The 72,089-nt window shown below is 33.5% G+C and overlaps 5 protein-coding genes and 5 pseudogenes across 7 annotated transcripts; 2 read left to right on the top strand and 8 right to left on the bottom strand.

Moving 5' to 3' along the window:
• Nucleotides 1-4,941: 4,941 nt before the first annotated feature.
• LOC115958971 lies at nt 4,942-5,708 on the bottom strand (annotated as a pseudogene).
• A 14,178-nt stretch (nt 5,709-19,886) lies between these two features.
• On the bottom strand, nt 19,887-22,655 carry LOC115958972 (annotated as a pseudogene).
• A 63-nt stretch (nt 22,656-22,718) lies between these two features.
• On the top strand, nt 22,719-24,428 carry LOC115961851 (peroxisome biogenesis factor 10-like). Its single transcript, XM_031080759.1, has 5 exons — nt 22,719-22,794; nt 23,431-23,524; nt 23,642-23,721; nt 24,194-24,277; nt 24,355-24,428. Exons 1-5 carry the CDS (start codon nt 22,719-22,721, stop codon nt 24,426-24,428), a joined length of 408 nt encoding a protein of 135 aa, XP_030936619.1.
• Nucleotides 24,429-25,800: 1,372 nt separating this feature from the next.
• LOC115962183 (pollen-specific leucine-rich repeat extensin-like protein 1) lies at nt 25,801-27,161 on the top strand. The gene is made up of 2 exons (XM_031081074.1): nt 25,801-26,638; nt 26,672-27,161. The coding sequence occupies exons 1-2, from the start codon at nt 25,869-25,871 to the stop codon at nt 26,949-26,951; spliced, it is 1,050 nt and encodes a 349-aa protein (XP_030936934.1). The 5' UTR covers nt 25,801-25,868; the 3' UTR covers nt 26,952-27,161.
• Nucleotides 27,162-28,108: 947 nt separating this feature from the next.
• LOC115960595 lies at nt 28,109-38,493 on the bottom strand (annotated as a pseudogene). Its single transcript, XR_004085209.1, has 4 exons — nt 36,159-38,493; nt 35,919-36,047; nt 31,367-33,585; nt 28,109-31,269 (listed from the first exon to the last, which is right to left on the bottom strand). The product of XR_004085209.1 is annotated as a putative pentatricopeptide repeat-containing protein At3g25060, mitochondrial (transcript).
• Nucleotides 38,494-44,190: 5,697 nt separating this feature from the next.
• On the bottom strand, nt 44,191-44,967 carry LOC115959598 (annotated as a pseudogene).
• Nucleotides 44,968-51,418: 6,451 nt separating this feature from the next.
• Nucleotides 51,419-52,419, bottom strand: LOC115959486 (annotated as a pseudogene). Its single transcript, XR_004084888.1, has one exon. The product of XR_004084888.1 is annotated as a cysteine-rich repeat secretory protein 55-like (transcript).
• A 7,179-nt stretch (nt 52,420-59,598) lies between these two features.
• Nucleotides 59,599-60,608, bottom strand: LOC115962182 (cysteine-rich repeat secretory protein 55-like). The gene has a single exon (XM_031081073.1). The coding sequence runs from the start codon at nt 60,582-60,584 to the stop codon at nt 59,817-59,819; it is 768 nt and encodes a 255-aa protein (XP_030936933.1). The 5' UTR covers nt 60,585-60,608; the 3' UTR covers nt 59,599-59,816.
• Nucleotides 60,609-65,128: 4,520 nt separating this feature from the next.
• On the bottom strand, nt 65,129-66,034 carry LOC115959021 (cysteine-rich repeat secretory protein 55-like). Its single transcript, XM_031077314.1, has one exon. It carries the CDS (start codon nt 66,008-66,010, stop codon nt 65,234-65,236), a length of 777 nt encoding a protein of 258 aa, XP_030933174.1. The 5' UTR covers nt 66,011-66,034; the 3' UTR covers nt 65,129-65,233.
• Nucleotides 66,035-69,281: 3,247 nt separating this feature from the next.
• LOC115959391 (putative protein FAR1-RELATED SEQUENCE 10) lies at nt 69,282-70,387 on the bottom strand. Its single transcript, XM_031077752.1, has 2 exons — nt 70,222-70,387; nt 69,282-69,985 (listed from the first exon to the last, which is right to left on the bottom strand). The coding sequence occupies exons 1-2, from the start codon at nt 70,318-70,320 to the stop codon at nt 69,632-69,634; spliced, it is 453 nt and encodes a 150-aa protein (XP_030933612.1). The 5' UTR covers nt 70,321-70,387; the 3' UTR covers nt 69,282-69,631.
• Nucleotides 70,388-72,089: the final 1,702 nt, after the last annotated feature.

Here is a 72,089-nt window from a genome sequence, read left to right as displayed (position 1 = left end):
GCAGACCATGGTCCATGGCTGTGTATAATTTTGACTAGATGCTACCGAACGTGTTACCAGGGAAAATGCCAAAGTTGTTGAATGAATATCATAACTTCTACGCGTACTATTAGGTATAGTTTTATTATGATGCATTACTATTGTCTAACAAACAGATCACATAGGGGAATCTGTTAGGGAAACCCAACCCGCAATGTAATAGGGAGGAATCTTTCATGTTGAGGTATTGAGCTTAGCGTTAAACTTCTTGCACAGTCATTATTTTACTCAGTTTTACACACACAAAAAAACAACTAACATTATGATTTAAATTTTGAAGTCATGATTTCTAAGTTACACTGGTTGCGTGTGCACGCACACATACATACATGAAAAAGCAACTGCAATAGTGACTTAAAGCCTCATGACTTAAAGTTGTTTTTTCGCGTATATACAAAACTGTGTAAAACAACTTAGGTGTTATTAACTTTACTTGCTTCCCTTTACATAAGTAGTCATGGGATATCCTAAATTCAAGATGCCCCAATTAAAAACCGTTGACAAAACCAGAGACCCATTTTCAAGTGGTGCTTGATGAGATCATGTGTTGAATGTTCCAGACCACATTGAAGGGGTTAGCAATAATATGGTGGAAACAAAGCATAGTGGGTTCATTTGCCAAATTGAGCATATTGTCTGTCAACCACTTCATAGGGGGATAGAGACACATGAAACCAACAACATATATACCTCAAAAATGATAAGCAAGAAAGACGTTTGAGTATTTACTAGACTGCATCTCTAGTTTCAATGAAAAGATTCTGTGGAGTGATGAAGCAGATGAAAAGGTAGCATTAACTAGGAGTTTAGCCAAGAATATTTACTTGGAGCCCCACACACACACACACACACACACACACACACATATCCTTCTAAAGATTGAGATTAAAAGTGTTTTTAATCTCAACCATTGAAAGTGAAATTGATAATTTTATTGACCGTTGATTCCCCCCCCCCCACACACACACAAAATAACCTATTTTGCTCAAACCAACCACTTTTTCACCCCTTTTTTTTTGTATAAATTACAGAATTTGTTACGTGTTTTCCCATTTGAGACTCCCAAATATCTAGAGTTTATTTTTGTTAATAAAATATTCATATTTTTATTTGGGATTACAAGAAATATCAATGATTTTCTCATACAATCCAACACAATAAAAAATGTTTTCTAACTTGTTCTCCGCTTGCAATCTAATACAAGAAAACAAGTCCGTTTTCTATAAGAACAAACAAATATTTAATTTTGAAAAGTTAAGGATAGTTGGCAAAAAAAAGTAATGTCAATGAAAAGATTGATTAAGCACACAATCCATTCTGTGTTTGAATGAAGCTCATTGAAGAGTAATTCTTAAGTACTCCCGCAGCACAGAAAATAGTGCTTCCTTCTCTCGCACTCATGGTAGGGTCCATTTCACTATACTCCGAGGTTACTTAAGAATTTTTCATCATTGAATGTGTCAACCTATATTCTTTTTGCTATGAGTAGATTTTTTTTTTTTTTCCTGAATAATCATTAAGTTTATTCCACAAAAGGAGAGGGATACATTAAGGCACGAGACCAAGCCTAGCTCTAGTTAGAGTAGAGGGCAAAGTTGAGATATTTTTTACCCGTGAAAAAACGGGTCAACTTGAAGCTAACCCGCTGAAATGAAGTCGAGTAAAAATATATAGATATGGATAGAGATATTTTTGCCCCGTGAAAAATGGGTCGACTTGAAGCTAAACTCGTTGAAATCATGAGTTAGGTTAGTTCACCCACGGGTCACACAAGTTTACCCATAATTTATTTTGCGCTTTTTTGCTTGTTTTGGATTTCTAACTCCTTGTAAAAATGTTTCACACTTTTACCACTTCTTTTTTCTATTGCCTTTCTTTTATTAGTTCTTTTCTTCTTACAGACACTTAGGGTATGTTTGGTAACTGTTTTTTTTCCTTAGTTTTCTATTTTCTAAAACAACTTCTGTTTTCTAAGGAAAAAAACTTGTTTGGTAACTATTTTTAGGCAAAAACCAAAAACTATTTTCAATTTTCTTATTGTGAAGGAAATTGAAAACTGGTTTGGAGTTGTTTTTCTTTTTTAGTTTTCCCTCACCTAAGAAAACATGCTAAAACACGCCTAAAAAACAGCCAATTAATAAAATTCAAATTTTTCAAAAAAAAACTACCAAACAAATTTTCTGAATTTTGTTTTTAAAAAATGTGTTTTTCAAAACAACTAACCAAATGTGTTTTTCATTTTGAAAACAGAAAAAAGTTTGTTTTTTTCTTTTTCCTTTGAAAACAAGAAAACGAAAATAGAAAACAAAAGTAATTACCAAACATGCCCTTATAATTTTTTTTTTCTTAACAAGATCGATGCTTGAAGGATGTTTAATGAACCTTGGGTTATGTAAACTTAACAATCTATGTGTTTAACTTTTATTTCTTTAGCATTTTTCTCTTATTTGTATTTGGAAAATAAAAAACATAATATTATTATGTTTCACTATATTTTATATTATTGTTGTTTGCATGTGAAAAAGAAAATTATTGGTTTGACCCATCCTAAAAAGACCGCATAAGAGCATTCTTATCAACAATTGCAAAAAATTTGGCATTTACAATCTCAAAACACTACTTTTTCAATTTTAACAACTCATTTTACAATATATCAAACATCAAAACTTCTATTTTTTTTACAACTTCATTTAAATATTATTTCTTTATAATTTTTTATTCCTTTTTTGTTTTTATTTTTTTCATCCTCCCTTTCTCTAGTCTCACTATCTCTCTCTCTCTCCCTCTCGGTCTCATTGTCTCTCCCTCTCGGTCTCATTGTCTCTCCCTCTCAATGACCCACGCCGATGAGACCGATCAAGTCGACAATCCACGCCGATCAACTCGACGATCCACACCGGTCACGTCAATGATCCACGAACGCAGACCCACGAACCCAGACCCACAAAATCACCGGAGCACGTCTAATCACGACCCAAAACGCCAAATCCAGAACCCACACAACCACTGCTGAATCTAACATCAAATCACAAACTTAAAAAAAAAAAAAAAAAAAAAAAAAAAAAAAAAAACCACTGCAATAGCAATAGAGATCGGCTTGGCTTGATGCTCCGGCCTGGGTTTCGTCGAAGAGGGAGGCAGAGATGTTGAGCAAAGGGAGAGAGATAGCAAAGAAATGGGAGCAAGAGTGAGAGACGGAAGAAACGGAAATGAGAGAGAGTAAAGAAAGTCTGGAGAAAGAAGACAAAGAGAGAATATAAAATGATTTTTTTTTTTTTTACAATCTTGCTACACTGTAGACGAATTGCAAAATTTATAGAATTTAAAATTTTTGATAGAGTATGGTTTTTAGCATTTATAGCATTTAGCATGCTAAAATTTAGCATTTTGACCCTTCAGCATTCTTAATAAGAATGCTCTAAGGGCCATAGGTTTTACAACTAGTCTCTCACCTGAACCCAATCAATCCAACCCGTTTACTAGGCCTAGGAAGAAGTACTTGAGGCGTGCACAAAGTTTCTAGTGTAGAGCTTGCCGACCTTCAACTTCCAACCATCAAGCACTAAGTTGTTCTCCTTAAGTCCTAACTTTAGGCTAAATTCAATTAATTATTGGGATGGGCAAACATTAGGTATAGTACATTAAAAATGAAACAACACACAATATTAATATTCAACAGTATATAAGATTTCGTAAAAAATGAAATATTTATATGGACAAATATAATACAAGCTTACCTTACAAACACTAAAAGATAGTAGATAGTCTAGTTCACACTTAAACTTACTTTACAAACACTAAAATATAGTAGTAGATTTTCATTCTTTAGATAAGTAGGTAAGAGAATCTGATACCAGTTACAACCCCCAAAGAGGAAATTTAAGACCATATGGAAGAGAGTAATATTATTGCATTTGTAGCTCTTTTCAAATGAATGGCTTCTCTAGTATAGGAAAATGAGTCATTTTTAGGTATTTTCAAAACATGGTGAATGATGTTCTCTCTTCTCATATTCATGGTGGAGTCCACTCATTAGATTTATGGTGTGGTCTATCATGAATATGAGAGGATAGAGCACTATTTCACTATACTCCCACTCTATTTGTTTCAGCGACTTCTAAAAAATGAGCCAATTTCCAAAAAATATTTTCTATAAAACTATATAATTTTCCTATGTTTGGTGGCAATTTTAAATGAGTTAAAAAACAATCTCCTGGCTTTCCTTTTTTAGCTTACTATGAATAAAATTGTTTTCCGAAAAAAAATCTCTAAAAAATAAATCATTTTTTATTGACCAAAGATAATTTTCCTTTGATTCATTTTTTCTAATGTTACCAAATACTTAAAAACATAGAAAACTATCTATACATAAGATTTTCCATTAAAACAAATAGAGCATCTGAGAGTACCCAAGTATTTTCCTAAGAAAAGAAGATGCATCAAGACAAAATACAAAAAAAGATGGAGAAGACTAAAGAAGACTATTATGACAATAGGTGACCTTATAGTTAAGGGATGGATATCTATCAAAATAAGAAAGAATCTTCTAGTATAGTTGGAGAATCTAATATATTTGGGTAATACTAGAACTGATTAACGAGTGCATGGAGGCAGCAGGTAAGGTTGAGTTTTTTATTGCAATCAATCGGCTTTTTAGATGCAGTCACTTTTAAGCAAAGACTTAAACACAAATACTTGGAATTAGGAACATAAAAATATTTAACAAAAGACCTTGGCTCGTTGGAAATACAAGGAAGTGCCACTTAACGTGAAGCCCTCATGCCCGTGGCTTCAATTCAAACATGTAAATGTCACAAATAGTAATACTTATTGAAATGGAACTTTTCAAGGAGTTATTGCAACATCTTTATTTCCTTAACAAGGGCTGATTTGGCATAGGAACTATGGCAGTATGGCCATAACAGTATCAGCCAGAGTATTGTTTGGCTTTGAATCAAGAGGAAAGAAGAATGGATAGAGCTCATATCGGACATAACAACTGCTATATAGAACTTTGCATCCTTTCCGGTCTTTGTAAAATTTTTCAAAATTGCCCACAGCAATGGCCAGACACTGTGCACAATCTACCAGAGCCAGGTCTCTTGTGCTTGCACCAATGCATACAGTGTCACAAATGTTGACAACTTGGTCTTACCTTTCCCAAGCCCTTCATTCTTAGTCTCAACAGCTTGTGCTCTAATCTGATCAATCAGAGTTCCTAGTTATTTGTTAAAAGTATCAGGATCTGTTACATTTTCCACATTCCCATATAATATACCATAAGATGTATCAATTTCTTTAGTGAAGCTTTTAATGTTGTAACGTAAAAAGCAATAGTCATACCAAATTCTTGCATTGGCTTGGTTGGGACAACGTTGGCGGATTTGCTTTGCTTCATCTTGGATGCAACTTGAGCAGTCTGTTCTACTCACATCCCCTCTACATTGAGCCAGGCCAAAAACTTGGTCTTGGTTTTTACCATATGAAGTAGCAATAAAGCCATTGGAGGTGGTTTTGGAAACCAATTCAGCTAATAAGCGATCAATATTAGCTGATATTTGGCTACCAATATTAGTGTCTGTATTGCAAAACTGTCCCAAGGGATCTACAGATTCAGCATTACAAATGCATAGAGCTAGTAAGAGAAGAATTTTTTAATTGAAAGTCATACTTCTCCTTTGTAGCAAGCTCACACCAAGTGTCGCACCTCCTTCTCCTTCCTTTATAGGTGATACTTCTGCTAAGGCATTTGTCGATCCTGCTGCTACTGTTGCTGATACTATTCCCCCACCTTCTACTTCGAATGATTCAGACATTCGTCGTACGCTGGAGACTGTCATGACCGTTCAGGCAACTCATGGTCAACTTTTGGTGGACATGCTAGATGAGCTTCATGCCTTGCATGCAGATTTGGAGCATTTTAGTCAGTCGCCTCCACCACCTCCTTTTGATGATGAGTGAGTGCCCTTTGGCAATTCGTCACAAAAATGGGGAGTACATATGTAGGAGATTTTGTTGTTAAGGGGAGATTTTTTATGTTTTGGAGCTATGGCGCTTTTAGATTGATTGTATCTAGGTGCTTCATTTTGTATTTACATTTTTGGCTCATGATGTATTTTTGTTTTTGATTGGGTTGTCCATGATAGGGGGAGATACTATGATGTATTTATATATGTTTCTTATTTCACATTGTGCTACGTTGATTATTGATTTATATTTATGAGGTTATTCATGATATATGTCTTCTAGTTTATGTTATGTGAAATCAAGAATTTATTTTGTGTTGTATTTTCCACACATGCGTTTATGCGTTTATTGAGTGTTTCAGGAATATACAAGTTGATTTAGTTATACTGCTGTCTACACTTGCAATTGATAGATGATAGTTAGGTTGAATTTGTTATGATGAGCAATATTTTTGTAATGGGTTGTTTTTATGTAAGTTTGAGCTTTTGTTTAAGTTTGTGTTTTGTCACGGATTGCCAAAGGGGGAGTTTGTTAAGTTCTAAGGAAACAGTAACTAATGTATTAGAATTTCAATTTGTAATATTGGCAAACCATGATCAAAACGTTTTTAGTCTTGTTTTAGACTTGCTCAAAGTGTGTTAATATGTAAAGTTGGAATCGAGTGTTCTGTAGGATTTACTATGTAAATCTGCCTGGCTCAATTGATTGAAAATTAGACTCGATCAATCGAAGCTCATGCAGATTATTTTCTTGCAGAATTTTCCAACTCAGCCTAAGCCCGTTTGACGTATAGGGTTTTATGTTTTGTCTTAAGTATAAAAGGGAAAACCCTAGCCACATTTAGAGGTTGCTCTTTATACTGTATGTATGAATCTTTTATAAGATCTAGAGGTGTTTGCTTTCACATACACTTAGGATTATCAAAAATCAAGATTATGTTAAGAACTTGATAATTAATTCAGTTGTTGTTTCAAGAGCTTAAAGATATACAAGCGGGAGTACTTGTGCTTGCTGTAAATCCAAGAAAGAAGTAGTCCACAAACTCAAAGCTGGCACGTGGTCGTTGTAGTAAGTTTCATACTCGAGGTAGCAATAGGATGTTAATGGTCTAAGTTACTATTGTGTAAACTTCAATTCTTTCATAGTGGATTCGTTTTACCTTGAGGATAGCTAGGTTAAATCCTCCCCAGATTTTTTACCGGTTTGATTTTCCTAGGTTAGCATATTGTTGTGTTCTTTATTTTCCGCACTTTACAATGATAAGATATATTTGTGTTAACCTAGATTTGATAATTTGACTAAGTAATCACTTGGCTAATTAATTAGGTTAATTTAGTTGTGTTTTAAGGGGTCTAAAAATGAACAGTATACCTTCTTGAGGTAATTCATTTAAGTCAAAACAACTCATTGGAACAAATTGATGAATCTCACTTGCAACAAAATTCTCATCCATTGATTCTACAATAATTTAACAAAAATGATAAATAAATATTAAAATCATATTTCAATATATTTGAAAAATAAATTAAGAACAAAAGAAATATATGTACCTTATTTATAATTTCTTGAACACTATATTCTTGTAGACATTCTTTGATCATTCATTGAACTCTTCTTTCTTTCTTTCTTGTCTTTTTGTTGAACATTGAACTCTTCTTTTAGCTTTTCTATGATATTGGTAAAGTGGAGGAGAGGAAAAAGTTAATATTGGTAAAATAAGTATTGGTGGGAGATGAAATAGGAAATGGAGAGAAATTGCAAAAAGAGCTTTTTTGTCTTGTTAAAAAAATTGGAGGACAACATTGTCATTTTGTTTTGTTAGATCCAGCCATATCAAAAGATTATTGGCAAGATCAAACAAGTACTCCTTTTTCAACTTATTTCAAGTTTCTATGCAAAGGGCCACCACTATCAAATGCCTAGATTTATTATGATGCATTACTTTTAACCTTAGGGTTAAACTTGTTGCACAATCATTATTTTACTCAGTTTTACACACACAAAAAACAACTAACATTATGATTTAAAGTCATGATTTCTAAGTTTACACTGGTTGCGTGTGCACGCACACATACACACACGAAAAAGCAACTGTAATAGTGACTTAAAGTCTCGTGACTTAAAGTTGTTTTTCCACATGTAAATAAAACTGTGTAAAACAACTTGGTGTTATAAACATTACTTGCTTCCCTTTACATAAGAAGTCATGGGATATCCTACATTCAAGATCCCCCAATTAAAAACCGTCGACGAAACCGAAGACCCATTTTCAAGTGGTGCTTGATGAGATCATGTGTTGGATGTTCCAAACCACATTGAAGGGGTCGGCAGTAATATGGTGGAAACAAAGCATAGTGGGTTCATTTGCCAAATTGAGCATATTTTCTGTCAACTACTTCATAGGGGGATAGAGACACATGAAACCAACTAGCAACTACATATATACCTCAAAAATGATAACCAAGAAAGACGTTTGAGTATTTACTAGACTACATCTCTAGTTTCAAGGAAAAAATTCTGCGGAGTGATGAAGCAGATGAAAAGGTAGCATTAACTAGGAGTGTAGCCAAGAATATTTACTTGGAGCCACATTATATATATGTAGATCCTTCTAAAGATTGAGATTAAAAGTGTTTTTAATCTCAACCATTGAAAGTGATTTGCATGTGCACAATATTGCACCATTTCTTAATCTCTCTTCGCCCCCTTTCTCTTTCTCTAGAAACTGACCATTGATCTATTATTGACTGATAATTTTATTGACCATTGATTCCCCCCCCCCCCCCCCCCCCCCCTCCACCCCAAATAACCTATTTTGCTCAAACCAACCACTTTTTTCACTCTTTTTTTTTTTTTTTTTGGTATAAATTCCAGAATTTGTTATGTGTTTTCCCATTTGAGACTCCCAAATATCTAGAGTTTATTTTTGTTAATAAAACATTCATATTGTTATTTGGGATTACAAGAAATATCAATAATTTTCTCATACAATCCAACACAATAAAAAATGTTTTCTAACTTGTTCTCTGGCATGCAACCTAATACGAGAAAACAAGTCCGTTTTCTATAAGAACAAATGAAATATTAATTTTGAAAAGTTAAGGATAGTTGGCAAAAACAAGTAAAGTCAATGAAAAGATTGATGAAGCACATAATCCATTATGTGTTTGAATGAAGCTCATTGAAGAGTAATTCTTAGGTACTCCCGGAGCATAGAAAATGGTGCTTCATCCTCTCACGTTCACGGTAGGGTCTATTTCACTATACTTCAAGATTACCTAAGAATTTTTTATCATTGAATGTGTCAACCTATATTCTTTTTGCTATGAGTAGATTTTTTTTTTTTTTTTTTTTGAATAATCATTAATTTTATTCCACAAAAGGAAAGGGATACATTAAGGCGTGGGCCAAAGCCCAGCTCTAGTTAAAGCAGAGGGCAATGTTGAGATATGGATGGCCCAAACCAGGTACAATTCAAGCCCTATCTCGCAGTGTTCTAGCTCATTCCAATTCCCTATGAACAAAAGAAAATTTGTCTAACACCTATTAAGTCTCCTTCAAAAACTACTCATCTCAAATTAACTTCCATTGCACATATGACATATGGTTTCTCTTAGAAAAGCTCGTTCTTAGCTTTAGAGGAGGGGTCCGGAATCAAATTGATACACCCAAGCTTTTGCTATGAGAGAAAGGGAAAATTGCTCAACTTGAATGAAGGATTCACGTACATAGAAATTGTAATACCCCAAATAGGAATTAGAAAATTCTATTTCCAAACAAACCTGTTAAGTTATGATTTTTATCATAACATTAGTATTGGCTAATTTGGCTTATTCCATGACAAAAATTGTTGAAATTGCATAAATTTATTTCCTTGTATTTTTGTGGGATTTATTTGTAATGGGTTTAGTATTAAGTGATGGAAATTTGATAAAGATAGCTAAAAGTCACATGAGGAGCACATGCCAGAAGCTGAAGTGTCAAGTGCCAACTATGCAAGTTGAAGAGTCATGTGCTAGCTATGCCAACTATTTTTGTGACTCAGTCAACCCGCCAGTGACCCACGAAAAACACTAGTTTGAGGATTTTTGAGTGTGACCTATTTTCCCATCACCTATACTATATATACTCTCATTACCCACAGAAATGGCAAGGAGACTATTGAGAGAAAAGTCCTAAAAAAGGTTTCTACAACACAACCACCTCATTAGAGAGAGGGCTACTCATTCTTAGAGAGAAATCTTTGTAGTCTCTTCTCATTCCCTTTCCCATTATTATACCCATTGAGAAGATATTTATACCCAAACACAACCCACACTCATTTAGACTGTTGAGAGTGTTTTTGGAGCTTAGGAAGCATTGGAAGATGTTAAGGATGGTAGATGCAATATTGAGCTAATTGCGGGATCCGGAAAGCTGAAGAAGACATGGTTAAGCTTAATCTTATTGGAGCAAGAAACTTGGAGGGTTTAGATGCATTAGGTAGATTAGGCTTAGAGAGTCTATTGCTATTCATGTGTCCCAACTTTATTCTTTAGTGGATCATTTTACCACTTAGAGGGTGGCAGAGAGGTTTTTCGTCGAGTTCTTTGATTTCCTCTTCGATAACACGTGCCTGTGTTATCCTTGTGTTTGCATCTCTCTTTCCTTACTCTTTAACCATTAATTGCTTCTGTGTTTGTGATTAATTATGTGTTAAAGTAGTTTTGCCAAATTGGGTATTGTTTATTTTCATTTTCCGAACATATATTGTTTGAATATAAGCTTGTGTTGGTTAATTTGAAATTGGGGGTCTAAACATTCACTAGTGTTTTACACACTAATTAAACTTTCAAAACCATAATAGCATCAATCTTCAAAACAAAACATTTGAAATAAAGAAAGTGAGTTTTATTTCCTTCCCCTCTCCCTTGTGTGCGTGTTTGTTTCTCAAAAAATAAAATAAATAAACAAATAAAGTGGGGATAAGACTATCTAGGATAACACTTCAGGACATAGATGGAGAAAAATTGGACTCGAACTCGATAACATATTTAAACTCAATGGAAAAATATGGGTATGGATAGAGATATTTTTTTACCCGTGAAAAAACGAGTCAATTGATGCTAACCCACAGAAATGAAGTCGAGTAAAAAAATATATAGGTATGGATGGAGATATTTTTGCCCCGTGAAAAATGTGTCAACTTGAAGCTAAACCCGTTGAAATGATGAGTTAGGTTAGGTCACCCACGGGTCACACAAGTTTATCCAGAATTTATTTTGCACTTTTTTGCTTGTTTTCGATTTCTAACTCTTTTTAAAAATGTTTCACACTTTTACCACTTCTTTTTTCTATTGCTTTTCTTTTATTAGTTCTTTTCTTCTTACAGACACTTATAGATTTTTTTTTCTTAACAAGATCGATGCTTGAAGGCTGTTTAATGAACCCTCGGTTATGTAAACTGAAGAATTGATGTATTTAACTTTTATTTTTTAGCATTTTTGCTTATTAGTTCTCTTATTTGTATTTGGAAAATCAAAACATATTATTATTATGTTTCATTTTTATTTTATATTATTGTTGTTTGCATGTGAAAAAGAAAATTATGGGTTTGACCCACCCTAAAAAGACCGCGTAAGGGCCATAGGTTTTACAACCAGTCTCTCACCTAAACCCAATCAATCTAACCTGTTTACTAGGTCTAGGAAGAAGTACTTGAGGCATGCACAAAGTTTCTAGTGTAGAGCTTGCCGACCTTCAACTTCCAATCATCAAGCACTTATAAGTTGTTCTCCTTAAGTCCTAACTTTAGGCTAAATTCAAGTAATTATTGGGATGGGTAAACATTAGGTATGGTACATTAAAAATGAAACAACACACAGTATTAATATTCAACAGTATATAAAATTTAGTAAAAAATGAAATATTTATATGTACAAATATAATACAAGCTTACCTTACAAACACTAAAAGATAGTAGATAGACTAATTCACACATGCAAACTTACTTTATGATAGTTTTTAGACCCCTTAAAACACAATTGGATTAACCTAGGTAATTAGCCAAGTTGTTACTTAGTCCAAATTCCAAATCTAGGTTATCACAATCAAACAATCATATCATGCAAAGTAGCGGAAAAATAAATAATACAACGATATGATAACCCAGGAAAACCAAATCGGTAAAAAACCTGGGGAGGATTTAACCTAACTATCCTCAAGGTAAAAAGTAAATCCACTAGAAAGAATCGAAGTTCATACAATAAGACTTACAAGCCCCCATGCTCGACTTCTTATTGCTACCAACCAGTAGAACTTACTGATACGACTACGTGCAAGCTCCGAATCCACGGACTCCTTCTTTCTTTGGCCTTTGCAAAACACAAACACCCTCATTTGTGACTTTGAGATCCCACTCAAAGGTTTAACAACACAAACTCTCCTGTTTGTGACTCCAATACCACCTTTGAAGGTTTAAATCATCAACACCTTTGATAACTAGAAAAGGCAACAACTTCTACAATACCAGATCTTGAGATTCTTAAAGGAATAGCACCAGTAGAAGACATAAGAGAGATTTTTAGGAACAAAACCCTAAATACAAAAGAGGCACACTCTTTTCTCTCTAAAAAGTCACATAAAAACGTGCTTAGGGTTTCCTTTATATACTGGGAGAAGTAGATTAGAAACCTTAATCCTAAATGGGCTTGAACTGCTGTTTGGGCTTAATTAAAATTCTGCAAATACGACTTTCGATCGATCGAGTCTATCTTTTGATCGATCAAACCAGACAGATTATGAAATCTTCTTCCTGCAGCTTGTATGTTCTTGAATCTTGACTTGAATCACCTTGAGTATTGTCTAATAATACCTATAGACTCTAAGATCTATATCTAGACAAGTTTGTGTTCACGATTTGTCAATTGTTCTAAACATTTAGAACCTAACAAACTCCCCCTTTGGCAATTCGTGACAAAACTTTCATACAAAATGAAATGCTCAAATACAAGAACAACTCAATACAATAAAATGCCCAATTACATCACAAATCCCAATCTAAGACTCCTAATCTAGAAGTTGCCAATAAAAGGTAGAAGGTCTTGATCAGAATGTACCTGTCTTTCCTGAAACACTCACCAAACACATCACCGCATGTGTGGAAAGAAAGACATATAAACAATAATATGAAACAGAATATAAAAATTAAAAGTAAATTCTAACTCTCCCCCTAAGTTAGATACATCAAAAAATTAAAATCCTAAGACTTTAGAACCTAACAAACTCTCCCTTTGGTAATCCGTGACAAAACACAACTCGAAACTCAAAGTTTACAAAATAAAAAGCCCTTTACAAAATAATGCTCATAAAACAAATTCAATCCTAACTACTATCCATCAGTTGCAAGTGTAGACAGCAGCTCAATTGAATCAACCTGTATATTTCCTAAAACACTAAACAAAATGCATAACCGCATGTGCAGAAAGAAAGATATATAAACAATAATATGAAACAGAATATAAAAAATAAAAGTAAATTCTAACTCTCCCCCTAAGTTAGATACATCAAAAAAAAATTTATATTCTCCCCCTTTGAAAAACAATTTTATCTCCCCCTAAACAAAACAAACAGGTTATCTATGTCTCCCCCTTTTTGTCACGTATTGACGAAGACTACCCAATCAGAAGGTAGACAGAAAACATACGCGACAGAGTAAGAGAAAATAGAGACAACTCCCCCTATGAACAACAAGGGTTAAAAACAAGCTTCTCCTCCTATAAAAATAGGAAACACAAAACAAGTGTTTGGGAAAAAAGTTTTAGGGAAAAATAAATGGGTTGGGGATAAAGAAAAAGACACAAACCAAGTTTAAAAAAAACTAAGTTGAGAATACACATGAAGAAAAATATTTTCTCTTTCAATAAAATGCAAACATGTCGCCATTTTTGCGCGAAAACTTGTAGATAGTATATTCAGAGGTCTCAGAAACAATTGGAATATTCTATAGAAAAAAAAGGGATAAAATTTGTACGAAAATGCCCTTTGGTTCGATTGGTCAAGAATTTTGATTGGAATACAATTTCATCGTTTTTGTTGCAAAACATGCAGATAGCATATTTAGTGGTCCATGAAAAAAAGGGTAAATTCTTTCAAAAGAAAAAAAAATTCATTTAAAATTTGTTCGAAAATACCCTTAGTTCTGACATGTCAAGAATTTCGACGAAAATGCAATGTCTCCATTTTTGCACAAAAACTTGTAGATAGTATATTCAGAAGTCTCATAAATAAGTAGAAAATTCAATAGAAAAAAAAAATAAAAAAAAATAACTCGGAAAAAATTTGTACGAAAATGCCATTTTGTCCGACTGGTCAAGAATTTTGACTAAAATACAATATCGTCGTTTTTGTAGCAAAACTTGCAGATAGCATATTTAGTGGTCCAACAAACAATTGGAAAATTCTTTCAAAGGAGAAAAAAGTAGGGTGAATTTTTGACGAAAATGCCCCTAAATCCGACTTGTCAAGAATCTTGATCGGAATGCAATGTCAGCGTTTTTTCTTGAAAACTTGTAGATAGTATATTCAACATTCTCAGAAACATGCAGAAAATTAGATAGACATTTTTTTTTAAAAAAAAAAAAAAAAAAAAAACTCGGATATAATTTGTACGAAATTGCCCTTTTGTTTGACTGGTCAAGAATTTTGACAGGAATACAACGTCGTCATTTTCGCACCAGAACATGCAGATAGCTTATTCTTTTAAAAAATAATAAAAAATCTCGAGTAATTTTTGTAAGAAAATGCCCCTAGGTCCGACGGGTCAAGAATTTTGACCTGAATCAAATGTCAGTATGTCTGTGAGAAAGCTCGTAGATAGCACATAAGGAGGTCAAAGAAACAAATGCAAAATTCTTTAGAAAGAAAAGAAAAAAAAAAAAAAAACTCGTATCAATTTCGTACAAAAATGCCCCTCGGTTAGATTGGTCAATAATTCTTACCAGATTCTAATATCAGCGTGTTTGCAATAAAACTTTAGATAGCATATATAGAGGTCGAAGAAACAAATGGAAAAATTCTTTTAAAAAATAAGAAAAAATCTCGAGTAATTTTTGTAAGAAAATGCCCCTAGGTCCGACGGGTCAAGAATTTTGACCTGAATCAAATGTCAGTATGTCTGTGAGAAAGCTCGTAGATAGCACATAAGGAGGTCAAAGAAACAAATGCAAAATTCTTTAGAAAGAAAAGAAAAAAATATATATGACCCATAAACAGTTGCATGAGTAGAGAAAATATTTGCACATTGATTATCCATCATATCTCTTAAGAAAAATATTTTCTACAGTTCACACATAAAAATAGCATATACTAGAAAGTACATAACTCAAAAATTAATCAATCAATTTTTAAATCAAGTTAAGTACCCAATTTAGTAAAGTGTATGCATGTTATATGTGAAAACAATGAGAGATATGACTGCAAAACTGCAAGATGGATATAGAAAACAATGCAATACATGTGAATCCTAAACATAAATGATGCATGGAAAAATCAAATTTTTGAAAAAATAGAGCAATTTAATGCAGAAACTCCTCAAAGCACAATATTTTATGAATGAAATGCATGAGTATGAGATTAAAAGTTTTTCAAAAACACTTGAATTCAACCCAGATTTTCCAAAAACAAGTTTTTCAATCAATTTGTCCTCAAATCTCAAACTTTAAACACATTTTGCATCAAAATCAAGGAACTTTAATCTTGGATGGCCACAACAAGATCACACACAATATAATGTACCAAGTTTAGCAAAGAGTAACTTGTGTAGTGTGTGCAACTAGCAAAAGTTTAAGATACATGTGAGGTGATATGTGAATAGAAATCAATCACAAAGTCTACAAAATTCATCACATAGAATTTGAAAGAGACTATCACCTAAAGAGTTACATCATATAACTCCCACATCTCCTAGAAAACAAGCTTGCAATCATGTAAATTTCTTGATTTTTGCCTCATAATATACACACCAATTTTAATTATGTGATTTGGCATCAAGCCTAATAGTACACACCAATTTTAAGTATTAAGCAATTAAACCGAGGCTACACCTTATGTTCTTTTTGTGCATGTGCTACACTTTCTCGAGCACAAAATCTTATGATATGCACTAAGGTGTTCATGATTGGCTAGTAAACAGTGGTGAGATGGTTATTTATGCCTTTCTCAAAAGGTTCAAGTCCGACAGTCAAAGACATGTGACTTCAAGATCAAGACAAAGTGATCAAAACCATAAACATTTTTCCCACACAACATGCACTACAAAGTTTCAACTAGTAAAGTGCAATAAGTAAGCTCATCAAAGATAAACAAGGTACATAAACTTGTTATGTAAAGATAATATGGACCAATCCTTGATTATAAATCCAAGATGTGAAATACAAAACACAAAAATCTTTTTGGTTTTAAAAAATTTATGACCAAAAACAAAAAGCACACATTATGCTAAATGAACAATGCAAATGCAATGCATGACAGTGCTTAACTAAGCTATAGAGGGTACACAAACAAGAAATATCAATTTCTTAATTAACCCCATGAGTACATGTACAAACTAGTACATACTCACACAAAATCAGAAATAGCTTAGCACTTATTTAACACATACTATTCAAGTTTCTCCACAATGTCAAGCATGTTCTAAATCAAGAGAGAGATATCATAACTCATGTAATCCTTAAAAAAAAACTAGACACAAAATAAAATATTTTTGTCTTTTTGAAAATTTTCAATGTTTTTGGATTTTTTTTTTTAAAAATAAAAAACAACCTAAAAAAAACACAACCAAAAACAAAACAAAACATGTCCACAAACAATTGAAAGAATTAAATCAGGGACAAGTCAGCAACACTCACCTTAGAGAATCTTTTCTCACCCATCTAGCACGAGTCTTCGGCTTTGTAGGTGAAAATCCATGTGAAGCAGAGTGTATTTGAGGGATTACACCAATCTTCTGAGAAAGACTGAAATCCTGCAAATTCCTTTCACAAGCCAACAAGCTCAAATTTTTCAAAATAATATGAAACAATTTATATGGACTTATGGCAGGAGAAATATCATCACAAATCCTAGATTGAAACACAGAATGCTTAAATTTTCAATTTATGACAATTAGGACGAATGTGACCATGGACACCACAAAAGTGGCAAACAGGAACAAATTTAGGAACATCAGTATTCCTAACAGCAAATCTAGTCTCAGATTTTGGTTTTTGCCTCAACAAAGAACAATTTGGTCTAATATGACCAACAACACCACAAAGGTGACAGGTAGGCACAAAAACAGATTTATTATGCTCTCTAACAGTAGGTTTAGACTTAGGTTTAGAAACTTCAGCGTCTACATCAGAACTTTTACCTTTGTCTAACCTAGCAAAATAAGCCTTTTCTTTATTATTCCTCTTGAAAGGAGGGATATAAACTTTCTCAGTTTTAGGCTTAAGAGAAACAGAAACACTTCTGTTATCAACAGCAGACTTGGTACTAGTCAAATTTTCAATTTTAGCTTTAGATTCAACTAACTCTTGTTCCAAGCTTTTCATCTTCTCATCTTGAGAGGAAATTTGATTTCTCAAAAATTCATTCTTTTTATTAGATTCATCTAATCTAACAATCAATTCCTCTTTTTCAAGATTAGCCAATTTTAACTCTTCCTTGAATTTCTTAGCAATTTTCATAGATTTCAATAATTCCTTACGAAGAGTTTCACAGGCATCAATAAAATCAACAGAAGCATGAGCAGAAACATTATCAGAATGACACTTTAAATTATCTATGACAACAGGGGTCAAGGATCAGCTCAGTGATCAAAGGATCAACAACAAAAGAGCAACCTGCTCTGATACCACTTGATAGTTTTTAGACCCCTTAAACAATTGATTAAACCTAAGTAATTAGCCAAGTTGTTATTTAGTCCAATTAAACAAGTCTAGGTTATCACAATAAAAAAGATCAAATCATGCAAAGTAGTGAAAAATAAATAACACAAGATATGATCACCTAGGAAACCAAACCGGTAAAAACCTGGGGAGGATTTAACCTAGCTATCCTCAAGGTAAACTTGAATCCACTATCTTGAAAGAATCGAAGTTCATACAATAAGACTTACAAGCCCCCACGCTCGACTGCTTATTACTACCAACCAGTAGAACTTACTGACACGACCACGTGCAAGTTCCGAATCCACGGACTCCTTCTTTCTTGGATTCACCACCAGCTACAAGCACACCCGCTTGTGTTTTCTTTAAACTTCAATGGCAGCAACTGAATTGATCATCAAGGTGTAGATAAATCTTCTCCTTGAAAATCCTAAGTTTGTGTAAAGGAAAACTCCTCTAGATCTCACAAGAGATTTACACAAACCGCAAATATGAGCAATCCTAAAACGTGGCTAGGGTTTGCCTTTTATACTTAGAACAAATAAGAAACCCTAAAAACGTTTTAAAACACTTAGGGCTGAGTTGGACGAATCTGCAAAAAAACATTCTGCCCGAGCTTCGATCGATCGAGCCTGTCTTTTGATCGATCGAGGTAGGCCGAAAGGCACAATTCTTTCCTACTTTAATTCTATTCCAACTTTACATAGACGCACAACTTTGAGCTAGATTTAAACACTTCTAAACACATTGTTTTGATCATGGTTTGCCAACAATACAAATTAGAGTTCTATATACATAAAATCCTAAGACTTTAGAACCTAACACTTTACAAACACTAAAACATAGTAGTAGATTTTTATTCATTAGATAAGTAGGTAAGAGACTCTGATACCAATTACAACCCCCAAAGAGGAAATTTAAGATCACATGGAAGGAAGTAATATTATTGCATTTGTAGCTCTTTTCAAATGAATGGCTTCTCTAGTATAGGGAAAATGAATCATTTTTAGGTATTTTCAGAGCATGGTGAATGATGTTCTCTCCTCTCATATTCATCATGGAGTCCACTCATTAGATTTATGGTGTGGTCTATCATGAATGTGAGAGGATGGAGCACTATTTCACTATACTCCCGCTCTGTTTGTTTCAAAAATAATGTTTTCTAAAAAATGAGTCAATTTCCAAAAAATATTTTCTATAAATCTATATCATTTTCCTATATTTGGTAGCAATCTTAAATGAGTTGAAAAACAATCTCCTGACTTCTCTTATTTAGCTTACTGTGAAATAAAGTTGTTTTCCCAAAAAAATTTAATAAAAAAAATCTTTAAAAAATAAGTCAATCTTTTATGTTGACCAAAGATAATTTTCCTTTGATTCATTTTTTCTAATTTTACCAAATACTGAAAAACATAGAAAACTATCTATACACAAGATTTTCCATTAAAGCAAATAGAGCGTCCAAGAGTACCCAAGTATTTTTCTAAGAAAAGAAGATACATCAAGAAAAAATACAAAAAAAGATGGAGAAGACTAAAGAAGTCTATTATGAGTCTATGACAATAGGTGACCTTATAGTTAATGAATGGATATCTATCAAAATAAGAAAGAATCTTCTAGTATAGTTGGAGAATCTAATATATTTGAGTAATACTAGAACTAATTAACAAGTGCATGGAGGCAGCAAGTAAGGTTGAGTTTTTTATTACAATCTATCGGCTTTTTAGATGCATTCACTTTTAAGAAAAGAAGTAAACACAAATACCTGGAATTAGAACATAAAAATATTTAACAAAAGACCTTGGCTCGTTGGAAACACAAGGAAGTGCCACTTAACGTGAAGCCCTCGTGCCCGTGGCTTCAATTCAAACATGTAAATGTCACAAATAGCAATACTTATTCAAATGGAACTTTCAAGGAGTTATTGCAACATCCTTATTTCCTTAACAAGGGCTGATTTGGCATAGGGACCTATGGCAGTATGGCCATAACAGTATCAGCCATAGTATCATTTGGCTTTGAATCAAGAGGAAAGAAGAATGGATAGAGCTCATATCAGACATAACAACTGCTATACAGAACTCTGCATCCTTTCCGGTCTTTGCAAAATTTCCCGCAGCAATGGCCAGACACTGTGCACAATCTACCAGAGCCAGGTCTCTTGTGCATTGCACCAATGCATACAGTGTCACAAATGTTGACAACTTGGTCTTACCTTTCCCAAGCCCTTCATTCCTAGTCTCAACAGCTTGTGCTCTAATATGATCAAACAGAGTTCCTAGTTCTTTGTTAAAAGTTTCAGGATCAGTTATATTTTCCACATTCCCATATAATATACCATTATATGTATCAATTTCTCCAATGAAGCTTTTAGTGTTATAATGTAAAAAGCAATAGTCATACCAAATTCTTGCATCGGCTTGGTTGGGACAACGTTGGCGGATTTGCTTTGCTGCATCTTGGATGCAACTTGAGCAGTCTGTTCTGCTCACATCCCCTCTACATTGAGCCAAGCCAAAAACTCGATATTGGTTTTTACCATATGAAGTAGCAATAAAACCATTGGAGGGGGTTTTGGAAACCAATCTATATATTACTAAAAACTAAAACGTAGCGTTTAATGCTGCTGCGCTCATGTTGAGCCACATCAGCATCTACGTCATTATCATTTTTCTTTCCATTTTCTTATAATTATTTTTAATATTTTTTTACTTCATATTTACACTTCTCCAACCTTTCTAAATCCCTTACCTTTTCATCTCCCCATTATTTCTCCAACCTTTCTCCTTCCCTCACCTTCTCATCTCTCCACTACCTTCTACATTAATATCATTCTTCATTTTTCCCTTCATCTTCTTCTATTTTTGTCTCTTCTTATTCACACCTTCTTACTATAAATTTGTCACTACTTCTTTCATTCTATGCATAGTTTACCCTTATAGAAAAAAAAGGTTCTCACTCACTCTCTCTCTCTCTCACACACACAATTTTTGGGTGGATTTTTATTTTTTATTTTTCTTGCATCTTCGCTTTAGGTTGATAAGTTTTTATATTCTTTAATCTACTTTAGGTTAATGTGATTTTTTTTTTCTCTCTCTCTCTCTCTCTTTGATTGTTAAATGTTATCCTATTGCGCGTAGCGTTTAATGTTGTTGTGCTCATGTTGAGCCACATCATTATCCACGTCATTATCTTTTTTCTTTCCTTTTTTTTTCTTTCCATTTTCTTATAATTATTTATAATATTTTTTTACTTCATATTTACACTTTTCCAACCTTTCTCCATCCCTTACCTTTTCATCTCCCCACTACTTCTCCAACCTTTCTCCTTCCCTCACCTTCTCATATCCCCACTACCTTCTACATTAATATCATTCTTCATTTTTCGCTTCATCTTCTTCTATTTTTGTCTCTTCTTATTCACACCATCTTACTATAAATTTGTCACTATCTCTTTCGTTCTATGCATAGTTTTCCCTAACAAAAAAAAGGTTCTCTCTCACTATCTATTTTTTATTTTTCTTTCATCTTCACTTTAGGTTGATAATTTTTTATATTCTTTAATCTACTTTAGGTTAATGTGATTCAGTTTTGGTTTTTTTTTTTTTTTTTTTTTTTTTTTTTTTTTTTTTTTCTCTCTCTCTCTCTTTGATTGTTAAATGTTATCCTATTGCAATATAAAAGATTAAATATAGCATATAAAAATATAATATTATTCTACTACATAGCATGATTTGGATAATTTAATTTGGTAGTTATTATAATTTGATAGCATGATTTTTATAATGCTCAATTTAGATGTTAAACTATGAGATTTTAATCATTTTTTATTATTTTTTAATCCTTTGTGGTGGACAAAGTACTCTTAATAATTGTATTAGAAGTACTCTATAATGCCATTTATTTAGAGAAAAGCAAGGGTTGGTTAAACAAAAATTATTAGATGAGAGACAAATTTTATTTTTCACAATTTTACTTTAATTATTATTTTTATTATTTTATAACAATGCACATATAGAAATTTAATTCTTAGGTTTTGCAAATAATTGATAATTTGATAATATGTTTTGGGTGGATGAAATTATAATTTCTGCAAAGAAAATAACCTTAGTAGATTATAAACAACAAATTGTTTTCCTAATTGGTCCAATTAATCATAGTTAAGATTTATTAATTTTTTTTTAGTTACTTTTTTCAGTATTTTGGATTGTAGGCAAAAAAAATAAGTTTGAGAAATTTTGTTTAAAACTAAAAGAATAATTTCCATGTTTTATATTCTTTTTAATGATTCACAAAATGTCATAACTTTTATAAAAATAAATAAATATTTTCATTAACTTACCTTTTGAATTTCTGAGAAAAATTATATTTTTTTCATTTTAGTACAACAAAAATTATTAATTCTATGATTTATGATTGTTCCTATATTACATTTATGATTATTCTTTTAATAAATAAAAATATAATTACAAAATACATTATTCTTTATTAAATTAGTTTAAATTGTATAAAAAAATTTAATAAAACCACCATAAAAATAATTATCATGCGCAACGCGCAGGTCCATGGCTTGTTTAGCTAATAAGCGATCAATATTAGCTGATATTTGGCTACCAATATTAGTGTTTGTATTGCAAAACTGCCCCAAGGGATATGCAGATTCAGCATTACAAATGCATAGAGCTAGTAAGAGAAGAATTTTGTAATTGAAAGTCATACTTCTGCTTTGTAGCAAGCTCACACCAAGATTCATTTCATAAGGCACTTTTTATTAGGCTGAGGAGTGGACTTGGCAAGTGGATGCATGGGGACACCAAAGCAGACATTGTTGACTTATTTGCTCACTAGTGGAGATAATAAGACATTTCTTCCAGAAGATGGCCCCTCTTTGTTTTTTTGTTTTTGTTTTGTTATAGTTGCTTCATAATAAAGACTCTTTTGAAGACTTTTTTGAACGTTATGATACAGTCTTAAGTTGGCTATGCTGTGAAGAAGCTGGCTGCCATCAAAAAGAGCATTATCAAAATTCAAAGATTCTTGCATGTTTCAATTAGCTAACCAGTAAAATCTATCATCTCAAAGAAAAACTAGTAAAATTTCTTGCCGTCAAACAAGTGCCTAGGGTGGTTGGGTTCAAATTCCACCAACACCAAAAGAGCATTATCAACAACTGTACGGAGGCGGCAAGAAAATTTGAGTTTTTATTTTATTTTATTTTATTTTAATCAATCACTTTTTTAGATGCAGTTACAAATAAATCAATTAAAAAAATATTTATTTATTTGTTTTTATTACTTTCCCCAGATCACCATACACGTATTATATATTCTAATAACTTTAGAGTGTCATCTATATATATATAAAACCAAAACTTTTGAAGCTCCCACATTTTTCTACATCAGCATTATTTAAAAAAATAAAACTATTAAAAAAAATAAAACCCTAAAAAAAAATAAAACTATTAATACATCAGCGTTATTTTTGGCGGCCACAGTCCTCATCGTTGTTTTAACAAGTTGCAGGACCTTATGGAATTCCTCCAAACCCAGCAAGACGTGCTCTTTTCATTGTCTACCATACAGCGGTTCCTTATATTGCAGAACAAATTAGGTTCAATAGTTCCATCTCTTTGATTTCTATTTTTTACACATAATATTTTTGTAATTGTGATGAAGTTTGAGCCTGCATTGAAACTTATAGAAAGTGCCGAATTTCCTGTTTTGACAGTTCTAGAGTAGTTTCCCATGCCATTGTTCTGGCTGATTCACAGTCTGATGAGCCCTATAACAATGATGCTCCAGGAAGCAGTCATGTTCAATCTTCCACTGTGACTAATCTTCCACCCTCCTCCACATCAGGGGTGTCTATTTCTCTGATAAGGTTGAAAGAGAAATTCAATGGATTATGGTTGTATGCAATTCAAAGATGGCCTACGGTATAGTTGTTATTTAGGCATCTTGCTAACTCCAGCCTTAATATATGAAAATATGATATAACCTTTTGAAACTAAGTCATGTTTTTATATGCAGTTTAATTGAATTACAACTTATATTTTTTATTTATTTTTAAAGAAAACCCTTGTCTACAAGGTATATCATGAGATTGTTCCTTTTATATTATTTTTTTTCCATGGAACAATGTCCATTCCCTCCCCCCCCCCCTTCTTTTCTAATTCCCCCCCCCCCTTCTAATTCCCTCTCAGTTTTAGTGCTTTGTATTCAATTTAGCTTCCTTTAATTGGTTGTTAGAGCACATGGTGAACTGCTTTTCTTATTTAAGATTTATATGTCCAGGTGCTCCCTATAGCTCGAGAATTTTTGCAATTGGTTCTTTGTGCTAACCTAATGTTCTTCTACTTTGAAGGTTATTCCTGTCTTTTAGAGTTTATTTAAGGGAGTAGAAATTCAAAATCTTAATGATTCAAAATTTTTTCTCTCCAGGCCTCTATTGTCATATATCAAAACGTGCTGCAGGCATTCGTTATGTGTTCATTCGTTATTTGAATTTTAAATAGTTTTTATGTTTGTATTTGTGATTAAAATGAGCTGTACTCACAACCATTTTTGACAATTTTGAATCCAACCTTAGGAACAAAATAACTCCATCGTGCAGGTTAACCCTATCCTCTAAGAAATTTCCCGTGCATTGCAAGGATTAGCGACTAGTTGCATTAATTATTAAGTGCAGAAAGTAGTACTCCTAAAGTTGAAGTAAATTTTTTTTTATCCCTCATTTTATAATTTACTTGTATGGTCGATAGTTCATCCAAAAACTTGTATGGTCAATAGTTCATCAAAAAACTTGTATGGTCAACATTAACAACTGTACAGCATTTGGAATCAACTGGGTTATTTACTTATTTTATCAAACAATTTTTAAGGGTGCTTTCTTTGACTAATCTACAAATCCTTTTCCTAGATAATTTTGTCCAGTTGTCATAGTGGGAACATCCAAAAATAGTGTTTGAAAGCTCAAAAAATAGTGTTTGGGTAAGGAATTTTCGTCACTTAATTTCCACCACTCAATTTCCATCACTCATCACTCATCACTCATAACTCATCACTCATCACTCAATTTTTCACATCCGTTTGCCTTCATCACTCAGTTTTCATCACTCACTATTTTTCACACTATTTGGAGGGCCCACACCTGTCACGGTACAGTGTTTTTTTTTTTTTCACTAGCAGCTTCTTCTTTTTTTTTTTTCCCCCTCCTAGGTTGGCTGTTGGGTCTGGGTTTTTTTTTTTTTTTTTTTCACTAAGTTTGGTGAGTCTAGGTACTTAAAAAAAAAAAAAAAAAAAAGCCAACGCCAACCAGAAAAAAAAAAAAAAAAAAAAAAAAAAAAAAAAAAAAAAAAAAAAAAAGCCAACTCCAATCCAGGGAAAAAAAAAAAAAAAAAAAAAAAGCCAACGCCAACCCAGAAAGAAAAAGAAAAAGAAAAAAAAAAAAAAAAAACACAGCCAACGCCAACCAGAAAAAAAAAAAAAAAAAAAAAAAAAAAAAAAAAAAAAAAAAAAAAAAAAAAAAGTCAAAAGGTGGTCAAAAGTTGCGGCTGTGGGTCTCTCATGTGTGTTTATTTACGGAAATGCCATTAAGTTATGAGTTATGGAAACTGAAAACAGCCTTTTGTTGTTTTCAATTTCCATAACTCATAACTCAAAAATCAGAGAATTGAGTGATGGAAACAGAGTTATCGTTTGGCCAAACAACCTTTTTACTATGGGTCCCACCATTTTTGAGTTATGAGTTATGGAAACTGAGAATTGAGCTATCAAAAAACTCAATCCAAACGGCCCCCTAGACTCCCATACATTCAAGCTAACCTTGAACCTCAGTCTATAAATACCATCCTCAAGTTCTTAACTTCTCACATCTAGCAAGCTCAAACTAGTTACTCTTAAAAACGAAAAACCACACGATTCTTAAAAAAATAAAAAATAAAAAGGAAGAAGACATGTTCCCACTCTCACCACAAGCCACCGGTGACGGCCGTCGCAACCACTTGTTGCCTCCTAACCTGATAGTTGGTCTTTTTATATCTCTGTTCTTCATCCTCAAGGCAATGCCTTCATTCATCTCTTTCACCTCAAAAGTATTCACACCACTGCTTGTCCTGCTTCTTTTCGTCACTGTCTGTGTTTTCCTCACCATCAACAACAGTGACAACACAGGCTCCTATAATAGAAATGATGAACATGCATGTAATAACAGTAGTGATGATCTACTTCCAGATACTTCATCACCATCATCTACTGCAGCCCAGCAACCTCCGTCACCGGATAAGAAAGTGAGATCCAAGGATAAGAAAGTGAGATCCAATAAAGTTGATGATCAGGATCTGAAGAGACCAGATACTTCATCACCATCATCTACTGCAGCCCAGCAACCTCCGTCACCGGATAAGAAAGTGAGATCCAAGGATAAGAAAGTGAGATCCAATAAAGTGAGATCCAAGGATAAGAAAGTGAGATCCAATAAAGTTGATGATCAGGATCTGAAGAGACCAGATACTTCATCACCATCATCTACTGCAGCCCAGCAACCTCCGTCACCGGATAAGAAAGTGAGATCCAAGGATAAGAAAGTGAGATCCAATAAAGTGAGATCCAAGGATAAGAAAGTGAGATCCAATAAAGTTGATGATCAGGATCTGAAGAGACCAGATACTTCATCACCATCATCTACTGCAGCCCAGCAACCTCCGTCACCGGATAAGAAAGTGAGATCCAAGGATAAGAAAGTGGATAAGAAAGTGAGATCCAAGGATAAGAAAGTGAGATCCAATAAAGTTGATGATCAGGATCTGAAGAGACCAGATACTTCATCGCCATCATCTACTGCAGCCCAGCAACCTCCGTCACCGGATAAGAAAGTGAGACCACCACCACCACTACCGTTCAAAACTCTGCCACGTGAGCCCACAACCTATGTTCTGGTTAATAGTATAAGTTCTGATTCAGCAGACTCGACTGACGTCAAGGCTGAAGACTTCATTCGAAAGTTTAGGGAGAGACAAGCAAGGGAGAGAGAAGTCTAATCCTGCTAGGCTGAGAAGTTCGAAAACCAGGTGCAAGAATGAGAAGTGGTATTTTAAACTCAATTGTTTTCTATTTGAACTTTAGCTGTCTTTCTGTGTTCTTCTGTATATGAGACCGAGTAGTCTTGGTTGGCATGTTACAGAAAATAATGCATTGTCTACCATTGTATGTATGAGTCTTGACGTTATCATATTATGTTTTTTGAATAATTTTTGAGTTGGATTTGCTCAATGCTTTACTTCAAATTCATTGTAAAAGAAGGATGCACACAGGTGGCAAAAAAATGCTTCAATTTTTTTGCTGCAAAAATGCGAGATGACAAAATTCAATGGATGCAATATCACTAATGGATAGCTTTGCCGCATATCATAATCCTCCATGCTATGATTGATTTATATTAAGTAGATTCATGATCTTATACATATAAAAAATTATTGACTCAGTAAAATTAGTGTCTTTTGCTGTGGCCAGGGACTCACGTGTTATAGGTAAATTATTGGGTGCTTTTGAAACACGATGACATGATGCCTATTCTTCTCACATTCATAGTGAATCTCATTATAGAAACAGCAATGGCAAGGAATTAACAATCATTATAGAACAAATAAGAAAATAGTTAAAAAAATTTGCTGCCAAAAGCAATTATGTTTTGCTTCTACTGAATTTTTTGATAGGTACCTCTACTGAAATTTAGAACTTTAGTTTTTCTACATCTAAATAACTTCTTAAAACCATCACCAGACAGAACATTTTATCTCTTTGTTTTGCCATTTTAGCCAATGAGGAAATTTGTTTTTAAAATGCTAACGAAGCATTACTCCTATATAACAAACACAACTACTACCATTTGCATAAACAAATTATGGCAGGTGGAACATGCAGGTCTACCATCACCTTAACAGAGAATTCAATTTTCAATACAAGTTGGAAGTAGCACATTAAATAAGACACCTTTGGAGTCACTAAGTCCACAGCAACTGTAGAACCTTTAAGTTCATGTGTTTCAGACATTATCTGGTCTACTGAATCTGTAAACAAACCAGGCAATACAATGAGGTTAAATGGAAGACCAATTTGTCTGCAGACAATACAGAATACAACAAAGGATGAAGTTCCACAATTTTCAATCTTCCAAACTACACCTTAAACACTGTACTTAGTTTAAAATCTCTTAATTAAATTAACACTATATGTTTTCTACAAATTCACCTGAATAAAACCAGAATACAAAAACTTTATAAAACTCTAGCTGCACTTTCTACATTTCTCTATACATTTCGACTCCAATTCCAATTCGTTGTTTTGTCACTGGATCCTGGAATGCAAGCAACTTTAAAAGTGTAAGTAATTGTTAAACCTGAAAGAAAAATGTCAAAAACACAAAAAACACTCGTCTCTGTTACAGTTAACAGGATATTGTATAGTTTCAGTATGTAAGCATCTAAAACTGGAGCTTAATTCATAAAGTAACTGCAACAATCATCAACTATCCATCAAATTTTAATTATTTTACAATCCCACAGTGTTAATTAGTGATGCAAGCAGCTGTAAAAGCATTTGGATTTGCTAGATATTGCTAATTGCAACAAGAAGAGGTGGTGAATGTGATCAGGACATAATTTGATACCTGCAAATATCATCATCTGTGACACTTGGAGGTATTCTAGCAACAAAAACTTGCTAGATATTGCTAATTGCAACAAGAAGAGGTGGTGAATGTGATCAGGACATAATTTGATACCTGCAAATATCATCATCTGTGACACTTGGAGGTATTCTAGCAACAAAAACTCAAGAACAACACTTGGAAGTACTATTTCTTCCTTTGGAAAACAGTGAGTTAATGTTCTGTGGATAAGTAAATAAGAGACAGCTCTTTCTCATGAAAATATAATAAATTTCAATTTCAAAGGATTATCCCATGAAACTACAAAATCATCTTGGGAATATAATGGCAAGGCAAAAGCCAACTACATACCCCATAGAGTGAATAAGTATTATTATATTAACTATATCATCATCCAAGCCAAACAGCTAGAGCTGTATAATACAATATAAAATCGAAAAATGCAAACAAAATATCTCTTTACCATAAAAATCCATTAAAAGATATGGGTAAAAGCTGTCAGGTGAAAATGGAGTTTTTCTTGATAATTTTATTAGTATTTTTAGCAATAAACAACCAACGAATTATATTGTAATAACCCATTCTACCATGACATAAGGAAACATATCATCAATGTAGATGATCATCACTTAGGACAGGATTTTAGCATAGAAACATACTAAGCTTATACACTTGAGCTTATACAATATTTTCAATCTATTGTAAAAAGCAGGTGGGCTTTCTGGCCAAGAGCAGTGCACTCACTGCTGAGATTTTATATGGACTTCATTGGTCTTGGTACTATTTTTGTTCGTTTATGCTGTTTTAATGGAGGTCCACTCAAGGCTATTTTTTCTTTAGCACTGTATCTTTTATACTCTCTTTTGAATAAATTCTCTGTCAGGTCTTGGTACTATTTTTGTTCGTTTATGCTGTTTTCTTCTCCTTTTAAGTTATACTTTCCTTTGTTTCTTATTGTATCCAAAATGGAGGTCCACTTATGGCTAGTTTTTCTTTAGCATTGTATCTTTTATACTTTCTTTTGAATAAATTCTCTGTCATAGACTTACATGTTGCAACATTAAAATATAAATAGAGAAAGTTCTCCAGTAAGAGGTAACTTGTTGGTCTTTATAACAAATTGGTCATTATTGATACCTATGAGCCAGCATCAAGAGAATAGAGAGAGAGAATGGAGAGAGAATTTTATAAGTTAACATGGGTTATTATGGTTGTTCCACCAAAATTGCTATATTTTGAAAGAAACTCAAGCTTCTCACAATATATCAGCATAGTGGAAGTGAAGACAAAGAGGCAATACTTCATCCACGTAGATTTTACTCTTAAAACTCAATTACAAAAACCAAGGAGCATGATTTATAATTATTTGAAGTATAACTAATTAATTTTCAATTTCAAAGCAGCTATAGATTTTGTCTACCAGCTGCCTAAGTTTTTTTCCCCTCTTTTTTCTTTCTATAGCTAATAAACATAAGTTACATATAAAAAAAAGCAAAGCAAACTTGGGAACAAAACAACAGACCAATCAAGTTTAAACACATATGTATTGATTTAGAGTAATGCAAAGATAATTTAGTACAAAACCAGGGTCATAGGTTCTTTACTCTTCTGCAAATAAATGGTTGGCTATTTCAGACTGTAATTGTGCTATGAGCAGATGATTCTAGGCAAGCTTTGTTGCATATTGTATACAGGTGAAATGTATTTTGGCTTTTAACATCAATTTGTATTAAATACATATTTTCATCTAATAACACATAAGTACTATCAAGAATTGGCTACCAAATAAATCTTAATTAAATTATATAAATCTTCTTAATATTATATATAATCATAGTGTTACTCATAAAAATCTCTCTCAGTTAGAGACATTTCTAGATTTCTGCTTCTAGCACCTTATGTTAGTTGGATCACTACTAGGTATGGCCAATACACATAAAAAAAATTAGTAAAGAGATTTATATGCATAAGAAACCACATACTCATATCCCAAACCCCAACTTACAAACAACCAACAAATAAGAGAAAACTAATTTATTGCATAATTATTTCATTTAAAAACAAAACACAAAAATGGGCACAACTCTAGTATATGATAATTTTACAAAGGATGAGCCAAGAAAAGAATTTTGCTGCATTCAAAACAAAAATAACTGCAAAGAGACCCATAAAGTGGGGTGCAGATGGGAGAAATTTTTAAGGATATCGATGCTTACCTCCATCTTATGGAATTAATAAATGACAATTGACAAGCAACAAACAATTTTAAAATATACACCAACTCATTGGAATTGATAGACAAAGAATTTTCTCTACATGTGCACATCAATTTTAATTGAACTCAAAGAAATATGCAATATTTTTTTGGATCCAAAGGGATGAAACTTAAACAAATACAATTAATCACATTCTGCCGACTGAGGCAAGACAGATAAAAGATCCATCATCTGTCATGTCCAATCATCCAAATATAAACAGTCTATATGCTGTCTTTGTTTTCTTTATAAAATTTAATCACAAGACAATGGGAACTTCAAGCTGTAAAACTAAAGATTTGGAACGCAATATAGGAGGTACCACCTCAAGATGGTAATCAATTTGAAGAAAAGAATTCTTTTAAGCAAGGAACAAAACTTGCCTTTGAGTAGCAACTTGAACCTCAAGTTTCCTTTCATTATGGGTATGTTCAACTACAAGAATTTTTTGACAGCATGAATATCAGATAATTTAATTGGAAATAATGCTCAACCTACCCTGATTAAATTTAATTGTCTAGCAGCTCAATACCTAAGGATCTTCTGAAGTGCTAAATGGGACAAAGCCAAATCCATGAGAACATCTTGTTTGGCAATTTTGCTACCATAGCAGAAACCAATTAGTCACCAAGCTGAAGGAACCCACCATCCAATATACAGAAAATCTGGAAAATGTGATTCATGAAAGAAACTAGAAACTAACGGTCAAACAATAATTGCTCATCAAACCAATGCCTGTAAAATATTAGTTTCTAGCTTAGTGAAGTAGGTAGGAACTTAGGTAATCATCAACCTATAATTCTCATTTGTATGGAATAATTTTACCAAAACCAAGTAAATTTAAGTTCTTGCAGGCTAGGAGGGTAAAATATTATAAAAAATTAAGTCTCCTAGCAAGAAATGAGAGGATTAACTAGCAAAAAAAAAAAAATTTGCATGAACAGAGGATGAACATAGAACATGAAAACCAAAAATTACAGTATCCTTAAGCAAAAAATTTATAATAGAAAAAATCATGTACAGGAATTGTTCACAGTACCTTCATCACCAATGTTACATTTTCCAATTCACCAAACTTACTCATGTACTGTCTAAATCCTTCCCAAAACCTGTAAAACCCCACATCAAGAAAAGGATATATATTTACAAGAAGAGCATGTCCTGCAGTTTGAAGAAACACATACTACCAATTTTTGGACTTCACTCGTCATATCATCTAGGCTCAGAAATAGCGAAGAAGAACGGCACGTAAAAAGAAATTCAAGTATATGCCAATGAATAGTGTATATATATATGTATGTATATGTATATGCATCTACCAAGATATGTGAAAGGAGGCAAGATGGTGACATACAAAAAATTCAGAGAATAAAGTTTATTAGCCTTCGGATTTGCCAAAGCTACCATTTTTCACTAGTATTTCTCATAATCAGAGTCATCTTGTGTGCTTAAAATCCCAATCAAATTTCCCAAACTTGGCATGAATCTTTCAATAATATTAGGAAGCTATACCGTCTTTGCATAAGGTAGGTTATTAGAGCTACCTTCTTCACTAGCATGTCTAGATTTCTGCGTAATAAGCATGCGTTTGGGAGAGGATGTTTGTGCATCATGCGCGATTTGCATTTTTTTAGTAGGTCCCATAGGTATTGTTCACAAACCACCAAGAACTGAAAAACGTAACCATGGGTTTTGCTACAGTGTTTTGCCTTTAAAAAATTATTTTGCTACAATATTTTCAGCAATAAGTTTTCAGTTTGCAGCAAAATAAGCAGTATCCAAACAGACCCTAAGTAAGAATATTCCATTATTTGTTCTCCAAGTGAAGCCAGGGAGTCCTATGCAATAGGGCGGTTGTGTTTCATGCTTCATTTGTTATGTCTATTCTAGATGCTGGTGTGATTGTAGTTGATGTCCTAGTAAGAGTCAAGATATAATTAGGACAAGCTAGGATTTGTGACGAGAATTTTGTTCTTCTTTGAATTTGTCTGTATCATGTCTAGTTATTTTGTTGTTGATACAAGTATGTTGTGTGTGGCTTTGTGCTGCATCTGTTCTTAATAACTTATTTATTTTCATCCAAACAAAGGATAACTAGGTACAATATCATATAGGCATGCAACTTTGGAAAATTGATTGACAAGAAACTTAAATATAGGAAATACATAAATTTGGTATAAATTTCTGCTAACTGTTAAAGTATTCATCCTCAGAAATTTGAAAAAAAGAAAAAGAAAAAAAAAAAAAGGGGCAATGCTAATATGAGTTGAAGTTACCTGTGGAAAAGTCAAATCACAAAGAAAAGAGGAAATAAATGAGCTATTTTAAATAAATCTTTGACAGAGGACTAGAGGGTGGATGACACACCAGTAACTTAGAAATAAAGAGCTCAGAACTAATGAAGGTGGCAGTGCAAGTAGAGGAAGGTTATTCTACAACTCATTTTCCATTGTCTTTAAGCGTGGGATCGATGGTATTCTCTTTCAGGTTGAAATATCTCATCACAGCTTCTAGTTCTACTAGGTCTTGCTTCACCATTACAATTTTGCTTATTTCTTTCTCTGTTATCAAACATCAATTGACAAATGAGACCCCAATTATCTGATAAAAAGGCCATGTAGTGATAAAGCCCGCACTTCTGCACTGTCAAGCTTAGGCAACAGCTAGCAATTGAAGCTTCAATGCAACTGCATTGATTCAACCAATCTGGAAGTGATCCACATATTACATAGGAGAGCCATGTCAATTCACCTGGATGGAACAACATGACATTGGTTTCTAAATGACAAATAAGATGAGGAGAAGTTTCTAATTCCAAATTTTCAAGGATGGTATCTGGATGATCATAGACTGAAAAAGAGTGCATATATAATGGTCGTAGCCAACACACAAAGCTTCCACTTTTTGTGGAGTCTAGAAGAAGTCATAGTAGGCAACCTTAACAAAACTAATGATATTCAATTGATAGCAAAGAATCCATCTACTGCAAATTTTAAAGAAACAAATCAATATTATTACTTTATTTTACTAACTCAACAGAGCTAACCTGTCATACATACACACATATCAAGAGTTGACAACATTTCATTTCTAGGATCAAATTTTCAATGAAAATAGAAAATAATGGAATTAGTTGAGTCTCTTATTTTGGGACCTAGAAAAACAAGAAGGCCTGCATCCAAAGGAGCCGAATTTAACTTTTATAGGGCCAATTTCAGGGAAAACTCAGCACAAACTCCAAATACCTAAAAGCATAATTTCCACAGATTTCTAATCAGAAAACAGCACAAAATCAGCAAAATTCGTCACTACCTTAGAGATCATCAACAATATAATAGAAAAAATAATTGGTCAGGTTTCAAACTTTGGAAAATTTCAAAGTCCAAGTGTATATGTTGTACTACAAGACCAATCATGTAACGGCTACAATCCCAACACATATATCTGGGAGCAAAATCCTTTCCAAGTCTTTCGACAGATAAGGTAAATTTTATTGCTAGAATAACAGCCAAATTACCTTTAGACATATGAGACCAAGTTGCATAGGTTTAATTATTAATTAATTGACTCTTTACTTCACATACACACAGAAATATAAGATAGGTTCAAGTTACACCTAGTGTAACTCTACAAGAGTTTAACATTTTTTAAAACATAGATTTTCATGAAATCTAATGGTGAAAAAAACACTACTAGTCATGTCATTAAATGAGCTCCCTACCAACAATATCTTTTATTTCCAAAATTTAATACATTCTCTCTCTAATACTGAAAGTTATCACCTTCTCTCTCTAAGATCACCTCCTCCTCCTCCTCCTCCTCCTCCTCCCCCTCCTCCTCCTCCCTCTCCACTGCTTTTGTTGAGTGCCGACAACTTGGTTGTGCTCGCCACAAAACCAATTGGCTCAAGCATAAAGTAAACCTATGGCCTTCAATTTCGATGCCAACAGGGTAGGGAAGATCAAAAAGTATAGGGAAGCTAAGTATTTATAAATGTATGAGATAGTTAGGGTTTATAAATGGGTTTTCAAGGTACTGGGTTTAGATTGGTTAACTATCCATACATTTGGATGTCATTATTGTATCAAAAATGGGCGTTTGAGTGTTAGAGGTGTAAATGATGAGAATGTAAAGAGAATAACACAATGTTTACATGGAAAACCCTTCTGCATGAACAAGAAGAGTGAAAAACCACAGGTGATGCAGGGAATCCTCTACCTCTAGCAACTAGTATTACCGATATTGGAAAAAGATAAACAATGAACAGTATCTCACAATGATGAATTGTGTTCTTTATGGAGGTTAATCCCCCCTCCTCTATAAGCCAAGGGAGGAGGTGGACCCCTTACAAATGCTGAATCCTTATTGGCTGTGAATACAGTACAAAAACACTTACTAAAGTAGAGGAAAAGTGAAAATAATCCTTAACATCCCCAAAATGCAAAAGGTATGCACAATTAACCATCAAGCAATAGTTCCACAGAAACTTCTTAATGTTGCCCAGAATTTCAATGAGCACATCTAGAAGCCACTTGAGCATATGTCATTCCCCACTTATCCTTTAGTCCATGACTACAAGAAGAAAAGGGAATTGTATCCTTTGCATAAGCCCAGAAATCTGGCATTCTTCCCCAAAACAGGGAAGAAAATACACTGAATCTGATCTGAAGAGTTCACAACCTCTACTGGCCACTAAAATTAATTATATTATACATATATGTGTTTGTATGTATGTAGCCACAAGTGATGTACTAAACGAAATTACCAGTTACAGTTGGAAAAGGGCTGCTCTTCAGACCATTTCTGTAATGATCTATATTATCAACTAGATATTAGAATATGTGAACAGCATCCAGAAATAATAAACATATGAAATTCCCTAAGTTGTGTCTATACTTTCAATTTTTCTTTTGTTAGAGAATCTGTGTTGTTAATGTCAAACCAAATAATATCCTCAAAATTTTTGAATTTTCATGCAGCAGAAGTAAAAGCCACCGTATTATGAGATGAAAAAAATGTATTGCCTTTGACACTAGAGAGCAAGAGAAAAAAAAAAAAATTAAGAGTTCAAAAGGATTAATTACCGGAACTGTTGGAGGCAAATCAGTCTTGTTGGTGCTAAGCATGCAGGAAGACATTTGGATTAAAAAAAACCCCCCAAGTCCTTTTCTTTGGCATTCCAATCATAAGTAAATCCTTTCAACAATCTGCATCTACCATGAGCAATAAAGAAAGTGTATCATTTTCAGCAAAAGCTCTTTGAACTTAGCTAATGTATATAGTAAAAAGGGGAAATCGATAAAGTTGCAGATGTATATCAATACCCAAATTCTGCCAGCAACCCAGCTGGATATGGATATGTTGGATGGGACCATCTCAAAGCATTGTACTGGTTACCAAGCTGTATCTATACACACCTTAAAGGTAGTAGTATGCAATTGTGATGTTAGCTTGCTCGTCTCTTCCATTACCCATTATAATATTAGCAACTTGCTTTCCTAAAGAGATGTCAGATCCTACCCTGATATTTCAACACCCCAGCTGTGAAAAATCCAGCAAAGAGAAAGGAAATCTATGCACATTGGCTTCACCAGTAGTCACCACATGAGCAGATCCCATTCTTGAAGTGACAAAATTGCTTCACATCCCTCACAACAATCTCTCTGTTCACAATTTTCGTAATGAACTTGGTTGCTTCATGGCAATCCCCACACACCCTAAGGTTCTTTATGATCAGTAATCTGGTTCCAGGCCCTGTGTTTAAGAGACCAAAAGCAATAGCAAGCCTCTCGCTGTGATTACATAACATTTTTTCTTTGACTTCCTCATCAAGGGAATGCAACACAAATTCAGTCTTTGGGACATATCCAATAGCCCTCATTTCATGATCCAACTTATCCAAAAGTTGCATCATATTCTCATATTGATGATGGCTCTTATCTTCCATAAGAAAAGCATGAAGTTTTCCTTTCACTTCCACTACACTATACCCTGGCACTTTCTTCATCCCCGTCTTTTTCATGATTTTTCTAACACTAGCTACATCATCCCACTTCCTCGCCTTTGCATAGTAGTTTGAGACCAAAGAATAAATTCCCAAGTCATCTGGATTTAACTCAAGAACCTTCTTTGCGGCCATCTCTCCAATCAACAACTTGCCATTTTTGCAGCAACCTGCCAGGAGAGCAACCCAAACAGCAAGCCCTGATTCAGCATTCATGGAATCTATTAGCTTGCAAGCCTCTTCAACTCGACCTGCACGAGCCAAAAGATCAACCATACAAACATAATGCTTTTCAGTTGGATGGACCTTATATTCACTAACCATACGATTAAACCAGTATTGACCTTCTTCCACAAGACCTGAGTGACTGAAGGCCGAGAGAAGGGAAGAAAAAGTAGCATGATCTGGTTTTAGATTTGTTTTTGTCATCTCTAGGAAGAGTGACAGAGCTTCTTTTCCATGCCCATGAATTCCATAGCTGGTTATCATTGCATTTCTTTGGAGTTTATCAGATCAAAGAGAGTGCGTGCCCAAGAAAGTTCTCCACATTTTGAATACATGTCAATCACTGCAGTACCTAAAACTCTATCAAAATCAAGCCTTCTCACAATATATCCGTGTACAGATTTACCCAATTTCAAAAACCCAACTTGGGTACATGCTAGAAGTGCACTCACAAGAGACACTAAATCTGGTCTGTATCCACAACCCTGCATCTCTACCAATAAATCAAGTGCATTCCCTGCAAAACCATTTTGAGCAAAGCCAGATATCAGTGCACCCCAAGATATGACATTCTTACAAGGCATATTCTTGAAAACATGACAAGCAAGCTTCAAATGTCCATTCTTGGCATACATATCCACGAGGCTAGTTTGAACTACAACATCCATAGGAAGATCCTTCCTAATCAAATACCCATGAACAGAAAGACCCAATTTTAAGTCCCCAAGATTTGCACAAGCCTGTGTCAAACCCACCATCACAACCCCATCTCCTTCCATTCCTTCCTTTTGCATTCGCCTATACATATCAACCGCTTCAATTGGCCGCCCACTCTGCGCAAACCCACTTATCATAGTTGTCCAACAAACAAGATCCCTTCTCGGCATCCTGTCAAAGACCACGATCGCTTCATCCATCTTCCCACACTCTGCATACAAATTCAAAACAGAAGATCCAACAAACACATCAAACTCAAACCCACTATCCATCGCTCTACCCCAAATTTCCTCCCCTGTTTTCAAATCCAACTACCTCGTGCACGCCTTGAGGGCCACCGTGAAAGTTGAGCTATCGGGTCTAACACCTTCCAAAATCATTTGACGATATAAATTCAGAACTTCAACTGGGTACTCTATACGCGAATACGCAATGATCATGGCATTCCATGCACCTATGCCTCTTTGAGGCAATACATCAAACACTTTTCGGGCAGATTTAATGTCGCCTATATTTGCGTAGGACGCGATGAGTCCACCATTGGAGCTTCGATGCATGAAGAGGCCGGTCAAGAGCATGAGAGCATGGGTTTTAGATATTGATGCTTTGTCTTTACAGGCTAAGAGGAGAGGTCTAAGACGATTTGGGTATGGAATGAAATGCATGTATGTATACGAAGCTAATTTTCTTAACTCCATATTATTACTGTAGAGTTTTAGATTATAGCCGTGGGTAAAAGGACAATAGAAGAAATGGCACGTGTTACAATTAAAGATTCAAACTCATTATTGTTATAATTTTGTAATTACATTCTTCTCCTTGAGGTCGGTCTAAAGAAATGACACTTCACGGTTTAAAATGAAAAACCGAAAAAGCAATCTCTTGAGATGTGGAAGAATAAACATTCCAGCCCAAACTTGAATTGAAAAAACACTTTCTTGAGTTCATTCCTTGAAGTTTGAATAAATTTACACTCTTTATGGTTAAGACTTTCGTAATAACCTCTTAACTAAAGTTTAAACATGGTTAGTAAAAAATCATTAATAAATTTAGAATAAAATATAAAATTTATCAAGCACCAAAATACTTGCAACAACAAATCTCTCCATAATTCGTTGTAAAACGAAAATATAATAATAATAAGCAAAATTCACACTTAATATTTTAATATACACTTTAATTAAAAATTTAAAACATTACATTTTAATTACGAAAATAAGATCATTTAGGAAACTTGCCTTGCCCTTAAGCAAATGGCAAGTTAGTACACAACATTTTTAATATCAATTTAATAAAATTTGGCTAATTGGATGTTAATGTGGAAAAATGTTTTTTCCTTCAAGTTTAGGGTAGAATGTCATTTTCTAAAATCTCAAGGAAGTGAAGTGTAATTACTCCTAATTTTTTTTTAAAACAAAATATTAATGGTAACCAAACTAATCAATTTTTTTTTTTAATATAGATAGTGATAGAATATGAATTTATGATGTCACTTCTCAATCATTTTTTAAAAGGATAAATTCTATTAACGTATTATGAGATTTGAGCTAATGCCAACTAAGTCCAAAACTTTTCAAAACTAACCAATTTGGTCTAGATAAGCTATTTCCAAATGAACACATGTCCATTTGGAAACAACTTATCTAACTTTTTGTTGAAAATGTGCTAAAATATAATTATTCCTTGAAAAAGTAATTAAAATAATTGAAATTTTAAAAAATTGTACATAAAAACTAAAAGTTGAGCTTATAAAATAATGTGAAATAGATACATGTCAATATAACATTTAGTTTTTTGTGGAGTTGCTATTTGAACTCAGGTTCCTTATTAAAGGATATTTAATAGTAATAAACTTTACTAATTAAATAACTGGAACCCATCAAACTAATTTGTCTACTAAAGTATTGGAATTGACAACAAGTTATGAAACAATGTTTCTATGTTCCTTCCAATAATTTTATGTTTATATAACTTTTGACATTTATAAAATGATTTTTTTTTTTTTTTTGAAAAGTATTACACTTTCTTACACTGTGTTTGTTTCAACATTAACGTTTTATGGAAAATTGTTCATTTTTCAAATAGCATTTTCTAGAAAACTATCTCATTTTCAAATGTTTAGTATGCAACTTTTTTATTTATATTTTTTGTATAATTTAAAACATGTACACACACGCATAAATAATTGACAAGGGAATATATCTTCAATAAGTACAAATAACCATAACTTTTAATCGTTTACTCTTTTTGCTAGTATACTAATTGTTTACTATGGTTAACTACAAGTTTTCAATATTACTCCAAATTATGTATAATATATCATCTTTGCATAACGTATTTGCTAACAAATGCAATTCCCTTAAACAATTATCATTCATTATATAACAATATTATTAATTTACTGTAAATATTATTTTATGTAAAAGCAATTTAGAGCCATATAGGCACTATGTATAAAATTTTTGTCTTTGTTGAGGGTCAATTTTGAGAATCCAAGAAGAAAGAAGAAAGCCCAGCAACAAGGGCAGCAATATAGGCACTATGTATAAAATTTTTGTCTTTGTTGAGGGTCAATTTTGAGAATCCAAGAAGAAAGAAGAAAGCCCAGCAACAAGGGCAGCAAAGGGTTGGCAAACAGATGGCAAAACCATTAGGCCTAAGCGGCAGAAATAATAGATCACAGTCTCATAAAATAAACAAATGGGCCTTGAAGAGGCAAATAGGCTTAAAGAAGCCTGAAAAGAGAGAAATAACATACCCATGGGCAGTATATGATATAGAAATGTGAGAATAGGCCACTATAGGCCCAAAGTAATGCAAACAAAGAAAGTAAGGGGTTAATGGCAGGCCCATAAATCCCAAAAATGAGAATAAGGTAATGGGGCCAAAGAAGCCCAATGAAGTTAGTAAAAGCCCATGAGAATGCAGAGTTAGTAAAAGGGTTAAGGAAGCCCAAAGAAAGCAAATGGACCAAGGATGCCCAAGAGAAAAACAAAAGAGACATAGGAGCCCATAAGTAGGAGAACTAATGATCTTGCTAAGCCACTGGGGGGAAAAGTAAACGGCTGGCCTAAAAGAGGCCCAACAAGATTGAGTCATTACAGCAGGAATGACAGAGTAATATGGTAGGAAATGAGGGCAATAAAAAAATGGGCCAAAAGAAATGTAAGGCCCAGTATTAAATAAAGCCCAGCTCTTAAGAGGAGCGGGAAATTGAAAAGCAACTCACATAAAAGGTCAAAGAAAATAGACGGCAGACTATGCAGGCGAGCCTCCTGACCACAGCAGATAAATGAGCAGTAGGCAGATTTTGGACACACATGGAAGGAAGGCACGCGCAAGGCCCAGGCACCACCAGCTTGTACCCAGTCAATACAAGACATGGTGAGACCATGGGTCAAAGGTAAGAGGGCATGGTTTGGTGGTGGGAAGAGGGGAAAAATCTATTTTTGAGGTTCCTACTCAGGCTCTTTTAGGGGAAGTGTCCTGCTGAGATGACATACTACCCAAAAGAAGCAAGTTAAGTTGGAACCACTAGGTGCATGCCATGAGGGATAGGGAGATAGAAAGAACTCAAACTGTAGCAGGAAAGGGTGCCATGGAAGACAAACAAACAAAATACCCTTATTTGTCTGGTGATGGGGGGTGGCACACAGACAGACCAGTGGTGGTCGGCAAGTTGACTCAAACCAGACAAAGGCGATTAAGGGCTAAAACAGTAAAATCTGGTCACGATAGGCACTATAAAATCAGACCCTTGCCGTGAACAAGGAAGGGAGAACAACAACAACGGGAACCATAACTAAGGAATAGGAATCTGAAAAGATATACCAGGAAACAGAAAGAAACAAGTGGGAGGGAAAGAAAGAAAAGAAAAAAACCAAAAAGAAAATAGATAGAGAGTTAGAACGGCAGGCATGCACCAATAGATTGATTCTCTCTCTCCCTCACGAAATCCTGCTCTCTGTCAAAACCAAAAAGGAGCTCTTTGTGCATCAACAATTCAGGTCCATTTTCCTCAAGGTAGTTAATTTCTACGGCAGTACTTTCCTAGGAGATTAATTGCATTGAGAATGAACGTTCTTTCCTCTTTGGTTTTGCTCCTGTGGACCGTATTTAAATTGACTTCTTTATTTTTTGATTAACCCACATATATTACTATTTGCTCCCTTTTGTCCTTTTTGTAAAAGTGATTATTATTACTGTGATTATGTTTTCTTGAATAGGGATCATTTGGTCATTTTCTATTAAGTAACCAGATATTTTATTTTTGTTATTATGTCTATCTGCCACAACTTATCTAAAACAGCTCCGCCTGCCACAAGTATGTTCCTGGCAAACAAGGCATAGTTTGAGCACAAGTCGAACCAAATTGTGTTATAGTTGGACCGGTCTCAACTCCCTTATCCAAAAAAAAACTTAGGCCTAGTGTAGCAGGAAGCAACCCAACACTGCTAGCAAAGCCCACCACCTTACAGTCTTTTACTTCATTCATTCTTCTTTTTTATTTTTTTATTTTTTGCACTTTTATGTGCGAAAAAGAAGTAACTTTTTCCTGGAATTCATCAAACTGGAAATTTTTTAGAGGAAAAAAAAATTAAGCTTGAAACTAAAAGCAAAGAATTGAGATTTTGGTAGAGAGGAATGAAATAATTATCGCTTCAAATCTTCTCCTTTGCAAATCGAAGCCATTGACCGATCAGTGAGGGGGGAAAATCTAATAAGAGAACTGTGTTATAGAGGGGAAGAGAAACATGGAGAAAAGAGAGACAGCTAGAGAGAAAGAGAAAGATCTATAGGAAGAGGAGAGATTAGAGTTAGTGACAGTGAGGGTGTGAGGACTGAGAAGAGAAAAGTAAAGGGAAGAGAGAAAAAGTGAGAGAGCTTACCATGAAAGAGAGAAAGCGCCAAAAAATTATATTTCCCACGGCTACAGATGAAGATAATATTTATTAGAGATGTAACACGTGAGAGAGAGATTGTTTCCAAAAAAAAAAAAATTGGAAAGCAACCTATAGAAAATAAGCCTTATTTTTATTAATGTTTTCCGTTAATTAAAAATAGTTTTCCGTTGACTAGGTTTTTTTTTTTTTTTTGCTACCAAATATTGAAAAATGTGAAAAACTATCTTTACAAAAGGTTTTTCAGCAAAACAAACAGAGCGTAAGAGTGAAAATAAAATGAAGGAATCGATTGCTTCAAGTAAATCAAGGGATTTGAAATTTGTAATAATTTTATATATATATATATATATATATAATATGTTTACATGTAATAAATTGATCGATGATCTTTTTTCAAATTATGTAAAAGGAAAATATGAAAGCGGTCTAAACTCTAAAATTCCTAGAAAACTAATTAAATATATAGAAAAAAAATTATATAACACCAAATATAGAGCATAAAATTAATTTAAAGAAAATTTATAAATCTACATTTGTTTATTCTCTTCAAAATTTTCCAAAGTTTAAGAAGAATAAATGACAATAATGAATGCAATTTACACATAAAAACTATTATAAAATAAAATAAATACATTTAAGTTTATAATTCTACTTTTAAAATTTTTATTTCCAAAATATATTTCTCCATCTAACTCTAAGGCCTAAGCACCCTAGATAATATATAAACCCATAATTCTACTTGATTATAGAAAATTTTAGTTCTTTCTCCCTCTAAACATAGTTGTCATTGGAGAACAACAAATTACATTGATAAAATTATATGGAACAACAAATTTTCAAATTTAAATTATCAAAAAGTGTAAATAAATGTTTTTTTATTTTAAAAAGGGTATTTTAGGAAATTTGACTTAAATATAATGGTATTCCACACTTTATCATAAGTTACCACCAAACACCATCGCACACCCATAGTGCGATGGCCACTCCACGAGTATAAGTGCTTGTGGGGTGTGAGGGGACAAAGACCGAGGTTCAAGTCTCTAGAAAAGAAATAGGTTCAGCGCAACTTCATTGGAGTAAGAAGCTTGGAGGGCTTAGGTACACTGGGTAGATTAGGCTTGGAGGGTCTATTGCTGTTCATGTATCTTAACTACATTTTCTAGTAGATTGTTTACCACTTGGAGGGCGGCGAAGAGGTTTTACGTCGAGGATTTCGGTTCCCTCTTCGATAACACATCGTGTGTTGTCCTTGTGTTTGCATCTCTCTTCCCTTTATTTTTGCCTTTTATTTTCTGCTGTGAATGTGATTTTAATTGGCATAGATTGTTTACCAATTCTATATTAAGCTTTTGTTCATGTTTCGCACATTAATTGTTTGATATAAAGCTTGAATTGGTAATTTGTAAATTGGGGGTCTAAACGTTCAAGGGTGTTTTTACACTATTTGAACTTTTATATATGTTTCCTTATCATGGCTCAATGGCATAGGGACTAAGCTTTGAAATTTTAGGGATAAACTATAGCCATAAGAGTATCAGCCATGGTATTGTTTGACTTTGAAACAAGAGGAAAGAAAAATGGATAGAGCTCATATCGGACATAACAACTACTATATAAAACTCTGCATCCTTTCTGGTCTTTAAAGAAGGTTTCAAAATTTTCCACAACAATGGCCAGACACTATGCACAATCTATCTGAGATAGGTCTCTTATGCATTGCACCAATGCATATAGTGTCACAAATGATGACAACTTGGCCTCACTTTTCCAAGCCCTTCATTCTTTGTCTCAATTGCTTGTGCTCTAATCTGATCCATCAGAGTACCTAGTTCTTTGTTAAAATTTGCAGGATCGGTTACATTTTCCACTTTCCAATAGAATATACCAAAAGATGTATCAATTTCTCCAATGAAGCTTTTATTCCTGTAACGTAAAAAGCAATGGTCATACCAAATTCTTGCATCGGTTTGGTTAGGACAGCGTTGGCGGATTTGCTTTGCTGCATCTTGGATGCAGCTTGAGCAGTCTGTCCTGCTCACATCCCCTCTACAATGTCCAAGACCAAAAACTTGGTCTTGTTTTTTACCATAGGAAGTGGCAATAAAACCATTGGAGGTGGCTTTGGAAACCAATTCAGCTAATAAGTGATCAATATTTGCTGATATTTGGCTACCATTACTAATATTAGTGTCTGTATTGCAAAACTGACCCGAGGGGTCTTTCAGATTCAGCATTGCAAATGCAGAGATCTAGAAAGAGAAGAATTTTGTAATTCAAATTCATAGTTAAATTTCATAAGGTCCTTTTTTTAGTAGGCTGAGAATTGGATGCATCATTCATGTGATGTGAGGATACCACAGCAGACATTCTTGACTTGTTTGCTTGCTACCACCTTGTGAGTGGAAAAAATAAGTTATTTTTTCTAGAAGGTTGTCCCTCTTTGTTTTGCTGTTATAGTTAGCTCCTAATACTGACCGTTGTATGTTTATGTAATAGTCAAATGTTAGACTATGCTTGGAAGAAGCTGGCTGCAAGAAAACAAGAGCGATATCAAAGTTCAAAGATTCTTGCGGGTTACAGTTAACCCAAAAAAATTTTTGTCATTGAACAAGAGTCAGCTGGATTCAAACCCTACTACAAAAAAAAAAAAAAAAAAAAAAAAAAAAAAAAAAAAACCCATTAATTAATATCTTGGCATGAGATGGTGAGTAATCATCATATAGCAAATTCTACAATTGTCCTATCATATCTAAAAACAAAATAAATAAATTTCTTACTATAAGCAGGAAAAGAGAATTCGAACCTATGTTCACTACACAGAGAGAAGAACCATTTAATTCAACTGAGCTACAATACTTTTTACAAATTTGAAGATTTCTAAATAGTTCATTATCTCTCTGATGTCACAGAACAACACCACTAGTTGATTATCTCTCTGATGTCACAGAACAACACCACTAGTGCCTTTTTTTAGCTATTTAGTCATTGGATGAACTCAAAACAAATTCCCCCACAAAATATATTACAAATTTTTAATAGATTAGCGGCAGCCAGAGGGATAAACTTGTCAACTTCTGCCAAATCTGTACTTGTTAATTTAAAAAATAATAATAATTAGTGCCCCAAAACATGTCTTTTTGTTTGAGTGGCACGTATAATTTCGTGATGAAAACATTGAAAAGTTAACTATAATTACTGTTTTTTTAAAGAATTTCAGATGCACAGTTAGTTCTTAAACAAATCATTGAGGTGATGATCATAATCCTATTGAACATACAAACAAAATTTGAAAAATCACGTAAGAAGACCAATCTAGTCTTAAAAGTGACTGATTTTTTCGGAGGTTCAGAATGCACAATTGATGTCAATCACAGATCATTGATTGATTATATGGTGCTGACTGTTGTGCAGACCATCGTCCATGGCTGTGTATAATTTTGACTAGATGCTACCGAACGTGTTACCAGGGAAAATGCCAAAGTTATTGAATGAATATCATAACTTCTACGCGTACTATTAGGTATAGTTTTATTATGATGCATTACTATTGTCTAACAAACAGAGCACATAGGGGAATCTGTTAGGGAAACCCAACCCGCAATGTAATAGGGAGGAATCTTTCATGTTGAGGTATTGAGCTTAGCGTTAAACTTGTTGCACAGTCATTATTTTACTCAGTTTTACACACACAAAAAAACAACTAACATTATGATTTAAATTTTGAAGTCATGATTTCTAAGTTACACTGGTTGCGTGTGCACGCACACATACACACATGAAAAAGCAACTGCAATAGTGACTTAAAGCCTCATGACTTAAAGTTGTTTTTTCACTTATATACAAAACTGTGTAAAACAACTTAGGTGTTATTAACTTTACTTGCTTCCCTTTACATAAGTAGTCATGGGATATCCTAAATTCAAGATGAACCAATTAAAAACCGTTGATGAAACCAGAGACCCATTTTCAAGTGGTGCTTGATGAGATCATGTGTTGAATGTTCCAGACCACATTGAAGGGGTTGGCAAAAATATGGTGGAAACAAAGTATAATGGGTTCATTTGCCAAATTGAGCATATTGTCTGTCAACCACTTCATAGCGGGATAGAGACACATGAAACCAACAACATATATACCTCAAAAATGATAAGCAAGAAAGACATTTGAGTATTTACTAGACTACGTCTCTAGTTTCAATGAAAAGATTCTGCGGAGTGATGAAGCAAATGAAAAGGTAGCATTAACTAGGAGTCTAGCCAAGAATATTTACTTGGAGCCCCACACACACACACACACACACACACATATATCCTTCTAAAGATTGAGATTAAAAGTGTTTTTAATCTCAACCATTGAAAGTGAAACTGATAATTTTATTGACCGTTGATTCCCCCCCCCCCCCCCCAAAATAACCTATTTTGCTCAAACCAACCACTTTTTCACCCTTTTTTTTTTTGTATAAATTACAGAATTTGTTATGTGTTTTCCCATTTGAGACTCCCAAATATCTAGAGTTTATTTTTGTTAATAAAATATTCATATTTTTATTTGGGATTACAAGAAATATCAATGATTTTCTCATACAGTCCAACACAATAAAAAATGTTTTCTAACTTGTTCTCCGCTTGCAATCTAATATAAGAAAACAAGTCCGTTTTCTATAAGAACAAACAAAAATTTAATTTTGAAAAGTTAAGGATAGTTGGCAAAAAAAAGTAATGTCAATGAAAAGATTGATTAAGCACACAATCCATTCTGTGTTTGAATGAAGATCATTGAAGAGTAATTCTTAAGTACTCCCGGAGCACAGAAAATAGTGCTTCCTTCTCTCACATTCATGGTAGGGTCCATTTCACTATACTCCGAGGCTACTTAAGAATTTTTCATCATTGAATGTGTCAACCTATATTCTTTTTGCTATGAGTAGATTTTTTTTTTTTTTCCTGAATAATCATTAAGTTTATTCCACAAAAGGAAAGGGATAAATTAAGGCACGGGACCAAGCCCAGCTCTAGTTAGAGTAGAGGGCAAAGTTGAGATAGGGACCGACCCAAACCAGTTACAATTCAAGCTCCATCTTGCAGTGTTCTAGCTCATTCCAATTCCCTATGAACTAAAGAAAATTTTTCTAACACCTATTAAGTCTCCTTCAAAAACTACTCATCTCAAATTAACTTCCATTGCACATATGACATATGGTTCTCTTAGAAAAGCTCGTTCTTAGCTTCAGAGGAGGGGTTCGGAATCAAATTGATACACCCAAGCTTTTGCTATGAGAGAAAGGGAAAATTGCTCAACTTGAACAAAGGATTCACATACATAGAAATTGAAATACCCCAAATAGGAATTAGAAAATTCTATTTCCAAACAAACCATAACAGCGTCAATCTTCCAAACAAAATGTTTGAAATAAAGAAAGTGGGTTTTATTTCCTTCCCCTCTCGCTTGTGTGTGTGTGTTTGTTTCTCAAAAAAAATAAAATAAAATAAAAAATAAAGTGGGGATAAGACTATCTAGAATACACTTCGAGACATAGACTGAGCAAAATTGGACCCGAACTCAATAACATATATGAACTCGAAGGAAAAATATGGGTATGGATAGTGATATTTTTTACCCGTGAAAAAACGGGTCAACTTGAAGCTAACCCGCTGAAATGAAGTCGAGTAAAAATATATAGGTATGGATAGAGATATTTTTGCCCCATGAAAAATGGGTCGACTTGAAGCTAAACCCGTTGAAATCATGAGTTAGGTTAGGTCACCCACGGGTCACACAAGTTTACCCAAAATTTATTTTGCACTTTTTTGCTTGTTTTGGATTTCTAACTCCTTGTAAAAATGTTTCACACTTTACCACTTCTTTTTCTATTGCCTTTCTTTTATTAGTTCTTTTCTTCTTACAGACACTTAGGGTATGTTTGGTAACTGTTTTTTTTTTCCTCAGTTTTCTATTTTCAAAAACAACTTCTGTTTTCTAAGGAAAAAAAAACTTGTTTGGTAGCTATTTTTAGGCAAAAATCAAAAAATATTGTCAATTTTCATATTGTGAAGGAAATTGAAAACTGGTCTGGAGTTGTTTTTCTTTTTTAGTTTTCCCTCACCTAAGAAAACACGCTAAAACACACCTAAAAAACAGCCAATTAATAAAATTCAAATTTTTCCAAAAAAAAACTACCAAACAAATTTTCTGAATTTTGTTTTTAAAAAATGTGTTTTTCAAAACAACTAACCAAATGTGTTTTTCATTTTAAAAACAGAAAAAAGTTTTTTTTTTTTTTTCTTTTTCCTTTGAAAACAAGAAAACGAAAATAGAAAACAAAAACAGTCACCAAACATGCCCTTATAATTTTTTTTTTCTTAACAAGATCGATGCTTGAAGGATGTTTAATGAACCTTGGGTTATGTAAACTTAACAATCTATGTGTTTAACTTTTATTTCTTTAGCATTTTTGCTCATTTTTCTCTTATTTGTATTTGGAAAATCAAAAACATAATATTATTATGTTTCACTATATTTTATATTATTGTTGTTTGCATGTGAAAAAGAAAATTATTGGTTTGACCCACCCTAAAAAGACTGCATAAGAGCATTCTTATCAACAATTGCAAAAAATTTGGCATTTACAATCTCAAAATACTACTTTTTCAATTTTAACAACTTATTTTACAATATATCAAACATCAAAACTTCTATTTTGTTTACAACTTCATTTAAATATTATTTCTTTATAATTTTTTATTCCTTTTTTGTTTTTATTTTTTTTCATCCTCCCTTTCTCTGGTCTCACTATCTCTCTCTCTCCCTCTTGGTCTCACTGTCTCTCCCTCTCAATGACCCACGCCGATGAGACTGATCAAGTCGATAATCCACGCCAATCAACTCGACAATCCACACCGGTCACATCAATGATCCATGAACGCAGACCCACGAACCCAGACCGACAAACCTAGGCCCATGAACTCAGACCCACAAAATCACCAGAGCACATCAGACCACGACCCAAAACGCCAAATCCAGAACCCACACAACCACTGCCGAATCTAACATCAAATCACAAACTTAAAAAAAGAAAAAGAAAAAAAAAAAAAAAAAAAAAAAAAAGAAACCACTGCAATAGCAATAGAGATCGGCTTGGCTTGATGCTCCGGCCTGGGTTTCGTCGGAGTGGGAGGCAGAGATGTCGAGAAAAGGGAGAGAGATAGCAAAGAAATGGGAGCAAGAGTGAGAGACGGAAGAAACGAAAATGAGAGAGAGTAAAGAAAGTCTGGAGAAAGAAGACAAAGAGAGAATATAAAATGATTTTTTTTTTTTTTTTTACAATCTTGCTACACTGTAAACGAATTGCAAAATTTATAGAATTTAAAAGTTTTGATGGAGTATGGTTTTTAGCATTTATAGCATTTAGCATGCTAAAATTTAGCATTTTTACCCTTTAGCATTCTTAATAAGAATGCTCTAAGGGCCATAGGTTTTACAACCAATCTCTCACCTGAACCCAATCAATCCAACCCGTTTACTAGGCTTAGGAAGAAGTACTTGAGGCGTGCACAAAGTTTCTAGTGTAGAGCTTGCCGACCTTCAACTTCCAACCATCAAGCACTAAGTTGTTCTCCTTAAGTCCTAACTTTAGGCTAAATTCAAGTAATTATTGGGATGCACAAACATTAGGTATAGTACATTAAAAATGAAACAACACACAATATTAATATTCAACAGTATATAAGATTTAGTAAAAAATGAAATATTTATATGGACAAATATAATACAAGCTTACCTTACAAACACTAAAAGATAGTAGATAGTCTAATTCACACTTAAACTTACTTTACAAACACTAAAATATAGTAGTAGATTTTTATTCTTTAGATAAGTAGGTAAGAGAATCTGATACCAGTTACAACCCCCAAAGAGGAAATTTAAGACCATATGGAAGAGAGTAATATCATTGCATTTGTAGCTCTTTTCAAATGAATGGCTTCTCTAGTATAGGAAAATGAGTCATTTTTAGGTATTTTCAGAGCATGGTGAATGATGTTCTCTCTTCTCATATTTTTGGTGGAGTCCACTCATTAGATTTATGGTGTGGTCTATCATGAATGTGAGAGGATGGAGCACTATTTCACTATACTCCCGCTCTATTTGTTTCAACGATTTCTAAAAAATGAGTCAATTTCCAAAAAGTATTTTCTATAAAACTATATAATTTTCCTATGTTTGGTAGCAATTTTAAATGAGTTAAAAAAAAAAAAATCTCCTGGCTTTGCTTTTTTAGCTTACTATGATTAAAATTGTTTTCCGAAAAAAACTCTAAAAAATAAATCATTTTTTATTGACCAAAGATAATTTTCCTTTGATTCATTTTTTCTAATGTTACCAAACACTTACAAACATAGAAAACTATCTATACACAAGATTTTCCATTAAAATAAATAGAGCATCTGAGAGTACCCAAGTATTTTCCTAAGAAAAGAAGATGCATCAAGACAAAATACAAAAAAAGATGGAGAAGACTAAAGAAGACTATTATGACAATAGGTGACCTTATAGTTAATGGATGGATATCTATCAAAATAAGAAAGAATCTTCTAGTATAGTTGGAGAGTCTAATATATTTGGGTAATACTAGAACCGATTAACGAGTGCATGGAGGCAGCAGGTAAGGTTGAGTTTTTTATTGCAATCAATCGGCTTTTTAGATGCAGTCACTTTTAAGCAAAGACTTAAACACAAATACTTGGAATTAGGAACATAAAAATATTTAACAAAAGACCTTGGCTCGTTGGAAACACAAGGAAGTGCCACTTAACGTGAAGCCCTCGTGCCCGTGGCTTCAATTCAAACATGTAAATGTCACAAATAGCAATACTGATTGAAATGGAACTTTTCAAGGAGTTATTGCAACATCCTTATTTCCTTAACAAGGGCTGATTTGGCATAGGAACTATGGCAGTATGGCCATAACAGTATCAGCCAGAGTATCGTTTGGCTTTGAATCAAGAGGAAAGAAGAATGGATAGAACTCATATCGGACATAACAACTGCTATATAGAACTCTGCATCCTTTCCGGTCTTTGCAAAATTTTTCAAAATTGCCCACAGCAATGGCCAGACACTGTGCACAATCTACCAGAGCCAGGTCTCTTGTGCTTGCACCAATGCATACAGTGTCACAAATGTTGACAACTTGGTCTTACCTTTCCCAAGCCCTTCATTCTTAGTCTCAACAGCTTGTGCTCTAATCTGATCAATCAGAGTTCCTAGTTATTTGTTAAAAGCATCAGGATCTGTTACATTTTCCACATTCCCATATAATCTACCATAAGATGTATCAATTTCTCCAGTGAAGCTTTTAATGTTGTAACGTAAAAAGCGATAGTCATACCAAATTCTTGCATCGGCTTGGTTGGGACAACGTCGGCGGATTTGCTTTGCTTCATCTTGGATGCAACTTGAGCAGTCTGTTCTGCTCACATCCCCTCTACATTGAGCCAGGCCAAAAACTTGGTCTTGGTTTTTACATTATGAAGTAGCAATAAAGCCATTGGAGGTGGTTTTGGAAACCAATTAAGCTAATAAGCGATCAATATTAGCTGATATTTGGCTACCAATATTAGTGTCTGTATTGCAAAACTGTCCCAAGGGATCTACAGATTCAGCATTACAAATGCATAGAGCTAGTAAGAGAAGAATTTTGTAATTGAAAGTCATACTTCTCCTTTGTAGCAAGCTCACACCAAGTGTCGCACCTCCTCCTCCTTCCTCTACAAGTGATACTTCTGCTAAGGCATTTGTCGATCCTGCTGCTGCTGTTGCTGATGCTATTCCCCCACCTTCTACTTCGAATGATTCAGACATTCGTCGTACGCTGAAGATTGTCATGACCGTTCAGGCGGCTCATGGTCAACTTTTGGTGGACATGCTAGATGAGCTTCATGCCTTGCACGTAGATTTGGAGCATTTTAGACAATCGCCTCCACCACCTCCTTTTGATGATGAGTGAGTGCCATTTGGCAATTCGTCACAAAAAGGGGGAGTACATATGGAGGAGATTTTGTTGTTAGGGGGAGATTTTTTATGTTTTGGAGCTGTGGAGCTTTTAGATTGATTGTATCTAGGTGCTTCATTCTGTATTTACATTTTTGGCTCATGATGTATTTTTGTTTTTGATTGGGTTGTCCATGATAGGGGGAGATACTATGATGTATTTATATATGTTTCTTGTTTCACATTGTGCTACGTTGATTATTGATTTATATTTATGAGGTTATTCATGATACATGTCTTCTAGTTTATGTTATGTGAAATCAAGAATTTATTTTGTGTTGTACTTTCCACACATGCGTTTATGCGTTTGTTGAGTGTTTCAGGAATATACAAGTTGATTCAGTTATACTGCTATCTACACTTGCAACTGATAGATGGTAGTTAGGTTGAATTTATTATGATGGGCAATATTTTTGTAATGGGTTGTTTTTATGTAAGTTTGAGCATTTTGTTTAAGTTTGTGTTTTGTCACGGATTGCCAAAGGGGGAGTTTGTTAAGTTCTAAGGAATCAGTAACTAATGTATTAGAATTTCAATTTGTAATATTGGCAAACCATGATCAAAACGTTTTTAATCTTGTTTTAGACTTGCTCAAAGTGTGTTAATATGTAAAGTTGGAATCGAGTGTTCTGTAGGATTTATTGTGTAAATCTGCTTAGCTCAATCGATTGAAAATTAGACTCGATCGATTGAAGCTCATGCAGATTGTTTTTTTGCAGAATTTTCCAACTTAGCCCAAGCCCGTTTGACGTATAGGGTTTTATGTTTTGTCTTAAGTATAAAAGGAAAAACCCTAGCCACATTTAGAGTTTACTCTTTATGTTGTGTGTGTGAATCTTTTGTAAGATCTAGAGGTGTTTGCTTTCACATAGACTTAGGGTTATCAAAAATCAAGATTATGTCAAGAACTTGATAATTAATTCAGTTGTTGTTTCAAGAGCTTAAAGATATACAAGCGGGAGTGCTTGTGCTTGCTATGAATCCAAGAAAGAAGTAGTTCGTAGACTCGAAGCTGTCACATGGTCGTTGTAGAAAGTTTCATACTCGATGTAGCAATAGGATGTTAGTGGTCTAAGTCGCTATTGTGTAAACTTCAATTCTTTCATAGTAGATTCGTTTTACCTTGAGGATAGTTAGGTTAAATCCTCCCTAGGTTTTTTACCAGTTTGATTTTCCTAGGTTAGCATATTGTTGTGTTCTTTATTTTCCGCACTTTACAATGATAAGATATATTTGTGTTAACCTAGATTTGATAATTTGACTAAGTAATCACTTGGCTAATTAATTAGGTTAATTTGGTTGTGTTTTAAGGGGTCTAAAAATGAACAGTATACCTTCTTGAGGTAATTCATTTAAGTCAAAACAATTCATTGGAACTAATTGATGAATCTCACTTGCAACAAAATTCTCATCCATTGATTCTACAATAATTTAACAAAAATGATAAATAAATATTAAAATCATATTACAATATATTTGAAAAATAAATTAAGAACAAAAGAAATATATGTACCTTATTTATAATTTCTTGAACACTATATTCTTGTAGACATTCTTTGATCATTCATTGAACTCTTCTTTCTTTCTTGTCTTTTTGTTGAACATTGAACTCTTCTTTTAGTTTTTCTATGATATTGGTAAAGTGGAGGAGAAGAAAAAGTAAATATTGGTAAAATAAGTATTGGTGGGAGATGAAATAGGAAATTGAGGGAAATTGCAAAAAGAGCTTTTTTGTCTTGTTAAAAAAATTGGAGGACAACATTGTCATTTTGTTTTGTTAAATCCAGCCATATCAAAAGATTATTGGCAAGATCAAACAAGTACTCCTTTTTCAACTTATTTCAAGTTTCTATGCAAAGGGCCACCACTATCAAATGCCTAGTTTTATTATGATGCATTACTTTTAACTTTAGGGTTAAACTTGTTGCACAGTCATTATTTTACTCAGTTTTACACACACAAAAAACAACTAACATTATGATTTAAAGTCATGGTTTCTAAGTTTACACTGGTTGCATGTGCACGCACACATACACACACGAAAAAGCAACTGCAATAGTGACTTAAAGTCTCGTGACTTAAAGTTGTTTTTCCGCATGTAAACAAAACTGTTAACAACTTGGTGTTATAAACATTACTTGCTTCCCTTTACATAAGAAGTCATGGGATATCCTACATTCAAGATGCCCCAATTAAAAGCCGTTGACGAAACCGAAGACCCATTTTCAAGTGGTGCTTGATGAGATCATGTGTCGGATGTTCCAAACCACATTGAAGGGGTCGGCAGTAATATGGTGGAAACAAAGCATAGTGGGTTCATTTGCCAAATTGAGCATATTTTCTGTCAACCACTTCATAGAGGGATAGAGACACATGAAACCAACTAGCAACTACATATATACCTCAAAAATGATAACCAAGAAAGACATTTGAGTATTTACTAGACTACGTCTCTAGTTTCAAGGAAAAAATTCTGTGGAGTGATGAAGCAAATGAAAAGGTAGAATTAACTAGGAGTGTAGCCAAGAATATTTACTTGGAGCCACATTATATATATGTAGATCCTTCTAAAGATTGAGATTAAAAGTGTTTTTAATCTCAACCATTGAAAGTGATTTGCATGTGCACAATATTGCACCCTTTCTTAATCTCTCTTGGCCCCCTTTTTCTTTCTCTAGAAACCAACCATTGATCTATTATTGACTGATAATTTTATTGACCATTGATCCCCCCCCCCCCAACCCCACCCCCACCCCCCCCCAAATAACCTATTTTGCTCAAACCAACCACTTTTTGACTCTTTTTTTTTTTTGTATAAATTCCAGAATTTGTTATGTGTTTTCCCATTTTAGACTCCCAAATATCTAGAGTTTATTTTTGTTAATAAAATATTCATATTGTTATTTGGGATTACAAGAAATATCAATGATTTTCTCATACAATCCAACACAATAAAAAATGTTTTCTAACTTGTTTTCCGGCATGCAACCTAATACGAGAAAACAAGTCCGTTTTCTATAAGAACAAATGAAATATTAATTTTGAAAAGTTAAGGATAGTTGGCAAAAACAAGTAAAGTCAATGAAAAGATTGATGAAGCACATAATCCATTCTGTGTTTGAATGAAGCTCATTGAAGAGTAATTCTTAGATACTTCCAGAGCACGGAAAATGATGCTTCATCCTCTCACATTCACGGTAGGGTCTATTTCACTATACTCCAAGATTACCTAAGAATTTTTCATCATTGAATGTGTCAACCTATATTCTTTTTGCTATGAGTAGATTTTTTTTTTTTTTTGAATAATCATTAATTTTATTCCACAAAAGGAAAGGGATACATTAAGGCGTGGGCCCAAGCCCAGCTCTAGTTAAAGCAGAGGGCAATGTTGAGATATGGATGGCCCAAACCAGGTACAATTCAAGCCCTATCTCACAGTGTTCTAGCTCATTTCAATTCCCTATGAACAAAAGAAAATTTTTCTAACACCTATTAAGTCTCCTTCAAAAACTACTCATCTCAAATTAACTTCCATTGCACATATGACATATGGTTTCTCTTAGAAAAGCTCGTTCTTAGCTTTAGAGGAGGGGTCTGGAATCAAATTGATACACCTAAGCTTTTGCTATGAGAGAAAGGGAAAATTGCTCAACTTGAACGAAGGATTCACGTACATAGAAATTGTAATACCCCAAATAGGAATTAGAAAATTCTATTTCCAAACAAACCTGTTAAGTTATGATTTTTATCATAACATTAGTATTGGCTAATTTGGCTTATTCCATGACAAAAATTGTTGAAATTGCATAAATTTATTTCCTTGTATTTTTGTGGGATTTATTTGTAATGGGTTTAGTATTAAGTGGTGGAAATTTGATCAAGATAGCTAAAAGTCACATGAGGAGCACATGCCAGAAGCTGAAGTGTCAAGTGCCAGCTATGGAAGTTGAAGAGTCATGTGCTAGCTATACCAGCTATTTTTGCGACTCAGTCAACCCGCCAGTGACCCACCAAAAACACTAGTTTGAGGATTTTTGAGTGTAACCTATTTTCCCATTACCTATACTATATATACCCTCATTACCCACAGAAATGGCAAGGAGACTATTGAGAGAAAAACCCTAAAAAAGGTTTCTACAACACAACCACCTTATTAGAGAGAGGGCTACTCATTCTTAGAGAGAAATCTTTGTAGTCTCTTCTCATTCCCTTTCCCATTGTTATACCCATTGATAAGATATTTGTACCGAAACACAACCCACACCCATTTAGAGTGTTGGAGTGTTTTTGGAGTTTAAGAAGCATTGGAAGATGTCAAGGATGGCGGATGCAATATGGAGCTAATTGCGGGATTCGGAAAGCTGAAGAAGACATGGTTAAGCTTAACCTTATTGGAGCAAGAAACTTGAAGGGTTTAGGTGCATTAGGTAGATTAGGCTTAGAGAGTCTATTGCTATTCATGTATCCCAACTTTATTCTTTAGTGGATCATTTTACCGCTTGGAGGGTGGCGGAGAGGTTTTTCGCCGAGTTCTTCGATTTCCTCTTCGATAACACGTGCTTGTGTTATCCTTGTGTTTGCATCTCTCTTTCCTTACTCTTTAACCATTAATTACTGCTATGTTTGTGATTAATTATGTGTTAAAGTAGTTTTTCCAAATTGGGTATTGTTTATATTTCATTTTTCACACATATATTGTTTGAATATAAGCTTGTGTTGGTTAATTTGAAATTGGGAGTCTAAACATTCACTAGTGTTTTACACACTAATTAAACTTTCAAAACCATAATAGCAACAATCTTCAAAACAAAACATTTGAAATAAAGAAAGTGAGTTTTATTTCCTTCCCCTCTCCCTTGTGTGCGTGTTTGTTTCTCAAAAAATAAAATAAATAAATAAATGAAGTGGGGATAAGACTATCTAGGATAACACTTCAGGACATAGATGGAGCAAAATTGGACCCGAACTCGATAACATATTTAAAATCAAAGGAAAAATATGGGTATGGATAGAGATATTTTTTTACCTGTGAAAAAATGAGTCAACCTGATGCTAACCTGCAGAAATGAAGTCGAGTAAAAAAAATATATAGGTATGGATGGAGATATTTTTGCCCCGTGAAAAATGTGTCGACTTGAAGCTAAACCCGTTGAAATGATGAGTTAGGTTAGGTCACCCACGGGTCACACAAGTTTACCTAGAATTTATTTTGCACTTTTTTGCTTGTTTTCGATTTCTAACTCTTTTTAAAAATGTTTCACACTTTTACCACTTCTTTTTTCTATTGCTTTTCTTTTATTAGTTCTTTTCTTCTTACAGACACTTATAGATTTTTTTTTCTTAACAAGATCGATGCTTGAAGGTTGTTTAATGAACCTTCGGTTATGTAAACTGAAGAATTGATGTATTTAACTTTTATTTTTTTAGCATTTTTGCTTATTAGTTCTCTTATTTGTATTTGGAAAATCAAAACATATTATTATTATGTTTCATTTTTATTTTATATTACTGTTGTTTGCATGTGAAAAAGAAAATTATGGGTTTGACCCACCCTAAAAAGACCGCATAAGGGCCATAGGTTTTACAACCAGTCTCTCACCTGAACCCAATCAATCCAACCCGTTTACTAGGTCTAGGAAGAAGTACTTGAGGCATGCACAAAGTTTCTAGTGTAGAGCTTGCTGACCTTCAACTTCCAATCATCAAGCACTTATAAGTTGTTCTCCTTAAGTCCTAACTTTAGGCTAAATTCAAGTAATTATTGGGATGGGTAAACATTAGGTATAGTACATTAAAAATGAAACAACACACAGTATTAATATTCAACACTATATAAAATTTAGTAAAAAATGAAATATTTATATGTACAAATATAATACAAGCTTACCTTACAAACACTAAAAGATAGTAGATAGACTAATTCACACTTACAAACTTACTTTACAAACACTGAAACATAGTAGTAGATTTTTATTCATTAGATAAGTAGGTAAGAGACTCTGATACCAATTATAACCCCCAAAGAGGAAATTTAAGATCACATGGAAGGAAGTAATATTATTGCATTTGTAGCTCTTTTCAAATGAATGGCTTCTCTAGTATGGGGAAAATGAATCATTTTTAGGTATTTTCAAAGCATGGTGAATGATGTTCTCTCCTCTCATATTCATGGTGGAATCCACTCATTAGATTTATGGTGTGGTCTATCATGAATGTGAGAAGATGGAGCACTATTTCACTATACTCCCGCTCTGTTTGTTTCAAAAATAATGTTTTCTAAAAAATGAGTCAATTTCCAAAAAATATTTTCTATAAATCTATATCATTTTCCTATATTTGGTAGCAATCTTAAATGAGTTGAAAAACAATCTCTTGACTTCTTTTATTTAGCTTATTGTGAAATAAAGTTTTTTTCCCTAAAAAATTTAATAAAAAAAAATCTTTAAAAAATAAGTCATACTTTTATGTTGACCAAAGATAATTTTCCTTTGATTCATTTTTTCTAATGTTACCAAATACTGAAAAACATAGAAAACTATCTATACACAAGATTTTCCATTAAAGCAAATAGAGCGTCCAAGAGTACCCAAGTATTTTCCTAAGAAAAGAAGATGCATCAAGACAAAATACAAAAAAAGATGGAGAAGACTAAAGAAGTCTATTATGAGTCTATGACAATAGGTGACCTTATAGTTAATGAATGGATATCTATCAAAATAAGAAAGAATCTTCTAGTATAGTTGGAGAATCTAATATATTTGAGTAATACTAGAACTGATTAACAAGTGCATGGAGGCAGCAAGTAAGGTTGAGTTTTTTATTGCAATCAATCGGCTTTTTAGATGCATTCACGTTTAAGAAAAGAAGTAAACACAAATACTTGGAATTAGAACATAAAAATATTTAACAAAAGACCTTGGCTCATTGGAAACACAAGGAAGTGCCACTTAACGTGAAGCCCTCGTGCCCGTGGCTTCAATTCAAACATGTAAATGTCACAAATAGCAATACTTATTCAAATGGAACTTTCAAGGAGTTATTGTAACATCCTTATTTCCTTAACAAGGGCTGATTTGGCATAGGGACTATGGCAGTATGACCATAACAGTATCAGCCAGAGTATCGTTTGGCTTTGAATCAAGAGGAAAGAAGAATGGATAGAGCTCATATCGGACATAACAACTGCTATATAGAACTCTGCATCCTTTTCGGTCTTTACAAAATTTTTCAAAATTTCCCGCAGCAATGGCCAGACACTGTGCACAATCTACCAGAGCCAGGTCTCTTGTGCATTGCACCAATGCATACAGTGTCACAAATGTTGACAACTTGGTCTTACCTTTCCCAAGCCCTTCATTCCTAGTCTCAACAGCTTGTGCTCTAATCTGATCAAACAGAGTTCCTAGTTCTTTGTTAAAAGTATCAGGATCAGTTACATTTTCCACATTCCCATATAATATACCATTATATGTATCAATTTCTCCAATGAAGCTTTTAGTGTTATAACGTAAAAAGCAATAGTCATACCAAATTCTTGCATCGGCTTGGTTGGGACAACGTTGGCGGATTTGCTTTGCTGCATCTTGGATGCAACTTGAGCAGTCTATTCTGCTCACATCCCCTCTACATTGAGCCAGGCCAAAAACTCGATATTGGTTTTTACCATATGAAGTAGCAATAAAACCATTGGAGGGGGTTTTGGAAACCAATTCAGCTAATAAACGATCAATATTAGCTGATATTTGGCTACCAATATTAGTGTCTGTATTGCAAAACTGCCCCAAGGGATTTGCAGATTCAGCATTACAAATGCATAGAGCTAGTAAGAGAAGAATTTTGTAATTGAAAGTCATACTTCTCCTTTGTAGCAAGCTCACACCAAGATTCATTTCATAAGGCCCTTTTTATTAGGCTGAGGAGTGGACTTGGCAAGTGGATGCATGGGGACACCAAAGCAGACATTGTTGACTTATTTGCTCACTAGTGGAGATAATAAGACATTTTCTTTCAGAAGATGGCCCCTCTTTGTTTTTGTTTTGTTATAGTTGCTTCATAATAAAGACTTTTTTGAAGACTTTTTTGAACGTTATGATACAGTCTTAAGTTGGCTATGCTGTGAAGAAGCTGGCTGCCATCGAAAAGAGCATTATCAAAATTCAAAGATTCTTGCATGTTTCAATTAGCTAACCAGTAAAGTCTATCATCTCAAAGAAAAATAGTAAAATTTCTTGCCGTCAAACAAGTGCCTAGGGTGGTTGGGTTCAAATTCCACCAACACCAAAAATAAATTCATAGTGTTTTAGTCTAATAATAATGAGCAATCATTATGAAGCAAATGTCATATGTTATCAGATCTAATAAATAAATAAAAAATCAAGGATTTCTTATTACAATAAGTAGGGGAGGGGGATTCAAACATAGGTTTTCTAGATAGAGAGAGCCAAGAAATGCCACCAAACTGAAACACTCTTGAAAAATTCGAAGATTTATGATTGGCTAATTAGTAGTCTAATGTGTTAAAAATCTTTTAATAGCTTTAGCAGAAGACACAAGGATAAACTCATCAACTTATGCCTAATCTGTACTTGTCAATCTGTAAAAGTAATTAGTGCAGCAGACTAGCAAGATCAGTCTTTAGCTTCTTTATTCCCTTCCTCGCCACTTTTAATTGATCCACAACAACTGCGTTCTCAGTTTCAGACTTATTTAACTTCTTAAGGGCTACCTTAGCTGCCTTAGCATAATAAGAACAATCCTCATCAGCTCATTGTAAGCCGATTGAAGATCCTTCTTACCTTTGGATTCATCTTCCGATCCCTCACTAGCCTTAAACTATATGTCTTCCTTATCATCTAAATCAGAGGGTTCTCCATAATTCCCACCAACAACTTCAGCTATAGCAGAAGAAGCTATGAAGTTTTCTTCTCTATCACTTTTGTCCTCAGAACTAGAACTCTTAGTGTTACTCAAAGTAGCATTCATAGCTTTACGTTTGGACTTGATATAATTTGGTCACTTTTTTACGGATGTGTCTATTGACATTGCACTCAAAGCACTTTAAAACTTGAGATTACAACTCTTTCAGTCTTTTATTTAGTCTTTCTTTACTCTAGAACTCCCACTGGACTCTTTCCTAAACTATTTACCCTTTAGTTCCTTAGATCACCTTTGATTCTTCTTTAACTTCAGAAATTTTTTTAAGTTCTTTCCTAACAGAACTAGGTTTTCCTCAACGTCATCATCATTGGATGAGTAGGAGTCTTCTTCTTTAACAGTTTTTAGGACTATATTCTTATATTTCTAACTGTGGGCATGGGTGAGTTCATTGGTTTGCAAAGACCCTACAAGTTCATCTATCTTAAGAGATTTAAGTCTTTGCTCTCTTTTACGGAAATAACCTTAGAAGGGGACCTCTCAAGCAAAGTTCTCAAGACTTTCCTAACTATCTTAGGTTCATTGATTTTTTCACTTAGATTGAACTTTGAGTTCACTGCTTCAAACTTGGTGGTTAACATGTGGAGTTCGGGGTTTTTTGACTGTTTTAGTGTCTTCATGAGTAGTTTCTAGGATAGACCAGGCTTACCTAGTAGTTTCTACATTCAAAATCACCCTAAACTCATCTGGGGACAACCAAATCTTGAAGCAAATCTCAAAGTTTTTGTAACAGTGTTTTGGTTGACCAAGAGTCAGTGGCGACGCCACGTTCATGTCAGGGTGTTCTTGGGAACACCCTGACTTGAAAATATATATATATATATATTATAAAATAATTAAATTTTTTTTATTTGTTTACCCTTTAAAAAAAAATTAGGAACACCCTCAAATAAATAAATAAAAAATTATTTGTTCCATTTTCAAGCAAAAAAGAAAAAAAAGAGGGTTTCGGCCGGTAATTGGATACCAAAGCGAAACAAAAGTTTTGATTTCTTTGCAAATTTTTTGGAAACAAGAGGGTTGAAAAGAAGTAGAGTAAGAAGAAGAGGGTTTTGTAAAACCAGATTTAGCAGATGTTGTTGCTGCAAACACGATTGCTGCTACTTTTGCTTCTTCTTCTTCTCGGTCTCGCTCTCACCAACACATTTGTCAAGCCTCTTCTTTTTTTTCCATTTCACCTTTTGGTTTTCACCCCACGTGAATTTCTGATGAAAATTTAAATTGAGATGGGAAGTGAGAGGACTTTGTCTTTATCTTCACTCTTTACCCCCACATGGTCATGTGACCAAGTGAAAAAGACATATGGGTTAAAGCTTTGGACAGATGGCCATGAGGCAAGCTTTCAGCTTTTCACTGAGGTGATTCAAGTCCTCATAAATGGTTCCCTCTGTACCATTCTCACATCAATGTACTTATATTCACCTATTGTTTTAGAGCATTCTCATCAGGTGTGTCAAATGCCAAATATTTGGCATTTAGCACACCAAAAACAGAGCATCATGAGGTGTGCTAAATGTGCTAAAATTATGAGACATGCTACAATACGCTCTCTTAGCGTATGGATGAAAATGCCATTTCCGTTTATTTTTTTATTCATCTTTCTCTCTCCTCTCTCATCACTTTATTCCTTTTTTCTCTCTCTCCTCTCTCATTCTTCCTCAGACATTCCTATCAACCCATCTCTTCTTTCACTCTTTTTTCTTCTCATTGTTGTTGCTTTTCTCTCTTCTATTCAGCCTCGCCGCACCACCTAATGCCAATCTCTGTTGCTGTGGGTTTTTTTCTTTTTTTTGCAGTGATTTGATGGGTAGGTTCGATAGTGGGTGGCTTTTCTCTCTTCCATTCAGCCTCACTGCGCCACCTGATGCCGATCTTTGTGTTTTTTATTGTTTTTTTTGTTTTTTTTTTTTTTTTGTTTTTCTGTGGTGGTGGTTTTGGTGTTCTGCTGTGGTGGTTCTAGTGTGAGACGGTGGTGGGGTGGGATGTGGGGTGTTGATGGGTGGGTGGGTCAGCGGTGGGTGGGTTAGCGACGCAGTGGGTGGGTGTGTGGGATGTGGTTGGGTTGTGTTTTTTGTTGTTTTTGTTTTTCTGTTGGTTTTGGTGTTCTGCTGTGTTATTTCTGGTGTGAGACGGTGGTGGGTGGGATGTGGGTGGGGCGTTGATGGTTGCTGGCACGGGGGTGGGCTGTGGTGGGGGTGGTTGGTTTTTTTATTTTGTATTTTTATATATTGTTGGTTTTTTTAATGTTATTTTAATATTGGAATATATTATTTTAATATATAGAATTGAAGAATAGAAGATGTGATAAATGGTGAATTGTAAAATGATGTGCTAAAATGATAAAGTAAGTTTTTGGTGTGTCAAAATGGCATTTTTTATGAGAAAGCTGATGAGAATGCTCTAAAGGTTCCATATTTTCATATAAATATATAAATATATATATATATATATATATTTTATTGATTTTTTAAGTTTTGAAATCATAGATTACCATTATTATTATTATTGATTGATTCAATAGGTTACATATGTATTCTAAAAATAAAAATATATAAAATGTAAATTTATCATTTTAAATAATTATCTATATATATATATATATATATATAATTAGTAGTAATTTCGAAACGGTACACCGATATTAACCGGTATCGAAATATTTCACTTCTTTGACTAAACCGAAACGGCTTCCGATATGGTATTGACTCCCTTGATATACATATATACACTCTTATTGTACTATTTTTGGTTGTTGTTTTTCATTATTTAATTACATATTTATGTTTTAATATTCTAAAACAGTAATTGTTATGTAATAACTAAATGATTTGAGTGTCAAAAAAGAAAAACTAAACGATTTGTTTTATTTGAAATTTACTTATTTGGATCAATAATTTTATGTTGTATAAGAAAATATAAATATATATTATTTTTAATTTTTTTTAGAAACTCCGAAACACCCTGAAACGGTACGTCAAAATAGATCAGTACCGAAATACTCCGTTTCACTAAACAAACCGAAACAAGGTGAAAAACAGTATTCATAACATTGCTTTCAAGCAAAAAAAAAAAAAGCTATAAAAAAAATTGAACTAAAATCTAAAAAAGAAAAAATTGTAACAGAGAATCTGAAGAAAAAAAAATTGTAACAGAGCAAGCCCACCCAAGAACATCCTGAGAAAAATTCCTGGAATCGCCACTACCAAGAGTCTACTAAGACTACTGAAAGTTTTTTATTTGGTTTTCAATTTCTCAAGGCCAATCCTTCATTCTTGCACAATGAACAAAAGCTTCAACCTTCAGCCTTCATTACCACTATTTACATTACAATATCAAAACTCAGCAATACAATTACTTTGCTTATGGAATTAGCCAACGCTTAAAAATCCTAACAAAAAATATTATTGTTTTAAATTAAAATAGGAAATAGAAAATCCGATCCTTAACAATGCAAACATGTAAATTTCACAAATAGAAGTATTTATTGAAATTAAACTTTCGAGGAGTTATTGCAACATATATGTTTCCTTAACATGGCTCATTGGCATAAGGACTTAGCTTGGAAGTTTTATGGATAAACTATAGCCATAAGAGTATCAGCCATGGTATTGTTTGACTTTGAATCAAGAGGAAAGAAAAATGGATAGAGCTCATATCGGACATAACAACTGCTATATAGAACTCTGCATCCTTTCCGGTCTTTACAAAAGGTTTCAAAATTGCCTACAGCAATGGCCAGACACTGTGCACAATCTATCTGAGATAGGTCTCTTGTGCATTGCACCAATGCATAGAGTGTCACAAATGATGACAACTTGGTATCACCTTTTCCAAGCCCTTTATTCTTTGTCTCAGCAGCTTGTGCTCTAATCTGATCCATCAGAGTACCTAGTTCTTTGTTAAAATTTTCAGGATCGGTTACATTTTCCACATTCCAATAGAATATACCAAAAGATGTATCAATTTCTCCAGGGAAGCTTTTATTGTTGTAACGTAAAAAGCAATGGTCATACCAAATTCTTGCATCAGCTTGGTTAGGACAGCGTTGGCGGATTTGCTTTGCTGCATCTTGGATGCAACTTGAGCAGTCAATGCTGCTCACATCCCCTCTACATTGTCCAAGACCAAAAACTTGGTCTTGGTTTTTACCATAGGAAGTAGCAATAAAACCATTGGAGGTGGTTTTGGAAACCAATTCAGCTAATAAGCGATTAATATTAGCTGATATTTGGCTACCACTACCAATATTAGTGTCTGTATTGCAAAACTGACCCGAGGGGTCTTCAGATTCAGCATTGCAAATGCAGAGAGCTAGTAAGAGAAGAATTTTGTAATTCAAATTCATACTTCTCTTTTGTAGCGAGTTCACGTAAAGTTAAATTTCATGAGGTCCTTTTTTTAGTAGGCTGAGAAGTGGATGCATCATTCATGTGATGTGAGGATACCACAGCAGACATTCTTGACTTGTTTGCTTACTAACACCTTGTGAGTGGAAAAAATAAGATACTTTTTCTAGAAGGTCGTCCCTCTTAGTTTTTTTTTGTTATAGTTAGCTCCTAATACTGACCGTCGTATGTTTATGTAATAGTCATATGTTAGACTATGCTTGGAAGAAGCTGGCTGCAAGAAAACAAGAGCATTATCAAAGTTCAAAGATTCTTGCGGGTTACAGTTAACTAAACCAATAAGTTATTTTGTCATTGAGCAAGAGCCAGCTGGATTCAAACCCTACCTATAAAATAAATAAACCCATTAATTAATATCTTTGCATGAGATGGTGAATAATCATCATATAGCAAATTCTACAATTGTCTTATCATATCTAAAAACAAAAATAAATAAATTAAAAAAAAATTCTTACTATAAGCAGGAAAAAGGAATTCAAACCTATGTTCACTACATAGAGAGAACCATTTAATGCAACTGAGCTACAAAACTTTTAACAAATTTGAAGATTTCTAAGTAGTTGATTAGCTCTCTGATGTCACAGAACAACACCACTAGTGCCTTTTTTTAGCTATTTAGTAATTGGAGCTCAAACAAATTACCCACAAAATATATTACATATTTTTAATAGATTAGCGGCAGCCAGAAGGATAAACTTGTTGACTTCGGCCAAATTTGTACTTGTTAATTAAAAATAATAATTAGTGCCCCAAAACATATCTTTTTGTTTGAGTGGCACAAATAATTTAATGATGAAAACATTGAAAAGTTAACTATAATTACTGTTTTTTTAAAGAATTTCACATGTACAGTTAGTTCTTAAACAAATTATTGAGGTGATCATAACCCTATTGAACATACAAACAAAATTTGAAAAATCACGTAAGAAGACCAATCTAGTCTTAAAAGTGATTGATTTTTTCGGCGGTTCAGAATGCACAATTGATGTCAATCACAGATCATTGATTGATTATATGGAGCTGACTGTTGTGCAAACCATGGTCCATGGCCGTGTATAATTTTGACTAGATGCTACCATACGTGTTACCAGGAAATGCCAAAGTTGTTGAATGAATATCATAACTTCTACGTGTACTATTAGGTATAGTTTTATGGGTCCACAGTACATATAAGGGAACAGTTTATTAATTTTGTTTTGCTTTTCCACAAGACAGCAATGACTTTTACGAGATTAAGAGAAAAGCATTTGACAAATTATATTTTTTTTGAAAAGACTAAACTACCCTTCACTCATTTCTCCTCCTCCTTGAAAGTTGAAACACAAGTTAACAAGTTAACCAAAAACAACACTCTACCACCAAACAATCTCTTACAAAAATTCTCATTAAAAAAAAAAAAAAAAAATCCTCTTACAAAAATTACAACTCATACAAATTTCAAATGTTACTAGAACAAAACCAGAACATATAATCAATAAAAAAAAAAATTATGACCTAAATATTTTTTAAAAAGAAATCGATATTGGTTTTAAATAGTTGTGAATTTTGGCACCGGAACTGTTCAAAGTTAAACAACTATTTGTTGCCGACAACAGGAGGGGCCTTGAAATGGGTGCGTCGGGTAGTCGTGGTTCATGATCAGGTGTTCCTTGAAGCCATCCCCATTTCGTGCTTGAGTTCTCTTTGATTTCAGTGGTTTCTGTCTATTGAGGGAATGAAAGAAAGAAAGAAAAAATATAGAGAAAGAGATGGGATCTGAGAGAAAATGAAGGAAAGAAAGAAAGAAAAATGTAGTGAAACTGAAAGAGAAGAAACACTACCATTGAAGACCAAGACTTCCCTCCCTTATAGCGGTGTAGTAGTTGAAAGGAAGACAAGATTTCTAAAACAAAGTTCTACCTGTTGTCCTCATTTGGATACGTGGTAAACAAAGAGCCACACAACAAATTTTTTTTTTTTTTTTTTCCGTAAAGGTTTACATAGTAAATAACTTTTTGACTATGGATCCATCCTTGGCTCCTTGCTACAAACAATTATCTAAGTTTAATGATTAAATAAAGCTACCAATGCAACTTTTTATAAGTATTTGTGAAATTATTTAAGTATTTATATCACAATTAATTATTTTAATTATAATGAAATTTATTGTGAAATTTATTATAAGTATCAATTGTGTCTATTATTCACGTCATTTTTATTCTGTCACGTGACATTATTTTATTGGACAAACTAAACACATGTAACATTATTTTGTGACACTGAGTGAAAAAGTATAAATGAAGAGGCTACTAATGTAAACAATATACATCTTCAAGAGGTAAAATCAAAATTTTAAAACTCTAGGAAAAATAAAGATCACATCAATAAAATCTTTAAATTTCAAGTTTTTATTGAGTGTGAATTTTGACAAATACACATTCGCACTCAATTTTCTTCTTATAACCTCTATGCTTGTAACATTTCAAGATGATATGAGATCAATAAGTATCATGACAATAAAATCTTGTTTCTTGCAACAATGACCAATTCCTTTTGAGTCCGCAATTTCTATTTGTATATGTGATGGCACAAGCTTGAGTCATTGCATTTTTATTTATTTTTTTCTAATCCTATACCACTAGCCCTATCAGAGTAAGTATGTGAGAGGCCCCACCCTCAATCCACCAACTTTTTGTTGGGACAAACCCGCGTGAATTGGCGGGGTTGTGTTGGTGTCCCGCTATATTTCCCCAAAGATTTAGGGTTTTACATTGAGTTGACATTTATTTTATTTAAATGGTAAAAATAATAAAATCCAAAATGAAAGAAATAAAAATATTTTATTGATTAGTAGTGGGTTAAAGGTGTTAGAGATTTAGTGTCCTAAGACAATAAAACATAAATAGTAATTTTTAAAATTATTTTAAGTTTAAAAATAGTACCTCGCAATTTTGTGTTTCAAATGTCGTGAGAAGAACGGTTTGCTTTGGACTAAAAAAGCGTCATAATACATGATATGATATGGGACATTAGATTTCAATTTAAGTGAAACACTATTATTTCTATGGAAAAATTTTCTATTTTTTCAAGAATGCATGATATTCATTGGTATAATATTGTCAAGATGATAATATAACACCGACAAAAATAAAAAGTTGACAAACATCATATTGGTGACTTTTTAAGCAAAACACCTAACATTTCAAATAAAATACTGGGTTCAATCCCATATCTATTGAAGTACAATTTTTCCTTTTCTTTGCACCATTTGAGGAAATTGAGTTTTCCTTCTCCCTCTCAGGACATGTAGAGATGTTATGACCAACATGCTTACAAAACCCATAAGTTCTCTTTTGCTTTCCCAATTCTTTTCCACCTTTCATTCTTTTTTGCTTTGGGCGACCTTTCGTTTGTGAGAGTGGAAGACAACAAAAAAAACAATCTCCATCAATAGCATCATTAGCATTAGCACCAACCATATTTTCCTTGTCCACTAAATTTTCATCACTCAACACTATCAATTCTTTTCCACCTAATGATGTTTAGCGACAACAACGTGGTGGAAGATACAAAGATGGAATTCAGTAGCAATCTTTGTGAATGAATACACTAAGTGTGTGACGAAAAAGTATACCCCAAAATTCAAAATTCTTGCAACTACAACTAGTCATCTCACCATCCCATAAGACCAAGTGCTTTTGACTAGTTTTTTCTTCATAATATTGCAACAGAAATTCAATACCGTTTTCTTGAAGCACGGAATATTGTGTGGCTCTTCCAAACTCCTCTTGAAAAATTTTGAAAGCATAGGGTGTCAACACACTATGTGCTTGTTCTTCTATCAATGACAGTGTTCTTAAAGAAGAACCTCTATATTTCTCCAACATTGTATCATGTGATTGTGATTGCTCAATATCTTCAATGGCAAGGTCAACCTAAAATTACAAATTGTAAATAATTTAAAGACACATAAAGACTACAAATAAAAAAATAAATCAAATTCTAGAATAAAAGAAAGCAATGATAAATAATGACTACTTGTTCAATAAATTGCATCTAGTTTATGTGGGAACTAACAAACCGTTTGATAAATGCATTTAGACTTTCAAAAAAAATAGTCACGAAGGTAACATGGTACCCAAGAATGCTTGATTTGATATAAACCACTTACATGCTTGTTAGTAAGCATGTCATATTTTGCCATAACTTGAGACCATTGATGCTCAAATTCTTCACATGAGTCTAACTTATATAGCTTGTAGAAATCCATGCACCAATTTGAATATTGACTATGAAGAATTGCCGTAAACCAACCACTAAATTTAGCAGTAATGTGCCATATACAAAAAACATATTTTGTGGATGGCAATTCTTTTGATATTGCCTCTATAATCCATGGATCTTGGTCTGTTAAAATTGCCTTAGGTGACTTCTTCATTAAATTTGCAAAAGTCTATTAATCAAATACAAAGTTATTAGCACATGAAAAATATAGTAGGATATATACTATTAAACTACTAGTTGTTTCATTTCGAAAAAGTGTACAACCAAAGAGAATTGTCTTTCCATGATTATTGATACCAAAAAAAAATACCAAAAGGCATGTCATATGCATTTACTTTGTAAGTAGTATAAAAAACAACATCTCCATATTTTTGGTACCAATCAAAACAAGGAGTAGGCACCCAAAAAATATGCTCCAACCTACTCTCTTCATCAGTTGTATATGCATATTGAAATTTAAAATTATTTTCCTTAGCAACTTTGCACAATTGTAAGAGACCCATAGCATCATTCATTGCATGCATCCTTCTCATTTTCACATAAAGATTATGGATATCTCTTTTAAAAAATAGAAGATCTCCATGCTTCACACCTTTCTCAAGCTCCATGACATATATTATTTGCCTAACCGAAAGTCCACCCTTTTTCCATAAGAGAATGCGATCTTTATCTTCTTTAGTGTTAACTCGATTGGCTAGAAGAAATCTCACTTCCGAAGGGGACAACAATTCATGATTATGATCTATAACAAATTTAGTAACATGCCATTCTCGTGGAAAAATGTCAAATGACTTTCGCAATGAGATTCTTAGATGAGCTTTGCATCCACATCTTGTAGATATCCTATTTCGTTGCTCCTTAGATGAATCCACTCTTTTTAATTGTTGTCTACCTTCTCAGTGACAAAAGAAATCACATCTTACATTTTCTCCATTTTTTGTGACAAAACGACCTTTTTGAATTGTAAAACCATACCAATTTGCATAATTTTTATAGAAAATGAAAGCCTCTTCTTCACTAAGAAAACATTGACCAACAAAAAGTTCAAACTCATTTTCTATTGAATTAATATCTTCATTTTCTTCAATAACTCCTATTTCTTCCATTGGATATTCATTCCAAACCACTAATTCCTCCCCACAAATGTCATTATTTTCTCCATCATTTGAAAGCTCATTCAAGTCAACACAATTCCTTGAAACACTTTGATAAATCTCACTTGCAATTACAATATCATTCATTTGTTTTATGTTGTAAAAAAAAAAAAAAAATCAAAAAATCAACACCATATTCAATTATAAGTGAAATATAAACTATAAATAAAATAAAATAGTATACCTTCTTGAGGTAATTCATTTAAGTCAAAACAACTCATTGAAACTAATTGATGAATCTCACTTGCAACAAAATTCTCATCCATTGATTCTACAATAATTTAACAAAAATGATAAATAAATATTAACATCATATTTCAATATATTTGAAAAATAAATTAAGAACAAAAGAAATATAAGTACCTTGTTTATAATTTCTTGAACACTATATTCTTGTAAACATTCTTTGATCATTCATTGAACTCTTCTTTTGAACATTGAACTCATCTTTTAGTTTTTTCTATGATATTGGTAAAGTGGAGGAGAAGAAAAAGTAAATATTGATAAAGTAAGTATTGGTGGGTGATGAAATAGGAAATGGAGGGAAATTGCAAAAAAGCATTTTTGTCTTGTTAAAAAAATTGGAGGACAATATTGTCAT

Source organism: Quercus lobata, chromosome 9 (assembly GCF_001633185.2).
Source record: "Quercus lobata isolate SW786 chromosome 9, ValleyOak3.0 Primary Assembly, whole genome shotgun sequence".
NCBI classification, from domain to species: domain Eukaryota; kingdom Viridiplantae; phylum Streptophyta; class Magnoliopsida; order Fagales; family Fagaceae; genus Quercus; species Quercus lobata.
The sequence above is the reverse complement of the archived record's forward strand: the minus strand, read 5'-3'. Positions and strand labels throughout refer to the sequence as shown.

Coding starts and splice junctions, on each gene's coding strand:
- LOC115961851 (XM_031080759.1), top strand. CDS start 22,719: ATGGGGACACCAAAGCAGACATTGTTGACTTATTTGCTCACTAGTGGA. Junction 23,722..24,193: donor CAATGATGCTCCAGGAAGCA/GTCATGTTCAAT, acceptor TTCTTATTTAAG/ATTTATATGTCCAGGTGCTC. Junction 24,278..24,354: donor AATGTTCTTCTACTTTGAAG/GTTATTCCTGTC, acceptor TTTTCTCTCCAG/GCCTCTATTGTCATATATCA.
- LOC115962183 (XM_031081074.1), top strand. CDS start 25,869: ATGTTCCCACTCTCACCACAAGCCACCGGTGACGGCCGTCGCAACCAC. Junction 26,639..26,671: donor TCACCGGATAAGAAAGTGAG/ATCCAAGGATAA, acceptor TAAGAAAGTGAG/ATCCAAGGATAAGAAAGTGA.
- LOC115962182 (XM_031081073.1), bottom strand. CDS start 60,584: ATGACTTTCAATTACAAAATTCTTCTCTTACTAGCTCTATGCATTTGT.
- LOC115959021 (XM_031077314.1), bottom strand. CDS start 66,010: ATGAATTTGAATTACAAAATTCTTCTCTTACTAGCTCTCTGCATTTGC.
- LOC115959391 (XM_031077752.1), bottom strand. CDS start 70,320: ATGGATTTCTACAAGCTATATAAGTTAGACTCATGTGAAGAATTTGAG. Junction 69,986..70,221: donor ACATGCTTACTAACAAGCAT/GTAAGTGGTTTA, acceptor TTGTAATTTTAG/GTTGACCTTGCCATTGAAGA.